Raw genomic sequence first — 72089 nt, forward strand, 5'->3', positions numbered from 1 at the left:
AAGGATGAAAGGAAGAGTCATTAGGACTTTTGGAGCACGGTGCCATCAGTATGCAGACGACATGCAGCTTTATTTTTCCATAGCATTTGAATCAAGAATAGTCGGTGCAAGCTCTGAACCAGTGCCTAAACACAGTAGTAGACTCAATGAGAGCCAATAAACTGTACTTTAATTCTAGGAATATGAAGGTTCTGTGGTTAGATGGATCCCATGTCTGGCAGATAGGCCAGTTGCCTGTTCAGGATGGAGTTTCATTCACCTTGAAAGAGCAGGTATAACGAAAGTGACCTATGTAGCTAGAAGTGCTTTTTACCAGCTCCATCTGGTACACCAGCTACAGCCATGTCAGGACTTGGATAACTTGGCCACTGTAGTCCATGTGTTGGTAACCTCAAAACTGGATTACTGTAATGTGCTGTATGTGAGGCTGCCTTTGGGTATGATCTGGAAACTTCAGTTGGTGCAGAATGGAGTGGCTAGACTGCCAATGGGAGTAGATAGTCAACAGCATGTGGCATCTTCGTTAAAGCATCTGCACTGGTTGTACATATGTTACCAGGCTAGGTCCAAGGTTCTTGTATTAATATACAAAACCCTGAACAACTTGGGACCAGGATGTCCTAAAGGACTGCCTGAACCCTTATATCCTAGCATAATCACAGAGATCATCTGGAGATCATCATTCTTACCAGTTGCTGGAAACCATAGGAGGGAAGAGTGCTGTGACACTCAGGTCCTGCTTATAGGCTTCTTATAGGCACCTGGTTGGCCACTGTGGGAAGAGGATGCTGGACTAGATGGGCCACTGGCCTGATCCAGCAGGCTCTTCTTGTGTTTTTAGGAGTGCTGTTAGTTGTCCCCCTGTCTCAGAAGCCTGAATGGCCTCAAACAGAAATCAGGCATTTAGTGTCACTGGTCCCATGCTGTGGAACACTCTTCTAGAACAGATTTGGCAGACGTCCTTGCTGTTGACCTTCAGATGTCTCTTGAAAATGTTTCTGTGCCAACAGACATTCAGTTGCTCAGTTTTCTTTTTTTAGAAGAAATAGTGATTCTTATTATTATTTTGCATTTTTTCCAATATTTTTTGTTGTGCACCACCTTGATATATTACATGGGTGGGTGATATATAAACATTTTTATAAATAAATAAAATACCAAGTCAAACCATTGATCCACCTAGCTTAGTATTGTCTGCACTGACTGGCAGTGGCAGTCTAGGGTTTCAGAGAGGGATCTATCTCAACCTTACCAAGAGATGATAGGACTGGCCCTAGGACTTTCTTTTTGCAAAGCAGGTGCTCTGTCACCCAGCTACAGCCATCCAAGAGTGCAGGTGGCTCCCACTGCAGAACTATGCCTTGAAATACACAGGCCACTATTCAGTCAGGCATGGTAAAGGGACAGAGGAGTTAGGGCCAGGTGAGAGATGACCTGAGTCAATCACCTCATCCCCATTTTCCTCATCCATGTGATGGAGGTTGTCTGTTTTTAAACAGCTGAAGAGGCCTAAAGACTTTTCTAAAATGTATGGAAACTTCGCAGTCAAAATATGTACTGTACCAGTTGTGTACTAAACATTTTTTTAAATAAATAAATAAAATGAGGCAAGCTAATGCTACCAATATCAATGTTCAATTTTTAAAAAACTTCTCAGGCAAACTTACTTTCGAAACTACATTCCTTTAGGAATGCCCAAACTACTCATATCAGGATTAATCAGGATTAAAATAATTGTATGGCATTAGCTATTTGTGAGAGCAGATCATTGTGTCCACAGGAAGCCTAAAGGTCAAGCCATGATTGACCAACAGGCAATGTGAAAAATCTTTGAGGCACTGACAACATGATTTACCACTTGTTTTGTTGGTCTCTTTGGGGCTACTAACTTGTTGCAGTAAATCCTCTTTACAATGAAAAAACATCTAAGAGAAGAGCTACATGGAAGGGAAAAATAATATTGACTAGCACTTCATATTAGTAATGTTCCGAATCATCATTATTATAAAAATAATTCATTCTCCATCAATCTATGACAAAAGAAATTGCATTCAAACATTACAAAAGGTTAGATAAATTTTCAATGGAATTCTCATGGGTGGGGTGCAGGGTTTTATTTTCCTACTTTCAAGGTGGCCAAGACATGAGTGATCCCTTTTGTGAGTATTGTTTTCTTTCATTCTTCAGTTCATCTTTCAAGTGATCTGCACTCTGTAGCCTTCCTGGGTGCCCGTGTTTCCTGAAAAGCCCAGGACATCCTCACCTAGGCTTCCCTGTAAGCACAGGAGGTGGGGAGGCGGCCTACTGTGTGTGAGAGACAGCTATTCAATTGTTGTTTGTTTTTGTTTTAATAATTTTTATTCAAATTTTCAGAAGACAAACAAAACAAAATCAAACAACAAAAACATAATAATACAATAAAAAATCTTCTTGACTTCCGATTTGTCGCAGATCAGCTATAAGTATATAATATATATCAAACCTGTCCATTAATACATACAAGATCACTTTTCTCCATAGGCTATCTTAATTAATCGTCAAATCCCGTTATCATCATTTCATTTTTATCTTTCAACAAAAAGTCTAAGAGAGGCTTCCATTCCTTAAGAAATATATCTGTTGATTTTTCTCTAATTAAGCATGTCAATTTATCCATCTCTGCTAAGTCCATTAACTTCAATAACCATTCTTCCATTGTTGGTGTTGATTCCATTTTCCATTTTTGTGCATATAATAATCTTGCTGCCGTAATCATATATAATATTATTCTTCCATATTTCTTTTCTGTTTGTTTATCCATAAAACCCAATAAAAAAAATACTGGCTTTGACTGAATATTTATATTTAAAATTTTTTGCATCATCCTACCTATCTGTGCCCAGAATGATTTTGCCTGTTTACACAACCACCACATATGATAAAATGATCCTTCTTGTTTACATTTCCAACAAACATTAGGAACATTACTATACATTTTTGACAACTTTTCTGGAGTCATGTACTAACGGTACATCATTTTATAGAAATTTTCTTTAAGATTATAGCATAATTTAAATTTCAATCCTTTTTTCCACATATTTCCCCATTGATCCATTTGTATGTTGTAACCAACATTTTTTGCCCATTTTACCATACACTCTTTTACTTGTTCTTCTTCCATTTCCATTTTTAACAAAAGTTTATACATTTTTGCAATTATACATTCATCATTTGTACACAGACCTATTTCAAAATCAGATTTACTTATTTCAAAAACATACATTTTCTTATCCATTTTATATCTTTCTAACAATTGTAAATAGGCAAACCATTGAGAACTATATCCTTCCTTTATTAGTTGTTGTCTCTCTTTCATTATATATTCTCCATGCACATTTTCTAATAGTTCTTGATAAGTTAACCATTTCTCTTTTCCGGCCATTTCTCTTCTATAAAACGCTTCTTGACTTGAGACACATAATGGTATTTTGGAATAAAACCTTGGTTTATATCTGTTCCATATTTTCAACAAAGGACGTCTTAAAAAATGATTGTTAAAGTCCACATTAACTTTTACTTTGTCATACAATAGATATCCATGCCATCCCCACTTCAGGTTATGGCCCTCCAAATCCAATAGTCTTTTATTCCTCAATAAAATCCATTCCTTTATCCAGACTAAACAACAGGCAGCAAAATAAAGTCTCAGATTTGGTAATCCCAGTCCTCCTCTTGCTTTGGCGTCTTGCAGTAATTTAAATTTAACTCTTGGTTTTTTCCCCTGCCATACAAATTTAGAAATATCTTTTTGCCATTGTTTAAAGGGTAAATCAGAGGATATTACAGGTATTGTTTGAAACAAAAACATCATTCTCGGTAATACATTCATTTTTATCACAGATATTCTACCTATTAATGACAACTGTAGTTTATCCCATTTTAACAAATCTTTCTTAATCTCTGTCCATAATTTTTCATAATTATTATGAAACAACTTTGAAGTTTTATTTGTCATAATAATACCTAAATATTTCACCTTTTCTTCTATTTTAAAATCTGTCTTCTCCATTAACCCTTTTTGATCCCTTAAAGATAAATTTTTCACCAGCATCTTTGTTTTTTGATTGTTGATCTTAAATCCTGCTAACGGTCCGAATTCTTTTAATTTGTCCATCAATACATTAATTCCTTCCAAAGGGTTTTCTAATACAATCATCAAATCATCAGCAAATGCTCTCAGTTTATATACTTCTTTTTTTATCTTTAATCCCGAAATCCTTTTATCTTGCCTTATATCTCTAAGCAGCACTTCTAAGACCAAGATAAATAAAAGAGGAGATAATGGACATCCCTGTCTTGTACCATTTTGTATTTCACATGAATCCATTAAGCCCCCATTGACAATTATCTGTGCCTTCTGAGATGTATAAATCGATCTAATCCATTTTATAAAATTATCTCCAAAATCCATTTGCTCCAGAACCTTAAACATAAATTTCCAATTCAAATTATCAAATGCTTTCTCAGCATCTAAGAAGATCAAAGCTGCTTGTTTATCATTTCGTTGTTCTAAATATTCCAACACATTCAAAATTATTATATTCCTGACGTTATCACGTAGTTGTCTTTTAGGTAAAAACCCCGATTGATCTTCCTGAATAAATTGTTGCAATATTATTTTCATTCTTTCTGCCAAAATCATTGTAAAAATTTTATAATCATTATTCAATAGAGATATCGGCCGATAATTTTTTGTTTTGGTTAGGTCCTGCTCCTCTTTAGGTATTAATGTTATATTAGCATTTTTCCAACTATCCGGAATCTTCCCCTCTTGCAAAATAGAATTCATTATATACTGTAAAGGTAACAAGAGTTCCTCCTCCAAACATTTGTAGTACACTGCTGATAACCCATCCGGGTTGTTTGTAAGTAAAGTTGTTTGTAATTGTTTGTAATTGTTGTTTGTAAGTAAAGGTGTTTTTTTTTACTTTTAAAGGAATCAGCTTTTTAAAAAAGATAAATGTAATGTACTGCCTTCAAGTCGATTTTGACTTATGGCGGCCCTATGAATAGGGTTTTCATGAGGCTGAGAGGCAGTGACTGGCCCAAGGTCACCCAGTGAGCTTCATGGCTATGTGGGGATTCGAACCCTGGTCTCCCAGGTCGTAGTCCAACAAAAAGGTAGGACTTACAAACAAAATCAGCAACTGTGCCAATTTCAGTAGCCAGCCTCCATTATGAACCAGACCTAGGGTTGCCAGGTCTCCAGTTTTCACCCGGGGAATCTGGTTTTTGGGGGTCCTCTCCAGGTAAGTCACCTTAATCTCCAGACTCTTAGCATTCATTTTTTAAAAAAGATAAGATTCTAGGTGGTCTGATTCAAAAGATATAAACCAAAATGTCACCCCCCTGCAACTTCTCTTAGTACCAGCTGCTCTAATCCCCGCACTTTCAGGTTTTTAGCCAATAAGCAAAGTCAGGGTTTTGATTGACAAGATTTGTTGACCCCCAGGCAATACCTAAACCCCATTTCAAGTTCTGAGAACAGTTTCCTTTTCCTCCTTGACTCACATAAGGAATTGAGTAAATATATAGCTTTCAGCAGCATGAAGAGTAGTTCAGCGCCGCTTGACTGCACGAAGCCTGGGTGGGCGGCGCTTAGTTGTGGCTAGAGGGTGAAGCCGCAGCTACCATTTAGAGGAAGGGGAGCGTCGCACGTCACATACAATATGTGCGTGTGATGTGCTGCGTGAACGGGCGGAGCGACATTGGGCTTATTTAAACCCGCTCTGCACCCTCCTTCTTCCTCTTTGCCTCAAGATGTTGTGGGACACAGACAGAACTGCGGAGCTGCAAGGGACAAAGAGCGGCGGCCATTGAAGCGGCCGCATGGTCAACGCCATTGTCTTTGGCGTGCACGGCATGGCGGCAGCTGGCAGAAGGCTGCATTCATGGGTCTAATCGGCCTGTTAGTATATGGTCGCCAAGTAGGCAGCGCTAATTAGTGCTGCTGTGTGGAGGCAGGTGGCCTTGTTGTGAGGCTTGGCCAAGTATAAAACAAGAACACACACACACATTCCCCCCCATACAGGGAGGAGTGAGTGGAACTAAATGAGTGAAAGCAAGAACACACATCCCCCCCCATACAGGGACAAGGGAGTGGATGTAAAACATGAATACACATATTTTACATACTAAACAAGTAATAAATAGATGATAGATAGTTAGATAGATAGATAAAAGCATCCCTTGGGGTTTTTGCTGGCTGCTCCCCCCCCATTAAAGGAGGGGGAGTGGAATAAGAGTGCACGCTCACTTCAGTTTCAATATTGCAATTGAATAATATAGACAGATAGATGGATGATGAGGCACCACATTGGATGGTTGTTCTTGGGCATCTGGAAGCCAGGCTAGAAATGAGGCCAGTCAAGGCAGGCTCTGAACAAATTAAGGGAAAAGGGAGCTGCACAGGCCTTTGAGCTGGTCAGCTCAGGCCCTATTTGAGAGCCGGTGTAGTTTAGTGGTTAAGGTGTTGGACTACGACCTGGGAGACCAAGGTTCGGATCCCCACACAGCCATGAGGCTCACTGGGTAACCTTGGGCCAGTTAATACCTCTCAGCCTCATGCAATTTCTCCCTTTTGGTTGCCAGGGCTGGGCGTGAGTTCAGCCAGGTAGGGGGCATGAGAAAGCCTTTATGGGCCTTTGTGTGAGGTTTTAGTTAGGCTCGCAGCCTAGGCCCGGGCCTATATTAGGTTTAAGGTACTTTATCCTATTAATTCTATTACTTGGGGAATGTGGAGCTCCTTAGTTAGGCTTCCGACTTCCTGTTAGGCCCAGGAATATATTAGGTTGAGTTAATTAATTCCTTATTATTATATTACATGGTGGCCTTTGTGAGGCCAAGCTGAGCCTTTTGGGCCTTTGGGCCTTTATATTCAGGTTGGCTGGAAGGTCCAAATCACCATAAATTAGGTGACAAGGATCCTTTTCCTAATGGCATTTCTGTTACTTGTTAACTCTGAGACAGAAGTTTCCATTAATTGAATTTGGCCTCATATCGAATACCAAAGCATATGGCATTTGTTATATTTTAAGAAGAACATGCAAACTTATGCAGGGAATTGACAGGTCTAGCAGATGATAAGGTGGCTGGATGGGAGGATGGGAATAAAAAAGAAAGCCAGGCTCTTATCCTCATTTCCAGAATCTTAGCCTTTAATGAAATGGGCTGCCTTGACAGGATCTTAGACTCGGGTTGACATGGAGGCTGCATCTTAAGACCCAGGCAGCATCTTCACCCTTTCCTGATGATCTCACAACAACAGCAAAACCTGATTAGTTGGGATTTTGATATCAGTTACTTGAAATCATCATAACAAGCAAACTGTGCAATTTGAACCTGCTAAGAGAAGGCTGCAGTGGGTCCAAACATTGGTGATGGCAACATATCCTCAGTCTTTGTGCTTTAAGGGTACTGAGTTAGCTGCAATGACATGGTAGATAGTAAAGTGTATTTACTCATAAACAATTTCCTTGCAGACGGATATGGGCAACAGGGAGATATGAGGCCTGGGGACTGCAAAGGAGTAAGAGGAAGCTACCAGCATAAGCTGCTCAGGGACATATGTCCCTCCCCAGTTAGACTCCAGGTACTACAAACTTAGCTTACAGGCTACCCGGTTTAAAGGGAGGTTTGTCTGTGTTCTGGTATTTTTCCTTTGGTTTCCTGTTCCCATATTCCAACTCTCAGCTGGCCTTCATGGGCTACAATCTTAAGTAGGTCTTCGTTATGGCAGTAATTGCCAGGGAAAGGTCACACACATACAGTTGGGCACTGTTCTTGGCCCCTTCCCGGATGCACCAGTTGGTGTAGGGCCCTAAGAGGCAGCGGGCGAATTACACCTGATTCACCACCAGTCTTATTTAAGGGGTCAGGCAGTAATAGGTTCATGCCAGATAGTTTGGAAACAGGGCACTACACTTCATTCACCATGGTGCATGCCTGTGGCAGGGATGCCTTATGCATTTTCTGTCACAGAACATTACCCATGTACTGCTAGGGCATTACCTATGGACTGCTATTTCTCACATGGAGTGCTTCAGCTCCTTAGGAGGGGACGGTCAGGATATAACTGGGATCCGATGCAGTGAAGCACTATTTGTATGATTGGCTGTTCATAGCTATGGCAGATTTGGATGCATGTCTGCACCTGAGGTCACAGTTTATAGTATGGCTACGTAACTGGGAATTCCGTTCACAGAGGAGAATATAGAGAATCATGCCCTAGTGTTCTTTTTTGGTATCAAGATTGACTCGAGGGCCAAGGGTTGTAGGCTGCCTAGAGACAAGCTTGAAATGTTTCAGATCAGGATCCTGGAGTTTGTAAGGACCATGAAGTGTTTCCTTTCTGCCCTCCAGGTGTTAAAGTTATTTTTACGGTGGGTTATGACGCCATGGCAAGGCTTTCACAGCCTTACTATAGGTTCAGGGTTATGGCTGCCTAAGCACCGACCTGACTGTGTGGCCTTTGTCCTGTGGCTACAGGACTGGATTTGGGAGGGGTTAGTTAGGGATTTTACCTTTCATTACCTCTTTTCCGGTGTTGGAGGTCGACTTATGGACAGAAAAAATTCAGGGCCAATGGGCCAGGTTTTGTAACTCCCTTATTTAAGGACACTGGGGTTAGGCCCCTTGTGGATGGCCATAAGCCGATATGTTGCCCAGCATGATCGCCAGCTATCAGAATGCAGGGGGGGATTCTCAGGAGTTCAGGTCCGCATGGGCTGTGCAAAGGTGGCCTATTCCTGTGAACTGCATGCTGGAATTCCCTTGGATGGTAGAAATAAAAGCCCATCTGTCTGTATGCTACAGGGTATGTGGGCAGAATTGTTCCTTTCAAGCCAAGGCAGAGGGCTTTCAGGACCATGCGGATGACTTTGGGATATGGCATGGGCTGTCCAGCTGGGCAGGAAAACACCATCATACCCCTGATTCTCATGCCCCTGGGAATATTAGTTCGGGAGGTGCCTACTGGTCTTCACCCTTTGAAGTTCAGCAGCTGTACGCAGCGGTCCTCACACTAATTTGGGGCTTATTGGAGGGGGCAGGGGTTGCTGAGGCCAGGTCAGACTTTTCCTACGAACCTGTGGCCAATGTTGTTTTCAGGCGGACCAGTGGCGCAAGGGTCACACCATCATTTCTCCTGCCCTAGGACTGGACACCTGCACTGTGAGGGCATCATAGTGTTATTGGATAATTCAGACTTCAGGCATGGTTGTCTGATATTCATGAGAAGGGATCTCCCCACATAAAGTGTGGTTTAGCATCACAAGGCCTTGGGACGGACCCCATGGGGGGTTGGGTCATGCTTCTCCAGACGTTAGTTGCCTACAAGGTAGTGGATTTACCTACCTGACACAGAACGGTATTCATTCACCCATGCAAGTGACGATCTCCTCACAAAATATCTGTTTGGGTGCTCACAAAGCGGACCTCGCAGGGGCTAGGGTATGACCCCTTAGATTGTGGAATCTCATCTTTTAGAATTGGAGCTGCTTTTGCAGCAGCAGGTATTGGGGTTTCCCAGGCAAGGGTGCAGGCCATTGGACACTGATCCCCTGGTGCTTACAAGGGCTACACTTGCCCTCTTTTAAAGCTGCTTATATGGCGGCAGGTTTTGGATTTTCCCAGGCAAAGGTGCAGGCCTTTGGACACTGGTCCTCTGGTGCTTATAAGGGCTATATTCACCCCTTTTGGAGGGCCTGGGAATTTGAATGCCTAATAAGTAGAATTGTTTTGACAGGTTGCTGGACGGGGAAAGAGCAGAGGCGCATCCTGATATACGAGCATGGGCTCACAGTTGGGCCTCAGTCGAGGGGCTGCAGGCAGTGCGTGGACAGGGAGGAATGCGTTGAGACAGGCTCCTACCCGCTTGGTTCCAGCAAGTTTCAGTATGGACAGTGCTGCTGCTGGTGGTCATTCCCCCGGGTGGGAATGACCTTGGTTACTTGAGGCAAGGTCCTCTGATGCACGCATGTGAGGACATGCAGTTGACAAGGCAATGATGGCCTTTGGCACATCTGCTGTGGTCAGACAAGCTCCCACACAGGGTGAGGTGTGGTGCAAGGGACCCATGAGGGATTGATCAAACAAGGAGGAAGGTCAACCGGTGGATTCTGTTGGCTCTTCTTGGGCATGGGGGTTTGGTATTAGCATCCCCACATACAGCATTGAAAGGTTGAACTATATAGGGCTGATTACATTCACATGTCAGATGCAGGTAATGACTTATTCTGGGGGACCTGCAGAGGTGTCTGTGAGAGGTGCTTCTCAGCAGTGGGCTAAAGGGGGACTAAATAGAGATTTGTCCTTCTTTTGTGGCAGGAAGGTACGGGAAGTGAATTAGGTAAAGATCAGCTAGGTGGCCCCCTTAGGCACCTTTGGAGGTGATTGGTGGTTCCGGAGGCCTGTCTCTCAGGGTTTTATGGCCCAAGGGCAGGATATGGGCTGCTTTTGGGGCCAACTTACCTCATCCACCCAAGGGTTCTATGGCCCCGGGGGGCGGTGAGGCAGGAAGGCCCCCCTACTCACCTACAAGGTGTGGCCGGGGCAAGGGGTAAGCAAAAGGGGCTCGCCCTTTGCCCCAGTAGGGGCTGGTCGCCCAAAAGCTGTTGGGCAAGCTGCTTGCCTAAGGTTTAGTTCCTGTACCTAGGTTTTCCCTCTGCAGGTCGCTTTAATGGGTTTTGTTATATATTTAATAAAGCGGCCCTTTGTTTCAACCATAATTGCTGTTGTCTGCATTTTATTTCACCCATCAGCTGCAACTTTCTCTGTACAGGATTGGGACTTACTTTTGAATAAACATGTGTAGGATTGCACTACAACAGAAGATCACAGTAGGATCTTGGTGGGCATACACAGTAAACAATTTTAGTTATAATTATAATAAAAATGTACATGCAGGTTTTTTAAATTACTTACAAAAATGGTATAATACATTTTAACTTTCAAATAATTGAAGAACAGAAGTTTTAAAAACAAAACAGAAGTTGAAAACAGAAGTTTTCAACAGATGTTTTACGTGCTGTAGTGTTATACATTTCAAATTAAGGAGTCAAACAAGTTTAAATTTTACTGCACTGTTGAAGAGGGCAGTTTATTTGTCTTATTCATAACCTGTTTTGAAAACCTTCCCAATATGAAGTTTTTCTGGGAATAAAGCTGCAATGCTAATTCCACATACCTGGGAGTTAACCCCATTGAATTAAATAGGACTTACTTTTGAGTCGACATGGTTAGGATTGTGCTGAAAATCAGTGGGACTTTTGAGTGAACATAGAAAAAGATTGTGTTTTAAATCTTTCTGGGGGCCCCAATCCTTCTTTTTTAAGCGGTTAGGCTGGGTTTACTTAGGTGTCACTGCTTTTATTTGGCAGGAAACTAATACTTATTTGTTTAAATAAAAGGTTCTGCAGTGGCCAAATGGTTTTGACAATAAACTATTATATGTAGGGTTGCCAGGTTCATGTCCTGAGACTGATCCTGTATCTTTAGGAGAAGAGAAAGTCAGCCAAGTGCAGGTGTTCTTGCTACACTGTAATGAGAAAGACCACAAGGTGGAATTCTCCCTCCCCCCTGCACAACTCTTAAAGATACAGAATACCTCTTGGTTGCCAGGCCCAGCCTCCAAGAGGTCTTGGCAAATTTAAAAGCAGTTTTGAGTTTTGTAAATTTGTGTTGAATAACTTTATTTTTCAACTTCTAGGTTTGTAAACCATTGCCTAAATCTGAGCAAATAATTAGAGACCAAATTAGTTGTGATCGAACTGGCAATAAAACAGGAAAAAAATGTCATGCAGAGCTTGCCACGCTAATGAGAACTGCACTTCTTTCGAAGAAGAAAGCAATGAGTAAAGAAATCGAGGAGCCTCTAATTAACACTGTGAGCCAAGTGGCTGCAGAAACAGGAAGAATAACACAACTACTGATAAATAACATCTTCCTGAGCAACTAGTCATAATTTGGTACAGTTTCTATTTCTTAACCAAATTTGTTTGTAGGATACTCTGCTGTGGATTTGAACACAACAGGCATAGGTTCAGATCAGCCAAGGCCAGGTTCATGGCCTGAGACTGATCCTGTATCTTTAGGAGAAGAGAAAGTCAGCCAAGTGTAGGTGTTCTTGCTACACTGTAATGAGAAAAACCACAAGGTGGAATTCTCCCTTCCCCCTGCACAACTTTTAAAGATACAGAACACCTCTTGGAGGCCGGGCCTGGCTGGGTTTTTCTACATAAAGCTTTATTCTAGAAATCAGAACAGGGACCTAGCATCTCATGCTAAGACTGCTTTCACACTACACTTTATTCTGTTATTCTGATTATTTCTTATCTGGTAATTTGCACATTATATTTGATCTTTCACATGATGTAAAAGCTAGCTCCAGAATTCTAGTGGAATGTAGTGCAAGTTCAGTGCAAATTTCCATGATAAATGATACCAGACATGGGGCGCATGCATGCGAGCGAGGGATCAGCACGCTAATTCCTTAACTCTGCCAACCCGACTCCTTTTAAAACCTATTGTGTCATTTGAAGACATGATGAAAAAAATATAACTTGTTGACCTTACCTGGAAGGTACCCTGGAGTGTCTCAAAAGCTAAAACTCATTATTTAGCCTCTGTTTCTAGACGAGCATTTCCCAACTAGTGGGCCACCAGATGGTGTTGGACCACAATTCCCATCTTTCCTGACCATTGGCAATGCTGGCTGAGGCTGATGGGAGTTGTGGTCCAACAACATCTGGTGGCCCACTAGTTGGGAAAGGCTGTTCTAGACCAACTATTGAACACCTAAAAGAAGAAGGCCTAAATGCACATGGCTTCAAAGTGGTGGCGAGAACAGCCAGAGCAGCAAAGGAAGATCAAACACAAAGAACAGATGCTGAAAGCGACCCAACTGCAACCCAAATCACAGCTCTTCAGACCACTTTACTAAGAAAGTGGGATGAAGGTTTCAAAGCATTGGAAGAGAAGATCACGTCATTAACAAACAAAGTGAAGGAAATGGATATAACAGCAGGTGAAAAGCTAGAGATGGGAATCCAGCATGCAGATGTACTTAAACATCATTCATAGCCAAAGAGACTTGTTGAACCATTTGGATGATCAGGAGAATCAGGGCCGTCACTAGAATCTTCAGATCTGTGGAATTAAAGAATGGACAGGACACAAAGACATTACCCAATTTTTAATAGATGGTGGAAAAAAATATTCCCAGACTTGGGCATTACGAATCCTGACATTGAACACACTCATTGAAGCCTGGGTTTCCACCCTAAAAATAACACTCCCCCCAGGGATATAGTGGTGGCATTTTATAACTTCACCAAAAAAGAAGCACTCCTTAAAGCAATACATGAAAAAGGCCAAATAGAATATGAAGGCAGTCTGATATTTTTTCTGCATGATCTGAGGACAGAAACACTATGCTGCCGCAAAACTTTTCGCCCTGCTACAGACCTGTTAAGGGAGGCAGGCATCAAATACCGGTGGGGCTTCCCATTTGCACTGATTATAGAAATAGAAAAAACTTGGCATAGGGCTGCAAACAAGAAAGAAGCTGTGTGCTTACTGGCATTGTTCAACATAACATCATCCTAGGACTATGATGAACTCGAATCTGATGACCTAATGAACATGGTTCTGGTGGGAGAAGATTGGAAAATGTTTCTCCAGGCTACAATGACATGCCACTTATCCTTTCAAATTCTGGCAATGTCCCACCTTGATAAAATATGATACTAAAGAAATTAATAAAGATTTTGCAGATTATTATAAAGAATTATATAGTTTCATCTCCTCCAAATTAGAGGATATTAATACATATCTTCTTCACTTTTCTCCTCCGAAACTCTCACATGCTCAGAAAACCTTTTTAAATCAAAATATCTCAGAAGTTTCTGCAGCAATCAAAAGGCTTAAACCCAACAGAGCTCCCCGGCCAGATGGGTTTAGATCTTTCTATAAAACCTTCAAATAAAAACTAACACCACATTCGCCCCACCTATTTAATCATATCTGGTCTGGGGATTCTGTTCCAGAAACATGGGGATCATCCCGTGTAATAGCAATTCCCAAACCAGGTAAAGATAGGAAGAAGGTAGAGTCTTATAGACTGATAAATCTTCTAAATCAGGACCAAAAATTATTCAGTTATCATAGCAGCCAGGCTCAGTTCAATGATGACAGACTTGTTACACAGACCAGACAGGTTTTATTCTGGGAAGACATATCTGATCGCAGCAGACACCTACTTAATGTTATACATCATGCCAGACACTCACAGAAATCGCTAGGCATTATCATTAGATATTTATAAAGCCTTTGACTGTCTGAGCTGGGACTATCTAAAATGTGTCCTAGAAAAATACCGAATGGGTGACTGTGTCTTGATCACCTATACACCAAAACTTCAGGGGTAGTTTGAACCAACAACCTAGACTCTGCTCCAATACCTATACAACGTGGCATGAAGCAGGGATGTCCCCTATCCCTGTTGCTCTTTGCCCTCTCCCTGGAACCACTAGCTATGAAACTACCATCTCATCACAAAATAATGGGATACCAGGGTGAGGGCAAAGAGGAACATCTAATAAATTTATATGCAGACAATATGACTTTAATGTTTTGGAACCCATGTCAAGCAGCTCCGGATCTTAAAGATGTGTTAGATAAATTTGCTTCAATAGCAGGGCTTAAGGTCAATTATGACAAATCGACCATAATGTTTTTTCATACTCGCCCGTTGGACCAACTTCTGGTTTGCAAATCATAAGGAGTCAATATATGTTACAAGGCTTTTAGATATTTGGGAATTGCAATTCCAAAAAAATTATCAAAGCTATATTCAAACAATTACATCCATTCCTTTATAAAATAAATAAAGGTATTAAAATTGGTAAAAATTTAATTTATCTATTTTAGGCCAAATAGCTTCGATACGTATGAAAATAATACCCAGGTTTTTTTGTTTATTTCAAGTTCTTCCCATACTTATTAATTATAAAATAATCAATAATTGACAGAATATTCTAAATACGTTTATTTTTCAAAATAAAAAGCCAAGAGTAGCTATGTCTTTTTATACCCAGCTGAACTCTGGTGGCTGAGGGCTCCCTAATCTACATTTATATTACACAGCATTCCATCTTTGTCAGCTGGGATTTATCATAATGGGGGCAAAACAGGCTTGGATAAGATTTGAGGAACAAATGCTACCCCCAGGCAAACTATGGGCATCCCTGTTTCTTCCTATCCATAGCCCTTGGTTAAAAAATATAAATCCCTTCACAAAAGCTACCTTCACAATTTGGAAAAACTGGCAGTCCAAATTATCTCCCATCTCTCTGACCCCTCTTCAGGTTTATCCAAACACTGGGGATAACTACTTAATAAGAAAGGTTGGGAACTGAGAGGGAAAAGTATATTTTTGCCTAAGAGATTTCTTTCCCCAGGGACAGCCAGTATCCATCCAACAATTAAAAGTTGATATCCCGACATGGGGATTAGGCTGGCTGCATACTCTCCAGCTAGAAAACACACTGAAGGACACTCAGATAAAAGCATATGCTACAAAACCCGCCACTCCCTTTGAAAGAATTTTATTAAAGACTTAACTGGAAAAGGTCTGGAATCGGGTATATAAAGTACTAGTAGACAATCTGTCAAGGGGACTTTCAGGTTTAAAGAATCAACAGGAAAAAGATTTAGGCATTGAGCTGGATGTACCTAATTGGACTGCATTACATACTTTTAAATTTAATAAAACAATTTCTGCCAATCATAAAGAAGTTATGTTGAAAATATTTCATAGATGGTATCTTAGACCAGCTCAGCTTTCTCATATATCCTCATCCATATCTCCACTATGTTGGAGAAGATGTAACCAAAAAGGAACATACTTTCATCTTTGGTGGGCATGCCTGAAGATTCACTCATTTTGGAACAGTGTTCATAATGAACTTAACAGAATTACAAAAGAAGACATCCACTTAAACCCAGAGTTGTTTTTATTATCTTTATTCAAGGACAAATATAATAAATTGAAATCCAAAGGCCTTATTTCTAAACTACTACTAGCAGCAAGAATATCAGTTTTGCTGCACTGGAAACTCCTGGATGGATTGGATATATAGGCTTGGTTCAAGAATATCTGGACAATTGAGATTCTGGACAAGCTCACGCTGCATCTTCAGTTCCTGCAAGGCAAGGCAAAACCAGAAGCTTTTATGACCAAATGGTGGACATTTATAGATTACACTGCGCAAAATGATCTTCATGAACAACTTTCCAAAGCAACTAAATTCATTTGGCTATAGTGAATATACATCTAAGACCACTTACTTAAATTTCTTACCTAGTTTTACAACTTTTATAGCTTTATGTTCATTTTTCATTTTCATTGATACTTACCTGTATAACCATACTTACCTGTTGGATCATAACTTACCTGAGTGGCAATTGTCAATAACAATCGATGACTCAAGGGAGGGAGGGGGCATTGGATGGTTGTATCTTTTTTCTGTATTTTGTTATATAAGCAATCAAAGTTTATTTTTTTAAAAATGACACCAGAAATAATCCATTACCAAGACTGGGAACCTGGAAAATCGCAGGAGTTTTTCACTAGCTGCAGCCGCTCACATGACAGTTATCCCAGCATGCAGTGCATTCCCACATGACAGATCCTAAAGGCAGAGGGCTTGCATGGTGACGGGACAAGAACGTAGACCCCATACACAGTGGGGAACAGTGCACATATGTATAATGGGTAACAAAAACAAGTCATATGAAAGACAGTTGCGCAAAATGCCAGTATATTGGCTGAAAATCTGCTGTTCCTTAACACAACAGGTACTGCAGTGTGAAAGGGATTTTAGAAATTGGGACAGAAGCACTAACATTTTAATCCTTAAACTAATGCAATAAGCCTCATGTGTGAAAGCAGCCGAAGTCTAACCAGGATTCAAGGAACAGGCATACTAGGCATTGGAAACAACAGCAGATAAGTTGTCGCAACAGCAAATACAAGCAGTGCTACTTCTTATATACAGAAATAGGAAGGGCACTTAACACTATTAATTCATGCTCTTTTCAGCACAACCTGCAAGGCAGGGGCTACAACGGGGTGGTGGTGGATGAAATTGTGCTACTTGTAACCATATCTTCTCTATCCTCCATGACGTTGAAGACATGCCAGTTTCTGACTCTGCTGCTTTCATTTTACTCTGTCTGAGAAGTTCCAGTGTTTTTGTTAGCACTGATCTCTTCTGGGTTATGCTTGGCCTTTGTGCCTGCAGGGAGTCTTCACTAACTGGCTGAGACAAGGAAAAGCTGTCTGAGCCTTCCTCAGTAACTCCAGAAGCCAGCTTCAATGCTTCTGGAGACACATACTATGTAACCCCCTCATGTCCTTCATCAGTGCTGGCAATGTCCTACTCAATGTCAGTAACCCCTTCTTCATTGCCAAATCCACTTAAAAATATGACTTTTGCAGTTAGGAAAGTGATGGGGAAATGCACTGAAAAGTGTGGGATGATCAAATGAATAATGGGAGGACATATAACATATAAACACCACAAAAGCAATTCAAGATGAATGCTCATTGTCCTATAACCTCCCTGCAAACAAATCAGAATGAATGCTCATACTAACTGGACATAGTCTAATACCATGGAAGCTTTCTGCAAGCACATCAGGAAGAATGCCCAATAAACAGGTCATTGGGAGTAGCCCTGTCAGAAACAGAATGCTGGACTAGAGGAAGCTTTGGACTGATCTACATGAACTTCCTAATGTCATGGTCATATCAAATTATTACAAAATGTGTATATCAAAAAGATACTCCCTCTTGTCAAAGCCTACTGCCCTCTAATTGGCATTTCATTCAAGAACAAATTTAATAATATGTGCAAAGAGCTGAGTCCATTGTTCCATTGCCAAACATGTATCGTTCACTGGCTCACCCAATAAAATATTCCAAGCAAGCCAGTTGTAAAATTGTTGTTAAAAGCCTCACTGAGCCTTTGTATCTTTGTCTGTTGTGTTTTCAGCAATAATCCTCCAGTGTGGTGAAAAATGCCTGGGAAATGGGACAAGACTGACCAGATAAGACTCAGAAAATGCCATGCCTTTGGCTTTTTGAAGCTTCTGCAAGATTGCTATGCATCCAATAAACTTTCACTTTAATTTAGAAAGGCTATAAGAAACAACATTGCACAAAAATAGATTTAGATAAGATGAAACAGATACGCAATGACAAAATGACCAAAACAAAACAAAATCTTCCAAATGACTCCATTCATTATTTATTAAAGTGCATGGATTACTTTAAATATTCTGTTGCTTAAACAGAAGCCAATCAAAGCTGACAGCTTTTACTGGAGGCACAGAGTTTTACTGATTTCTCATCTCAATAAGTGTCTACCAATATAACTGCTAGATTCAAAATCAATATAGCCACACTCAGGCCTGAACAATATTTTTAATTAAAAAATAAATCAGAGGCATTTGGTATATAAAAAATACCTATAGACTTTATTGAAAATAAAAATTTATTTACTACATTCTTTATGGTAAAACCTTTGTACAAGGCAAGCACTGTATTGCAAAAATGGAAGTTGTCATTAAATACTGAATATATTTTTACTGGTACAGCTTTTTCTGTGGATTTAATGTCTGCATTAAGGAAGCAATGAAATTTTTTAATATTCATATTAAGGCATGGAATCTGGTTTTCTCAAGTGGGAAGCATTTCAGGCTCCTTACAACAACTCAAGAAAAAATCCTGATGTGTACCTTTCATCTCCAATAGTTAGACCAAGAAATAGGTACCACTAGCCAAATCCTAGAGACAAGACATATGTTTCAACTTGTCTGTACAGACAGCAAAAGTTTTAAGAGTATAGCTTGCCTGCTATATAGGAAGGATGTGCTTTCAACATAAGTGGGTAGGGGAAGGGAACCAAGGGGCTGCCATTAATGTTGTGGAGGGCAGAGGGAGATATGGAGTAGGGAGGCAATTATGTCATCGGGGGAGATGGAAGTGCAACAGGGTGTTGGTTGCCCCCAAATTGTCTCCCCATTCAAATAGTCTGGATAGCCGTGGTGTCAGCTCCCCCGCGTTGAAAATGCTGCTTATGAATGCCAGGTCAGTGAATGGCAAAACGATGGCCATTCAGGATTTGATCCTGGATGAGCACGCCGACCTGGCTTGTATCACGGACACCTGGTTAGATGAAGCTGGGGGGGGTTAATCTCTCCCAGCTTTGCCTACCAGGTTTCTCTGTGCAGCAGCAGGCGAGACCGGGGGGACGGGGTGGTGGAGTTGCAGTAGTCTATTGTGATGCCATCCCCCTGACCAGGTGCCCTCTCCCACAGTCTTCAGGGTTTGAATGTGTATATTTGAAGTTGGGTGGCCAGGACAGAATAGGGATTCTGTTGGTGTACCGCCCACCCAGAGCTTGGAACAGTTACTTTTTTGAACTACAACTCCCATCAGCCCCAGCCAGCATGGCCACTGGATTGGGCTGATGGGAGTTGTAGTTCAAAAAAGTAACTTTTCCAAGCTCTGCGCCCACCCCGCTGCTCAACAGTCTCCCTTCCTGAGCTAGCTGGGGTAGTCTCGGGGTTGGTGTTGGAGTCCCCTCGGCTTGTGGTATTGGGTGACTTCAACATTAATGCTGAGACTGCTCTGTCGGGAGTGGCTCAGGATTTCATGGCCTCCATGGCAACCATGGGTCTGTCCCAAGTATTATCTGGCCCCACTCATGTCTCTGGTCACACTTTGGACCTTGTTTTCTGTGTTGGATGGGATGATGGTGATCTTGGTGTGGAGGAACTTTCTATAGTTCCGTTGTCATGGACAGATCACTACCTGGTTGGGTTTAGACTTACTGGGACTCAGAACCTCTGCAGGGGTGGGGGACCAATTAGGATGGTCCGCCCCAGGAGGCAGATGGATCCGGATGGTTTTCTGATGGCTCTTGGGGATTTTCCTGTCACCGTGGCAGGTGATTCTGTCGAAGCCCTGGTTGACGTCTGGAATGGGGAAATGACCAGGGCGGTGGACACGATTGCTCCTGAGCGTCCCCTCTTACGGAGTGGAGCCAAACCAGCTCCCTGGCGGCAATGAAACGAATAAGATGGGGACTTGAGCGACGTTGGCGGAAGACTTGGTGCAAGTCTGACTGAACATGGGCAAGAGCCTATCTGAAGGCCTACTCCATGGCAGTGCGGGCTAAGAAGAAACTTTTCTTTTTTGCCACCATTGTGTCTGCTGGGAGCCGTCCAGCGGAGCTGTTTCAAGTGGTCAGGGGTCTTTTAAACTCTGGCCCCCAGGAGGGTAATATAGACCACTCAACATCCCGCTGTCAAGAATTTGCACGGCACTTTGCAGATAAAGTCGCTCAGATTCGCTCCGACTTGGACACTAAAATTGATACAATCTCAGTGGATGTAACTTTGGCCCCTGCTTGTCCAATAATAATGGATTCCTTTCAATTTGTACAGCCCGAGGATGTGGACAAGATCCTTGGAGAGGTGAGAGTCACCACATGTCTGCTGGAGCCTTGCCCTTCCTGGCTTATCAAAAGTGCCAGAGGGGGACTGGCCGAGTGGGTGAGGGGAGTAGTTAATGCCTCTTTACAACAAGGCAGAATTCCATCACACCTAAAAGAGGCAGTTGTAAGACCTTTGTTGAAAAAGCCCTCCCTGGATCCCTCTATAATGGGAAATTATTGGCCAGTCTCCAACATTCCATTTTTGGGCAAGGTAATAGAGCATGTGGTGGCCGCCCAGCTCCAGAGATTCTTCGATGAAACGGATTATCTGGATCCATTTCAGTCTGGTTTCAGGCCTGGTTACGGGACAGAGACAGCTTTGGTCGCCTTGGTGGATGACCTTCGCAGAGAGCTGGACAGGGGGAGTGTGTCCCTGTTAGTTCTACTGGACCTCTCAGCGGCTTTCGATACCATCGACCATGGTATCCTTCTGGACTGCCTTGCCAGGATGGGACTTGGGGGCACCGTGTTACGATGGCTCCATTCCTTTCTGGAGGGACGAACTCAGAATGTGGTGCTGGGGGACTCCTGTTCAACTCCTTGGCTGTTGACCTATGGGGTCCCTCAGGGTTCAGTTTTGTCCCCCATGTTATTCAACATCTATATGAAACCACTGGGAGAGGTTGTCCGGGGGTTTGGGGTTCAGTGCCATCAGTATGCGGATGACACTCAACTCTATTTCTCCTTTCCACCTAAAGCCAAGGAAGCTGTCCTGGTCCTGAACCAGTGCCTGGCATCAGTGATGGACTGGATGAGGGCGAACAAATTGAAACTAAATCCAGACAAGACAGAGGTGCTCCTGGTCAGTCGAAGGGCAGATCAGGGAATAGGGATTCAACCTGTGCTGGATGGGGTTACACTCCCCCTGAAGACACAGGTTCACAGTTTGGGTGTGCTCCTGGACTTAGCTCTGAACTTGGAGGCCCACATCTCGGCCGTGGCCAGGAGTGCCTTTGCCCATTTAAGACTGGTGCACAAGCTGCGCCCGTTCCTGGAAATGCCTGATTCGACTATGGTGATGCATGCCTTAGTTACATCCCGTTTATACTACTGTAACGCGCTCTACGTGGGGCTGCCTTTGAAAACTGTTCGGAAACTTAAACTGGTACAAAGAGCTGCAGCCAGAGTGTTAACAGGGGCTGGTTACAGGGACCATACAACTCCTTTGTTACAACAGCTCCACTGGCTGCCAGTTTGTTTCCGGTCACAATTCAAAGTGCTGGTTTTGACCTTTAAAGCCCTATATGGCCCAGGTCCAGGCTATTTGTCAGACCGTATCTCTCTGTATGAGCCTGCCCGGGCCCTGAGATCTTCAGGCGAGGCCCTTCTCTCAGTCCCAACACCCTCGCAAGTGCGATTGGTGGGGACGCGAGATAGGGCCTTCTCAGTGGCTGCTCCCAGGTTCTGGAACTCCCTTCCTAGGGAGGCACGAATGGCCCCCTCCTTGCCATCCTTCCGTCAGCAAGTAAAGACTTTTATTCCGACAGGCTTTTGGGATAGAAGGGGTTTAGGATTGGGCTTTACAAGGCTTGTTTTATTGTTTTATATTATTATTTGTATTATTTTAAATTGTTTTTAGATTTTTAAGTGCCATTTAAGGTTTTAAGGTTGTGCATTGTTTAATTGTATTTTAAATTGTATGTTTTTCTATGTTTTTAACTACATGTAGTTTTATTTGTAAGCCGCCCTGAGTTCCAGTTTGGAAAAAGGGCGGGGTAAAAATAAAGTTTCATTCATTAATTCAAAAGAAGGGAATGAATAGAAAATATGAAAGTAACCCTATAGGGAACCCACTTTATAATTCAGCTCCATGCAATTCATGGGAAGTGGGGCTGTGTTGCTGTGTGCCCCAGTGCTGTATTGATTTCTCTGCTCCCAATTTGCACATATTAGTGTAGATGTTTGCCTATGCTCACAGACCTCCACATGCATAGGCTTTCTATACAAACTGGAACTCTGATTTATGCAGCTAGGCTTTCCTCCTGTAGATGCCCATCCTCAGTGTGTGGATGTTGGGGATTGAGCCTACAGCCCCACACCCTAGGGTTGCCAGTCTATGGTTTTCACCCAGAGACTCTGAATGTATGGGGTCTTCTCTGGGTCTCTGGGAGAGTCACCCCAATCTTTAGACTCTCAGGTTTTATTTTTCAAAACAATTAAGTTTATAGGTGGTCTGGTTCAAAAGATATACACCAGAACATCAGCCCTCCTGCAAATTCTGTTAAATGAGCTCGTAGCTGGCTGCTGTAACCCCACCCTCTCAGGTTTGTAGCCAGTAAGTGAAGTCAGGGTTGTGATTGACAAGGGATATGTTGACCTCCAGTCAATAGCTTGAATCCATTGCAAGGTCAGAAAACTATTGATTTTTCCTGCTTATCTGAAAATCTCATAAACTGAGTAAGTATATAGCTTTCAGCAATAGCAAAAGTATCTTTCTCTCTTGTGTGCTGGAGAACTAAATGCCATTACAATGTATTATGCTTTTCTAATTATGAGGAGTCAAACAAGTTTAAATGTTCCTGGGCAGTTGAACAGGGCAGTTCATTTGTCTAATTTATAGCCTGTTTTGAAAACCTCCCTTTTCTGGGAGTAGAGCCGCAACAATATTCCACAAACTGGAAGTAAACCCCATTGAATTCAAAACGACTTACTTTTGAGTAGACATGGTTAGGATTCTGCTGTAAATTAATGGGATTTTTGAGTAAACATAGGAAAGGATTGTGTTTGTGTTGTAAATCTTTCTCTCCCCCTCTAATGCTATTTTTAAAGCAATTAGGCAGGACTTACTTAGGTGTCACTGCTGTTATTATGCAGGAAACTAATACTGATTGCTTTTTTAAAAAAAAAACCCAAAAAGTTCTGCGATGACCAACTGGTTTTGACAATAAATTATTATATGGGATATATGTATTTTCCATCTCCAGTATGTGTGTATGGAGTCTTTCCAACATCCCTGTGAGGTAAGGTGACCGATTGGAAACCAAGGCAGCTCACAAGAAGAAATACATCCATTTAAAATCCAATAACCATAAAAACAAGTATAAAACAGTTGCAAAACAGCTCAAAGTGGTATAATTCTGAATTTTGGGTTGGATGAGTGATGTTCCTTATTACTTGAGGCTGTAGTTCTCTGCACGCTTCCCTGTTTGAGTAAGCCCCATTGAATACATTGGGACTTGCTTCTGAGTAAACATGCGTGGAATTGCACTATAAATATCTTTACAGGTTGTGTAAATAATAAACATCTTTGACAGTCATGCTTCTATAAATATTTCTTCATACTAGGTCTCAATATGTATCTGATTTCACACTATGGTTGTACATTATTACTTCCTCTCTATATTAAGTGTGTTCTTCTTTCCTAGAGTAGTCATGGTTCCCCTCTGTTGTTTTCATCCTGATGGACAGATTAGGCTGAGAGATGGTGAGTAGCCCATGGTCACCCAGTAAACTTCGTAGCTATTTCCGTTTAAAAAAATCAATTAAAACAATTTACATGCAGGCAAAGTTTATGAAGTAGATCCATGCAATACATTTAAGGCACATCCAACTCGCATATAAAGCACATGACTTCCCTACAGAATCCTGGGAGCTGAACTGGGTTACTGAACCTCTTCAGGAGAGCCACCCCTCTTCCTTAGGCCAAGAAGAAGCTTGTGTTTTTATAGGAGTCAGGGAAAAGGCTGGCAACTGGAGGCAGGCAGAGAGGCTGGCTCTCTGCACCATGGCTTTAGGGTGCCTCCTGTAAGCCTGATGGAAAACAAGATATTGGACTGCTGATGCCTTGAACCCCTCCATCTCAAGCTCAGGCTGGAATGTGTGTAAACAAACAAACCATATTTCATAAAGACACCACAGTCTCTGCTGACCTTCTTTCCAAGGAAACCAAACCCTGGGTATTTGCACTGCTTGGAGATTGGGGTGGTGTGCAACACTGGTGTCAGAGTGGGATTGAGTTTCCTGGAAGAAGCATTGGGAGCAAGGTGTGCCTGAGGCAAAAGGGAGGGAGAACCAGCAACCCTCCTGGAACAGATAAAATTGTTGTTTCAGCAGCAAGCAGAATGGACTGAGAAAGACCGCTAGCGGGACCAGCAGCAAAGGCAGCAAGAGCACCAGGAGGACTAGCAGCAAAGGCAGCAAGAATGCCAGGAGGACCAACAACATGGAGGCCCAGATGTGGGGCTTCCAGAAGAAAGTTGATGAGGTGGATGAGAGACTGGTTAGCCTAGACTCTAGGGTGTTTGAGTCAGTAGCCAAAACCAAAAAAACTTTAGCCAGCTTGGAACTGGCCAACAGACATGAAAACAAAAAGCTCCAGAAAGAGTTGAGGGAGCTGGAGATGCAACTGCAGGAGGTGAAGCAAGAGTGCCTACCCACCTTGGGAATGAGTGGCTGGGTGAGAGACCAGCAGCCAGCAACTGTGGGTAAGGAGTTTCCCCTTATAGACTTTTCCACCCCATGTGCTCCACGTTGAGGCCTTGAGAGAAGGAGGCTGGTCACTATAGCTGGAGTGGTCCAGAAGCCCACTCTATAGGTGGCAGCGGGTTATACCAACAAAACTAAAGAGATAAGTGATGGTGTTGTGCCATGATGCTAAAACGGCTGGATATTTTGGTGTGCAAAAATCTTGACCGGTTAAGGGAGAATTTCTACTGGGTCAAGTTCAGGCAGAATGTGGACAACTAGTGCCGTGAGAGTGATGCTTGCACAGGAAAGAAGGGTCCCCCTAGGACAAAGAGAGCCCCAATGCAGCAATATCTGGTGGGTGCCCCAATGAAATGTGTAGCAATAGATGTTCTGGGACCCATTCCAGAGACAGAGACTGGCAACCACTACATCTTGATTGCAATGGATTATTTCACATAGTGGCCAGGGGCTTATGCCATAAAAAAAACAGGAGGCTGTGACAGTGGCAAACATCTTGGTTAACAACTTCTTTTCAAAATTTGGGGTGCCTGGGGAATTACACTCTGATCAGGGTAGGAACTTTGAATCAAGAGTGTTCTAGAAAGTATGTGAAATTTTGAGAATCCACAAAAGACGGACCGCCCCCACACATCCCCAGTCAGATGGCATTGGGGAAAGGTTCTACCACACCTTGAGGATACAACTAGCATGTTTGTGCATCATCATCAAAGGGATTGGGATGAACATATCTCACTCCTTCTGATGGTGTATAGGACAACAATTAATGAAAGCACCAAGTGTACTCTAGACCTTCTCATGTTTGGGCACGAGTCGAGGACTCCCACTAGCCTGGCCTATGGCACCCCCGATGATGGGAGGGATAATACAGACCCTTTGGACTATGTGGAAGGGTTGCAATGTAAATTAGAGAAGGTGCACCCATCTGCAAGAAAAAAATCTGAAGATTGCCTCAGATAAGATGAAACCCCTATGTGATATGAGGCCATATAGGGAAAGCTTTGTGAGGGGTGACCTGGTAGGGTTTTGTAACCCAAAAAGGAAAAAGGACAGGAGTCCTAAACTAGATAAGCCTTGGGAAGGGCTATATGTGGTTCCAGAAAAATAAATGAGGTAGTTTACCAGATCCAGTTAGGCTCCAGGCACAAGCCCAAAACTATCCACAAGGATCAGCTATGGATCAAGGAAACAAAACATGCAACTGGTTCCTCCAAGCAACAGTTGAACTTAACCCAGGGAGCTTAGAGCAACAGGTTTTGCCTGGGCAATGCAGCTCCCCAATGGTACCTGCTGTGGCCAAAGACGATTCAGCCAAACTAGATGATGGGGGCTCCACTATACCATCTGCCAGAAGACCTCAGAGACATAGGAACGCAACCCAAGAATTAGATCTCTGAGCTGGTGTAGTGACTCAAACTTGCTTTAAAGCTATAGACTGTGTTGTGTGGAAATGTGACTGTCTATGACTATGCTTTTGATTATGTATATTTCAATGTCTTATTAACCTGTATTTGTTATTTCTTTATAGGAAAAGCTGTTATTCTGTTGTTTGTTTGCAGGTCTGGGAGACACCTTTGTCAGGGAAGGGGGTAGTGATATGGGTTTGGGGGTTGATATAGATGATTTCTAGGAGTCCTCTTCCAGCCTCTGATTTGGAATCCTGTACCTGGAGGTGGCTCTGCAGTGGAGGGTCAGATGAGTCTCTTTTGTTAGTCTAATAGAGTGGCCAGGTGAGTTAATGGTTCTATAAAGTGCCCAATAACTGGGTCAGGGAGATCCCATTGTTATTGAAACCCTCCAGGACAGCTCCTCCCTTCCTGAGGCCAAGGAGAGGCTTGCATTTTTAGTGGAGTCGGAGGAAAGTCTAGGAAGTGGAGGCAGGCAGAGAGGCTGGCTCTCTGCACCATAGCTTTAGGGTGCCTCCTGTAAGCCTGATGGAAAGCAAGATATTGGACTTCAACCCTTCCATTTTAAGCTCAGGTTGGAATGTATGTAAATAAATAAATCATATTTATTAAAGTCACCACAGTTTCCACTGACCTTCTTGCCAAGGAAACCAAACCCTGGGTAAGTGCAGGGACCCCCTGGAAATCTCTCACTGCTCAGAGATTGGGGTGGCACACAACAGTATGATAACCTCAGTTTCATCATTTTAGCTTCTTGCGATAGTTCTGGTTTAATTTGTTCTAACAGCCAATTATTTGTCTTTTTCGTAGTCCATGGTATGCACAAAGCTCACATTTCAAATGAGTTGATTTATCTCTGATCCACTTTTTTCACTGTCGAACTATCACATCCATACAGAGATTGGAAATACCATGGTCTGAATGATCCTGACTTTAGTGTTCAGTGATATATCTTTGCATTTGAGGACCTTTTCTAGTTCTCTCATAGCTGCCTTCCCCAGTCCTAGCCTTCTTCTGATTTCTTGACTATTGTCTCCATTTTGGTTAATGACTGTGCCAAGGTATTGATAATCCTCGACAAGTTCAATGTCATTGTCAACTTTAAAGTTACATAAATCTTGTTATTACTTTAGTCTTTTTGGTGTTCCGCAGTAGTCCTGCATTTGTGCTTTCCTCTTTAACTTTCAGCAGCAGCTGCATGGTTCATCCTTCCATAAACGTTATGTATTAAAGTGTTTTGTATTTTTGAAAAATGCATCCTCTGGGTGGCCTCCCCTTCACAATAATTTCTTCACAATAATTTTCAAAAGGTTTATGGAAGGAAAAACCATACAGCAAGAAGCTGATGGTAACGCAGAACAGAAACTAAACTCAGTGCTTGAGAACTAACTCAGACAGTTCCTGGTATGGCAAGCCCGGAGAGCCAATACACTACCATGGGGGTGGGGGAGAAATTTTATTCACTTAGCATTTAAAGGCCAACATACCTAATTCACCATTTCCAAAACAATACACAAACTGAAACACCGTTGTCCATTTAAACTTGCACGTATCTGAATTTGACAAGGCATTTCTCCAGTAATGTGTACAAAAATGCACATCCTTGGATAAAATGTGCATAGAAATGCTGACGTTAGTGAAAAGACACAGGCAAACATGCATTATATTAGGGAAATTGCTTTGCAAACATGTATGTATGAGGCAAAATTGCATATAAAATATGTATATTAGGAGAAATTTGCAATAAAATACTGATGAATCCACAAACTGATGTGGAAAACTGATGACTGGAAAAATAAGACATACCCAAATGGTTCCTAGGGGGATATATCTTAATTTCTGGCTGTAAAATAATACCACCACTCACTCTTCATCCAGATGGTATCTCTGCCTGCCCCCCACCCCTTTAACTGAACTATTTATAATTCAAAGCAAATTTGGCTTTGGCATTATCATTTCTTTTCTCCTTTTGCTGTCAATCCTTTCATATTGAAACTGAGTCATTTGTAGCTTTGCACATGGGTGTTTGTAGTTTTTTATTATCAAATTTTCCTTCACAAGGCAGTAGGTACTGGTTTACTTATGCATAAATGGCTGATGTTGGCAGCACCTTCAACTGATTTGAATGTATGAGGAAGTCATCACAGATTTAACACCAGAGATAGTTTTCATATAATCTGTAACACAATACTTTTTAATTGTCAGTTCACACATTTATCAGAGATAAATCAACAAGTGGCAAGGTTGTGTGGGACATAAGGTTGAACAAAATGGATTACTGCAAAATAGTAATATTACAAAATCACTGCAATAAGGGACAAATCTTACAGGATTTCCTCAAAGGTCTGTCAGGTTGACAGATACTGGGTGGAAAATGGTTGCCACCACACAAAAATGTATCTCCTAGATAAAAGAGTATTGAAGATGGTATAAAGTTTATAGAATAAAAGTAATTTTGTGGAAATCAATAGTAAAACCCCTAAGTATTTTTGAAGCAGGACTGTGACCTTTACTATGTCAGAAGTAAACTTCCATATATCTTAATCTTCCTAAAAAGGTTTGGACAAATGTAAATGATGTATGTATGTATGTATGTATTCCCTTACACATTAAAGCTCTACCCATTTTTTAAAAAATGATAACTTGAAGAATCATGGATAAGCCTTGTCCTCTTTCCCTTCACAGCTTCGTGCAAGAAACATACATGAGTTCTATTTTTTATGAGAAAGTGACATCTGCAAAACATGCAGTCTCAAAGAACGATCTTGGGAAAGTGACATCTCGAAAGACCAGAGCAGTCAGTCAACAACCTAACCTTAAAATAAAGCCACAGGCACCATTACATTTGCCTCAGGAATATTATGGGAAAACAGATGCCACTACAGAACGACTTGCAAAAAAAAAAAAAAAGGGAAAAAAGTAAATGTTCAAGAAACTTTTACATTAGAGAGTTCTGCTCTGGAAATGCACCAGCAATTAGAGTTTTAATCAAGATGTTATTTTCTGAAGGACAGGAGGGGGTAGGGACATCAGACATTTTATTAACTAACTATATTCAGTTTGTGGGTATGGTTATGCAAGCCAGGCACCTACAGCCAGAAATGAAGAGTTGTTACTGGCAACATTAGGAGTGTGCTACAAACTAGGTTACTTACAATAACTGGCTGGGACATATGAAAAAAGTATGACAAGATCCGGGAGGCAAATATTGCAGTGTTCACTTTTTTGTTCAACTCCTAATGGTCTCAGTTTGAGCAAGATGGAAGACTCCTGATGATTACTGAGAGCGTGACAAAGTTCTGGACCTTGCAGTCCTGGAATTAAAATTGTATTGGGCAATTCAGCTGTAATGCATACTTCACCTATAACCCTGAATTTTGATTCCTCTCACAAAAGGAACTTTTGAACAGAAAAAGAAGAAACAGCAGGAATAATATAGCTCTGCTCAGGCATTTGGTACCAAATGTGTGAAGGGGCCAGCAGAAATGTGTGAGGCTAGCACCATCCCCTCAATGACACCCCGTACCAGCCATGTACCCCCCCATGACACATGATCAGCATTGGTCTGAAGAGGGCTGTTTCTACATGTATAGAGTTTCTCCCAGGGAGATAGGAACACTTAATTTATCTAGATTTCTGTCACCGTGTTGGAAACCTTACACACATAGCCCCTTCAGACTGATCAATATGAATTGCCTGGAGGCATGGAAGGGCCGAAGTTCAGTGGTAAAGCATCTGCTTTGCATTCAGAAAGTCCCAGGTTCAGTCTCCTGGTAAGCCTGGGAATGAATCCTGTGTGAAACCCTGGAGAGCCAGTTAGTTAGATGGACCAATGATCTAATTCAGTATAAAACAGCTTCCTACATTCATGGCTGGTACATGAGACAGCCTTGACTAGCCCCAGATGTTCCTGTTGGTTCCTTCACAAGTATGCATGGATAACAAATGCTTAAAGTTGGCTTATGTAGCCAGGATAACTATGCAGCCTAATTCTAACTCACATTCTAATGGGACTTATTTATCTTGCATTTTCTCCAAAGAACTCCTCACAACAACAGATGTGTATGTGAACCAAAGATCCTGTTACCGTGATACAACTACCTCTACCACAGAAACAGACGTAGATAAATGTTTGAAATGGGCCTATATTTTTCCAGAAGAGAGAAATCTGGCAGAGATAGTTGCCATTAATTCCTCCCACAATACTCCTTGGAATGATACCATTTTGTGAGCGATAACCAATATTAGTCGTACTTTGAATAGACCTATTGATTTCAACTTAAGATGACTTAGTTGGATATTACCTTGTAACTATCTTGTGAATTTGTGGGCCATTTCACATAGTTAGTTTTTTTTTTCTCCACCATGTACCTATGCATGTTCCCAGGGACACACTTCTGTAGATAATGCTTTAGATGAGCTCATTTTTCCATACAAGCAGTCACTTTTCATTTAGGTGGAAGAGAAGCAGGAAGATTATACAGATGGCAAGTATGCTAGATGCTCTCTCTCTCTCCCCCGCTCTCTCTGTCTCTCTCTCTTTTAATTAAGGAAAGATGAAAGTCTAGTGGCAGGTAGAAATGGGTTATTATATATTTCTCTTCCCTCTGCAAGTCCCAAGCTCTGCTCTTTGTAGGAAAAGAAAGCTTGGGATTTGCATTTTAACCCCAAAACAATATGCAGGTGTGGCACCGACAGACTTATGTATGTCATTCCAAAGAATAAAGTGCTCATGTTGTGAAGAAAATATTTATATGCCAAATGCAACTTCCTTGATTTATTTAGATTTACTGTCCTTGAGAGGTTTCCCTCACATTAAGAATGGTTGAAAGCTTTAATATGGGACTGATGTTTGTTTGCAGGGTCAAGAGAAGATTTGCCTTAATGTTTCTAACATGCATCTTGGTCCTTCTTGTTAGCAAAGCATGTCTTTATAAAGCAGAGCATGATAGAGGTCCAGAGTATTTGCTTATTTTGAGAAAAAAAGGAGGGAAATTAAGACACACAAGGAGGAAAGAAAAATTCTAAATTTGCCATTGATAGGGTAGCCATTTGTCCTGTTTTACAGAGGGCAATTCTTAGTAGAAGGGCTGCCAGATGTCAGTCTTCTGTTTGAAGGCATCCTCTCTTTGAATGGTTATATGGTTCAATTTATCTTCTTTAAAGACAAAGAACCCTAAGAAAGGGACAACAGGGGCCTTGACATTGCTCATCAACTCCACATTAGCACCAGAACAGCAGACTGGTCTCACTCTTCTCCACTATGGTGAGAGCTATTGTATGTCTATTTATTTTAAAATATGCCATTGCATATGAATGTCATCTTCATTACTGCCACCGCTGAAATTATTAGGATTATTGCTAGTTGTTGACTATGGAAAAGGAATCTTATGTTGATTTCTGACTGTGGGGTGTGTATGGATGTGTGGATGTGATGGAAATTGCACTGATTTTAATTTTAATTTAAATTAATTTACAGTTGCAGAGTGTGATAGAGGCGGGTCTCCGGTTTATTATTGTTTTAGGGTGGGTGGCCTGTCTGATCGGCGGACGGGGATAGGGGCATGTGCAAGCCAGGGGGGGATGTGACAGGGAGGGTGAGGGGCCAAACTATAGAAAAAGTGGGTGGCAGACGCTGGAATGGTACTGCTGGCAGACCAGGCCAGATTAGGGGAACAGGGGATAGATGCTTAATACCCATCCCATGTTCCGGGTCTATCCAGAACCAGATGATAACTGGGGGATGCAGGATTCCTACCGACCTTCGACTGCTGTTGTGTAATGCCAGGTCTGTAGTACAAAAAACATCACACATCCATGATATTATCTTGGATGAGTGGGCAGACCTGGCATGTATTACGGAGACTTGGATGGATGAGGCCTCAGCTCCCATTCTTGAGGCCATGTGCCCGCCGGGTTTCCGTTACGCACAGCAGCCGAGGGTAGGAAGGTGGGGAGGGGGAGTGGCAGTCATCTATCGGGAGTCTTTAGTTTTTGCCAGACCTCCTCTTCATAGGACTAAGTTTGTTGACTGCATGTACTGGAGGTTGGGCCTGAAGGGCAGTTTGGGGATCCTGCTTGTGTACCGCCCACCCCGCTGCACAGCAGACTCCCTGGCTGAGGTGCTGGAGGTGGTCTCGGCTGTACGGGCGTTGTCCCCAGAATTATTAGTGCTGGGTGACTTCAACCTACATGCCGAGACCGCTCTCATTGGAGCCCCTCGGGATTTCCTGGAAACCATGGCTTCCTGGGAACTGCATCTTAGTAATATTGGGCCCACCCATGTAGCCAGTCATGCTCTCGACCTTATGTTTATCCTGGGAGGGGAGGGAAGTGCTCTGAAGTTGGGGTGGTTTCTTCCACCCCTGTGTCATGGTCAGATCACTATCTGGTAAATATAGACTTCTCGATGCCACACTCCCTCCGCAGGGGAAAAGGACCTATTAGAATGGTCCGCCCTAGGTACCTAATGGATCAAGAAGGATTCCTGACTGCGCTTGGGGAATTGGAACCTGCTGAAGGCCACCCGGCCGATGCCCTGGTGATAGAGTGGAACGAGAGAATCACCAGAGCATTGGACCGGGTGGCTCCGAAATGTCCTCTCCCCCTGAACAGAACTCAGCACCATGGTATACACCACGGTTGCGTAATCTGAGACAGGAGGTGAGACGACTAGAACGCCGGTGGCGGAAATCACGTTCCGAAGATGTCCGGACACAGGTTAGAGCAGCAATAGCTGCCTATCAAGTGGCAGTGAAGGCAGAAAAGAAGTTCTTTGCTGCCTCCATTGCGTCCTCAGAGTGCTGTCCCAGGAGGTTGTTCCAAGTGGTCCGAAGCCTGGTCGGTCCAGTTGCTCAGGAACCCTTGGAACAGTCAAAAGCCTCCTGTGACAAATTAGCAAAGCACTTTGCTGACAAAATCGAACACTTACGGAACTTGATCCCGTATGCCGTGGATACAGTAAATGAACCAGAGTTGGCCAGTTGCAAGCCGGTCAAATGGGATCGGTTTCGGACTCTCCCTTCTGAGGATGTGGACAAGGTGCTCTCAACTGTGAAGCCTACCACATATCTAAATGATCCTTGCCCGTCGTGGCTCCTTGTGAGCTGCAAAGAGAAATTGGGCGAGGGGATTAAGGCGGTGGTTAATGCATCCCTGGAGGAGGGTGTAATGCCATTAGCCCTCAAGGAGGCAATTGTAAAGCCCATCTTAAAGAAGCCCTCCTTGGATCCCCAAGTTTTGAACAACTTTTGCCCAATTTCAAATTTACCATTCTTGGGCAAGGTCATTGAGCGAGTGGTGGCTAATCAGCTGTCGGCACACTTGGATGAAACGGATTATTTAGATCCATACCAATCGGGTTTCAGGACTGGACATGGAACTGAAACAGCCTTGGTCGCTCTGGTGGATGATATGAGGAGGGCATTAGATAGGGGAAAATTCACCTTTCTTGTCCTCCTCGATCTCTCAGTGGCTTTTGATACTGTTGACCACAGTATCCTTCTACATCGCCTGGAGGGATTGGGAATAGGAGGCACTGTACTGCAGTGGTTCCGCTCCTTTCTCTCCGATAGGCATCAACAAGTAGCATTGGGGGAGGAGGTTTCAGACCCTTGGCCTCTCAATTGTGGTGTGCCACAGGGCTCTATCCTCTCTCCCATGCTATTTAATATCTATATGAAGCCGCTGGGGACAATCATTAGGAGATTTGGGCTGCAGTGTCACCAATATGCGGATGACACTCAGCTCTATCTCTCGTTTAAATCCTCACCAGAGTTGGCTGTGGAGACCATGTCCAACTGCCTGGAATCCATGAGTGGATGGATGGGAAGGAACAGGTTGAAACTGAATCCCGATAAGACCGAGGTGCTACTCATGGGGGACAAGGGAAGGTTGGGAGATATTGACTTGATGTTCGATGGGGTGAGACTGCCCCTAAAGGACCAGGTCCGCAGCCTTAGGGTTGTTCTGGATTCCAAGCTGTCCATGGAGGCTCAGATCTCGGCAGTGAGCCGGGCAGCTTGGTATCAATTACACCTCATACGTAGACTGCAACCCTACCTTCCTGTTCATCAGCTCCCATTGGTGGTACATGCCCTGGTCACCTCTCGTTTGGATTACTGTAATGCGCTCTATGTGGGGCTACCCTTGAAAACGGTCCGGAAACTACAACTTATACAAAATGCGGCGGCTCGACTACTTACAAATTGTCATCACCGGGAGCATATCACTCCAGTGTTGTTCGATCTGCACTGGCTTCCAGTTGTTTTCCGGGCCCAATTCAAAGTGTTGGTATTAACCTTTAAATCCCTACACGGTCTCGGCCCAGTTTATCTGATGGAGCGCCTCCAACGCCACCAATTATGCCGCCCGACAAGATCAGCCACACAGGGCCTTCTCTCAGTCCCGCCAACTAAAACAGCTAGGTTGGTGGGGACTAGAGAGAGGGCCTTCTCAGTGGCGGCCCTCACTCTCTGGAACTCCCTCCCGTATGATCTCCGGCATGCCCCTTCCCTGAATGTATTCCGCCAGGCCTTGAAGACCTGGCTTTTCAGACAGGCCTTCGGGACTTCCGGGGAGGGTTAATCTCTATGACTAATTGCCTATTACTCTGAACTGTCATTGTTTTATACTTTTTATCATTTGTATTGTATTATTATGATGTATTTTATTGTAACTGAGTTGTACGTCGCCTAGAGTGGCCACTGGCCAGATACGCGACACATACATTAAATTATTATTATTATTATTAGCATGTGAAAATTTTGTGCAAGGCTGTGTCCTCTTGTTTTCTGGTGTATAAGTGCTCCCCTGACTGTTAGGCAATATCTTTATTTAGGATGCCCTCCCCATTTCACAAAATTGTGAGCAACATTTCAAGTTCTCCTAGAAGTCTTCTAGGACAGAAACCTTGTGCACAAGGTGAGGCTACATAATTGCTTTCCAGATGATGCTGGACTACAGCTCCCATTGGCCATCCCTGACCATTGGCTATGCCAGCTGGGGCCACTCCATGAGTTCATTTGATAGGACACTGTTCTTTTTAGCATTTATTACCCACTTCTCCCTGGTTCTGGATTTCTACCTTATCTCTCCTTTGCCACACATTCACCCTTGCTGCAAGCTCTATTTACCACCTGCAGCCTCACTGTCTCACTTGTTTTGAAACACATTCAGTCACCTGCATAAATTATGAGAATAGATGTCTTCTAGAGGGAACCTTTGGTTGGCTCATTCTCCTGTTCCTTGTGGATCTCTGAATATGTTAGGTTCAAGCCAGATGGATTTTGAAAGCTCTGCAAAATGGTGAACTTGGGATTCTGTCACACTTGACAATGATGATGAATTTCTCTCTCAGGTGAAAGCATTCCAAGCTGGCTTCTGGAGAAATCACCAAGAATTCAGCTGGCTTTACAAAGGTATTGGAAACAACTGTTAGCTCTTCCTCCTAGAAACTCAGATGCTTGTAAGGAAGCCTTAAGGCCCTTCCATACAACATGTATCTTTTGGTCTGAAGCTATTTATATATCTTCTGCCTGTTGATCTTTGTCCTTCTGCAAGATTGTAATGGGAAGCGATTTTTCCCCCCACTAAAGAAATGCTATTGTTGTCAGTGCTTTCCTTTCATATGCCGTTAGTAACAAATAAGGGAGGAACAGCAACTATAAAAGAGCTGTTGAGTTGCCGGTCACAAATATTGATCAGTTTCCATTCAGAGACCCTTGCAGGCAAAACTATTCACAAAATGACAAGAGTAATAGTGACTACATATAAACCCATCAGAAAGCAAAAGCTCACAATTCCCAATAAGTTCACACTTCAGTCATTAAAGATATACAGGGCTGTTAATTATGCAGTGTTAGTTTCTTTGGAAAACAGCTGCAAATGACAAATTGTGCTTCAGGTTAAAAAAAAAAGCAAATATCTCAGACAATACTGCACGCACAGCACAAATATAAGCTCCCACAGACATACGCAGAGTAAGTGGCAAAGGAACAAAGACAAGGAAGTTTGTTAAATTGCCTGTTTTGGAGCAGGTCCTCTAAAGGTCGAATTCTTTAATTGAAACAAGAATGTCTGGAAAAAATAATAACAGTGCACTGTGTGGCTCTGCTGATTGCTTCTATGACTCTGCAACAGCATCTGGATGAACTTTCTTGTCCAGACAGCTTGGCATTTAGTCATCAGTTCGCCAGATTCTTTTCCTGCCAGTGTGTAATGATGTACCATGGGAATGTGGCAAGAATCCATTCTAAGGCCCCATTTGCAGTATACATTTAAAGCAATATCTGCCACTTTAAACAGTCATGGCTTCCCCCAAAGCATCCTGGGAACTCTAGCTTAAGGGTGGTAATATCCCTACTTCCCTCACAGTGCTGCCATTCCCAGAGTTCTCTGGGAAGAAGGAGTTATTGTTAAACCATTCTGGAAATTGTAGCTTTGTGAGGGGGATAGGGGTCTCCTAATAACTGTCAGCACCTTTAACAAACTAGAGTTCCTAGGATGCTTAGGGGGAAAGTCATGACTATTTACAGTGGTATGATACAGCTTAAAATGTATAGTGCAGGTGGGGCCTAAGTCCTCTTTTGCTTCCCTTCCGCACACATTCAACACACAGAGGGCAATAGGATCACACCACTGAGGTGGAGGCCCTGCCATGCCATGGGGGCTCTCCTCCCTCCCTCTCTTTCTCCTTGACAACAAAGACTTTTTTTCTGGCAGGAGAGAGAGAGAGAAAACCTGGGGGAGGGGAGGAGTAGATATATCTTCCTTTTGGTGAGAAGCTGTGGACAGGAGAGGGGGATGGAGGATATATTGTGGCTCTTTTGTAGGTTCAGAAGTTCAGGAAGAAAGAACACCTTGTGGTTTTTAGGAGGACTGAGAGACATGGAGAGGTGAGATGTCATTCTTGGGAGGGAAACTGAGGCAGGGAGATTAAGGTAGGGATTGGTGAGTGGAGTGAGTGGGAGGGCATCCTCTAGTGTAAAAAATGTTTAAACAGCTTGCTAAAAAAAAATCTAAGAAAATACTGTTCCCTGCTCTGCCTGCCCAGGACAGGAAGGCAAAAGTACTTGTGGTAAGCTTCCTGCTGATGGCAGTCCATTGGAAGCCCCCAAATGAGGTCCCCTGGGGTTGGAAAGAGGGAGAGGCTGAGGAGGCCCAGAATCTGCTGGATCCACTGCCATCACTGTCATGAACCTGTAATGGTCATGAGTTATTAAAAATCTAATAGCAATACTTTGGCTCCAGTAAGGGACTCTGGGAGACGGTTACAGTTAGAAAAGACAAGCCTTTGCCAATTTGCAAATTTGAGTTTCACTTCCCAGCTGAAGATGGTTAGAGAAGCCTTAACAAGCTGCACCTGTTTATCTTTGCTGATTAGCAAGTGCCTGGTACCCAAGGTCATCCTTGGCCTGTACAGTTGGAAAACACAGTTGGGAGGGGGGCCTGAAGGCGCGAAAATGTGAGAAACATCGAGAATAAAGTTACATCAGCCAATTCCTGATTGGTCAATTAATCTTGGACCGTTAGGAGCCTTTTCCTTTAAGTATAGGGCTAGAGACCCATAGCCTTTGTTCTCTGCCTATGCTGACTGGCACCAGAGTTCCAAACCTTTCTGCCTTATGGTTCCAGGGGTTGCTTATGGGAAGGCAACCTATGTCTGGTTCCATTGCTTTATGTTGAACATCCATCTCTCTTAGGAGAGGTGCCACGCAACCAACTACCTTGTGTGTAAGTAGTTAGGTGAGTTAGTTTGTTATTTTCTTGTTGTGTGTATGAATTCTCTTGTAAGAACCTAAACCCCTGTTGGGTGAATGGTCTTAAAGGATTACTTGCTGCTATATGTTATGTGCACTTATATATCTTAATAAAGCTACTTCTATTTAACCTGGTGTGTTCAATTGAGAGAAGGGGTGGTTCTGGATTCAGTACCTTGACCAATCTCAGTCACTAACTACCAAAGAGGGTTAAGAAGTTAAAGGCTTGGATTTTAAGTGTTAAACCAGAGGTGCCTGGCAAGGAGTGTAACTGTGACTCTTGCCTTTTAGGACCTTGGTTTTATATATCTTCTGGGCTCAGAGATCCCCTGGCTCTGAGTGGACCAGTATACAGGGGTGGTGGCAGCCTACCTTCTACCTTGCAGGGTTGTTGTGAGCGTACACAGCCTTGGCAAGGGTGAAGTAATAGCTTTTTGGTTCCAGTCTCATTTCCCTAAGGGTGGGGGTCTGAGTCTGATGCATGAACCCAGTACCTTGAGGGTCTGGGGGTCATGACAATCACAAACTGAGCCCAATCACTATGCCAGCTTCAGGCTGGCATAGGCTGGAGCACACTATTGCCTGTTCCCTGCCTTCTGCCCTGGCCAGCATGAGCAATGGAACTATGGATGTGGTGGCGGCTCCAGTGCTGCCTAGCCAGGGTATGGATTGCAGCGGTAGCTGCTTTTTTCTTCAGTTTTCTAACATATCCAAGTTGTCTGCTTACATGAGTAGTATAAATAGGGAAGAGCCTTCCACCCGAGCTTTGAGCTTTTGCCTAATCAAAGAAATCACCAGCACTGAGTGTTAAAGTTTTGTTTAGCACTTTCATCTTATCTTATTTTATCTTACTTGCTACATATGACTGAGGTTTCCAGTCCTAAACTGTAACATGGGTACTATCCCCTTGGCAATCTTAGCAATACAGAATTGCCACATGCTGAACACATGAAAAGGGATGGCGACCTTCGTCATACTCTACTTGAAAGTTTCCCATAGTAGGCTGATGGCAGCAGGGCCGGCGCCAGAGGGCAGCCAGGTCAGGCCCTAGATGGGAGCCCCTGGGGCATGAGGGGCCCTCGAAGGGTCCCTCCTTAGGCTCGGTGGGTAGCACTCCCTTCCATGATCCATAGCAGCATTGGCTCCTGACCCTGCAGCGGATCACAGAGAGGGAGCTCCCAGGCATCCCCCCTATTACCATGCATGCCCCACCTACCTTTCCTTCGAAGTAAATGCTGGTTGCGCTGCGGGCACATGCCTGCTATCAACCAAGATGGTGGTCGAGGCTTCCCTAAGGCTGATGGCCCTGCCACAATCTTGGTTGATGGCAGGCCTGTGTGTGTGTTGCCGGTAGCCAGTGGGTGCCAAGGCCCAGGACAGGTTCATGCCCAAGGGCCCGACATGCCTGGTGCCAACCCTAGATGGCAGGTCATCATTGGTAACAAAGGACCACTTCTTCCAGTATGTTTGGTAGCTTAATAAGACACCCAAGTATAAAACACATGCATATTATAACAGAGATGAAAGGCAATTTATGGTTTTCCTTTTTAAATAGATACAGGTGTTAATCTGTGCCTGTCTTGGTGGGGTTTTTTATGGATTTGAAAGAGAAAAGACCCATTTATATAGAGCCACACTGTTTTCCATTCTGGGCTATCTTGATAAACTATTTTCAGTCCAGAAAGGGCAGTTGAAAGTATTACATGGAGCTAGTATGTAACACTAGATTCTAATCTAGCTTTCTGAAGTGTGTTAATGTGGCTGTTTAAGATCCAACCTAACCAAAGATTCTGGTCTGTTTGTTGTTGTTAAAATATGTTCAGGCTGTATATGAGTTAATAACTGTTTATTAGTGCATGGTCTTCATTTTTAAAAAAAAGTTCTTAAGGGTTTACAGCACATCTAAGAATAGGGTCTGCTATAAACTGTTGAAGGTAATTTCATTGCAGAGAGGCCTATCTCGTTAATTAAACATTTCATGCAGAAACTCCTGAGGGGTAAAGTGGGCATCCATAAGGAAGAGGGCCTTTTTAGTTGTGGTTCCAAAGTTACGGAGTGCCCTCCCTTAGGGAGGCCCACTTAGGATTGCATGGCTAGGCACCAAGTGAGAACCGGACTTCTCACAAAGATATTTGGCTCCTCAGGCTCAGAGCTTCATTGTTTCTTCTGCAGCGGATGTGTTGGGAATATGCTGGTTTTTTATGTTTTGTGGGTGGTGGTTGTTATTTTGGCAGTTTTATGCTGTCTCTATTTTCATTTTGTTTCATTATTGTTTCAATTTAGATATTATTTTACTGTTGCAATTTGATTGCACAGTTGTACACTGCTTTGATTTCTTTTGAAGAGTAGTGGATTATTATTTTTCTTATAATAAAAAATACAATATTTTTTCTTGATTTGCATGACAATTTGCATCCCAGTCCCACATCCTTACCCCATATGTCTTATTAGTATGCAAACAAAGGAAGAGATCTTACTGAATGCTTCTAAGACTGCATGCGCTTTTACACAATTTTAAATGTGCCAAAGACAGGAGCAGGGATCCTGTGGCTCCCTCTCTGCGTTGTTGTACGTGACCTTTTCAACCTTGATAAATGCTGCCTTTCCTCTGCCCTGGTTGCTCCAAAAGCATCCTGCTTTATATTGCATTTTCACACCAGCTGAAAACCAACATATTTGCCATAGAGAAAAAGAGACTGTGCACTTAGGACACATTCACTAAATGCACAAACCACATGGGTGTATTAACTATATTGCACAAATTAGGTAAGTCCATATTTAAATGTCATCTGAATCAAATTGTTCCTAAGTCCCTACATTCAAGTCATTGTTGTTGTTTGTAATAAAAAATGTTTGATTCATGCTCAGGAAGACTGAATCAGAATCTTATGCACACTTTTCTCTTACTTACGTAATTGTATCTCTGTTCCCCCTGCTATCTTTTTCACCTTTCCCTCGTGGACATTGATAATTGCAGCTTGCGGTGTTTGTGCTCTGGAAGCTTGCAGCTGTTTCCAGAGTTGCTAATGATGCTCAGAAAATTCTATCTCACTCAGGGCAGCCAGAAAACAGGGCGAAATTTCTCCAAATCATCCAACAGCATAGCAGCATCAAGCTTCTGCTGTCCTAGAACTAGCAGTGAGACCAAAACCTGTCCTCCAATTTCTTGAAGATTTTTCTTGGCTATGAGTTTTTTTCTCTCTCTTTCTCAGCATCCCTTAGATTTGTTATATATCATTTTGGAGGGAGCAAGGTTGCCTTGTTGTTGTGATGTGGCTGTGGGTGATAAGTTCCCTTTCCATTAAATATTTCTCCACTGCTCTGCAGTCTCTACAGCTGCCCCAGCTTCCTGCCCTGAAAAAAAATCCCTATGTGGCAAGTTTCCTGCATGCTGTGCCCTTGTGTGGAATGAAGAGAATGGTTGGCACCTCCTCACCTGTTTCTGAATACTTTTAAGTGGGTCTTATCAGATATCAGTTTCATTCTGATATCCATGTGAAGCAACAGATTTAGAGTCCAACTGGATAATTTTATATATTTTTGTCTCTTTGTAGTTTACATTCTATATTTTGTTATATGTTTCCAGTTGTAAACATTTCAGAATAATTCAGTAAAACTTTTTAAAATTTTATTTTTAAAGGCAATGTGAGAAGTTACTTCACGATGCATTCCCTAGGTTTTCTTGAAGCTCAGGAAGCCAGGGAGGCTGTCTACCAAGCACCTGTAATTAGTTTTTAAGGGAAGGCCCACCTTTTAAATCTTCAAAAGATCTGCGTCAAAAAACTGCACTGATTTCCTTCATTGCCGGAAACATTTCTTTTCTTTTTTAGAAAAAATCAACAGTTGTCAGGCACACAGTAGGCAACCTTCTCATGCTTACAGGAAATAAAAGGTCGGCTGAGGTTGCCCTGGGGTTTTCAGGAAACCTGGGCAACCAGAAAGGCTGCAGAGTGCAGACTACTGGAGAGATGATTGGAAGAATGAAAGAAAGGATTCTCATAAAAGGGAGCACTCATGTCTTGGCCACATTGAAAGCAAAAATAACCAACATAACAAAACCTCTGCACCTCACCCATGAGAATTTAACTAAATTGTATCTCACCTTTCGTTACTTCTCAAATGCTATGTTTTTTTTCCCTCACAGACTGATGGAGAATGGTAGGGGAAAATGTAGGAGAAAATTTCAGCACAGCACTAAGTAGAACATGATGCAAAGCAGAACAGCTGGGTGGGGATGTCCACATATCAATTCCCTAGTGTCACAATGATGTTAGGTGACCCTGTTTTGCCCAAACAGTTTAAAATCAAACCATGTAAACAAAAGCACAGTCTGTAAAGCACTGGCTATCAACTAATTTTTGGGTTCTTGAAAAGCCCTTTGCAAAGTGCACCACAAAATCTGGTGATCAGCTGGTAGTCAGATCTTGTGAATCCTGTGCAAAGTGCTTTCAGCTGAACCAGGTCTTTACTTGCCCCATACCTGCATATATGATGCCAGGTGTAGGGCAGGTGCTCTTAATTTGGTCAACAAAAGCTTTGTGGGCCAAATGGGCAGGTCTAGTGGGCTGGAGGTTCTCCACTGTTGCCCTACACAGAACCAGTTTTCTTTTGCTTCAGCTTTGAAATATCTTTTTTGCTTTCTTTCTATAATAGCTCCAGGTTTCCAACAAACCGTTTTATGGATGTATTGAAAATGTCATATTATTGATATGGTATCTAGCAAATCCTCTGTGCTATGAGAAAACAAAGGACTGTTCATCCTTAATTTGAACTTCTTTATAACTTGTGGGAGAAAGCAGTGCTACAAAGAATTGCATAATCCATCTCATCCAACTCCCTGCTCAATGCAAAAAATCCAGAGCCACAGCATTCCCAAAAAAAACGGCTGCCCAGCCTCTACTTGAAAACCTCCAGCAATGGAGGGGCTATCACTTCTCTATGGAACTGGTTCCATTGTGGAATTGCTCTTTGAGTACACTTATTTATTTATGTATCATAGGGTGTGTGTTTTTATCCCATTGTTCAGGAGAATCTCTTCATAGAGCGGTCAACATAGCAATACAAAAAGTATTTCAAAAATTCAAAAGTATTCACCCAGAAATGAATTAAGGAAGTGATAAATGCATATATATTGTTGTGCATGACCCCAATCTCCAAGCAGTGTCAGAATGCCAAAATTCCCAGCTTACCCAGAGTTTGGTTTCCTTGGCATGAATGTCAGCAGAGACTGTGTTATCTTTAAGATACATGGTTTAATATACACATGTACAATCAGGGTGTAAGATGGAGGGGTTCTCAGCATTAACAGTCCAACAAATCTTGCTTCCAAGGTGGCACCAGAGCCTCTCTGTCTCTTTTCCAGGTTCCAGCTTTCCTCCCAGACTAACTCTAAACAGACAGGACATTTCCTGGCTCCAGCCAGGTGAGGGGGAAGGGATGCCCTCATTGCTGTGGTAACAGATCTTCTCTTAGCCACATCCTTGCACATGTTAAGGGGCCACTTAACCAACCCATAAGCAAACAACCTAACTTAGCCTTTATTATTAGCTTAACAAAGGAAACTAGTCCAACCAGTAGAGCAGGTTTCTTCTACTGCAAACTCCAACTTTCAGATACAGGATTACAAGTTTGGAGGGTCCCCAAGACATCATCCATCCCAACTCCTATGCATGTGCAAAGAGAAAGTATTAAAATAATCCAATTTAGTGGTATACATACACCTTCTTTAAAAGGTTGCCAAATGACCAGGGTGGATTTGTTCCAGTCTGTTCCTGTGTTTTCAAGCTATAGAAATGAGCAGCTGACGCTTTTCATACCATGAATATTGACAAATCACATAGTAATTGCTGCAGAGGTCAAACCACTGTTAAAAGCACAGCCATTGGAGTTAGTTCACATGTTGGCAATCCTACATCTCAATCCAGTTCATACATCTGACAACAGGCCCTTTTTAAGGCTCTGAGAGGTCAAGGATTGAACCTGGGACTTTCCGCAACATCCTCTCCTTCTCATGTCACATATGCCGAAGTCTTTTTTTCCCTCAGCTGGAAAAGCAACAAAATATGCATACAACTTTTTCTTTAAAAATAAAAGCCCTCTGTTTGACATCAGAAGCAATATGGAGATGTTTATGTCTCTAAAATTCAAAGACAAAAAATATTGGATTCACTTGCAATTCCCAGGAGTTCCCAGAGTTCCCTTGGAAGATGAACTGATTGTTAAACCACTCTTGGAATTGTAGTTCTGAGAGGGGAATAGGGGTCTCCTAACAACTCTCATCACCCTTAACAAACTAGAGTTCCCAGGATGTTTTGGGAGAAGGCATGACTGGTTAAAGTGGTATAGTATTGCTTTAATAGTGCAATGGGGTCATACTCCAGACCAGCTTTTTCCAACCAGTGTGCCTCCAGATGTTGTTGGACTATGTGATGTTCCTATATTAATGTATATATGGTAAGTGTTAGTTGTTTAGAAGATACATGGTAAGTGGAGTGAAAGAGGGGGAGTGAATGGGCAGTAGAATGTGAGATGATTGGCTGAGTGTTTAAAATGGCTGAATGTATAAAAGGGAGGAGTGAGAGTGGAATCTGGGGGGAGAAGAGACTTGAGTGGGTTGCTTGGTGGGGTTTAGAGAGTTGTTTGCCAGGAGAGAGTGGAGAAGGAGGGAGGTGGAGTTCGGATTAGTATTGAGTAAAACCATATGCTTATGTGCCTTAAGAAGAAATCTTGTTAGCTTTGTGATCTGTAATAAATACTTAATTTGGTTTACCAAAGGCCTGATCCTTGGCTGGGGTTTCACAGACCAGAAGGGAGGGTAAGGTAATGACCAAGGCTGAAGGGGAACTGTAACAAATGGTGGCAGCGGTGAAGAGAAGAACAATACCAGTATTCAGAGTCTCTGGGAATACTAGTATTGGGACTTTACTGGTGGTTGCCTAGCAGGGGGATCTGTTGAGATCTGTGCTAGAGCGGATAGGTAAACCATAAGAGAGTGCGGTCCGGACTGGTGGAGTCCCTGGTGGAGTAACCATGAGCAGGTAGGAACCTGACAGGGAGAGCCAGGGAAGGACGCCTCACATGTGGTGGCAGTAGCGGTGGGATACGAACAACAGAGAATCCAGATACGAACCTTGTGAGAGTGACTGGCAAAGAGTGAGTGAACTCAAACACCATGGCTGAATACATAAAAATGAAAAGAGAGGAGCTGGTGGAGAAGTACATAACATTCAATTTACCTCACGAGGGTAAAGGGGTAGATGAATTGAGGGTAGCACTTATAGGATTTGCAACTGCCCAGCAAAAACAACCTGTCAGGGAAGAGACCCCAGAAGGATATTTAAGCAATCCCGCTTATATAGAGTACTTGAGAGAGAAGTTAAGATGGGAGGCTGAGGAAAAAGACAAGCAGAGGGAGTTGGAAGCTGAGAGATTGAGGATGGAAGCTGATGGGAAAGACAAGCAGAGGGAGTTGGAAGCTGAGAGATTGAGGATGGAAGCTGAGAAGTTGAAAATGGAAACTGAGAGAATGAGAATGGGGTTTGAGGAGAGGGAGAAGCAACGAGCAGTGGATGCTGAATTGCAAGTAGAAAAGTTAAAATTTGAAAGAGAGAAGTTTCATTCTGATGAAACAAGAAAGGACAGAGATGGAGCAAAAATAAAAATTACTCCAAAGGACTTTGCTGTCTATGAGCCTGGTCAAGATCCACAAATTTACCTCAGCACCTTTGAAAAAGCAGCTCAGTTGTGGGGGCTACCTGAAGATAAATACATGCAGTATTTATCAAACCTGATTAAAGGGGAATTGGCTGAGGTATACCAATATTTCCCCTCAGACAGGCCCGTCACCTATGCTGAATTCAAAGAAGCAGTGTTTAAAAGATTCAGACTGGGGCCTGATTATTTTAGAAAGCTTTTCAGAAACTGCCAGATATAGACAGGGAGGTCTTTCGTGGAGCTGGGGGCAAAACTGATGGACATATTTGGGAAATGGCTGACAAGTGCAAAAGCTCAGTCTGTGGAGGAGGTGAAAAACCTCATGATATTGGATCAATTATACCATCAGTTACCACCAGAAATAAGGCTCCTGGTCAAAGACCGTTCCCCTACATCGGTGCAGGAGGCCGCAGAGATGGCGGATCACTTTGCCTCCAACAGAACTGGCTGGGTGGGGAAAACATCAAGAGATTTTAAACCCAGACCATATAATGCTGGCAGAAGGGATGTGAGTCCTCCAGTAAAATCTGAAGGGCACAGGACACCCCAGAGTGGATCTGTGTACCCTAAAAGTGAGGAGAAATTATACTACAAATGTGGTAGACCGGGGCACCTACGTTTTCAATGTGAGGTTGCCAACCCCATTAGTAATCCTGCTCAGACAAGGGCAGTGGAAACAGAGCCCAAGGCTTTAGAAACAGCGAAAAAGGTTCAGTTCTGCCAGATAAACTGGACAGAAGTAACAGACCTTGATTCAAGTCTGAGAGAGGAAGTGAGTGTACAAGGGGCAAATTATTGGGCATTGCTTGATACTGGTGCCGCTCAGACATTACTGAGGCCAGATTTAATAAAATCTGAGGTAATATTACCTCAGGAAACTGTGACTATCCAAGGAGTGAGGGGTCAACCAGAAAGTTTGCCTGTGGCCCTGGTGGATATGACTTGGAGAGGCCGAGAGGGCCGATATAAAGTAGGCATTAATGCCCAGCAACAAGAACCAGTAATACTGGGAAGAGATGTAATGGGCGCCCAAGGAAAGATCTATGACAGCAAATTGGCAGAGAAAAAGAAGCCATATTAAGGGGGGCTGAAACAAACAGGGTGGAATCTGTTAACCAGCCTCAGGTCACCATAGCAACCACTAGCAGGCCTGCTGAAGGAGACAAACTGTATCAAGTGGTCTCTGATAATGATGAGGCAGATCAATTCAGGGAAGAGCTGCAAAAAGATATAAGTTTGAAGCAGATAAAGGAACAAGCTCTGACCCAACAGATTCCTTTCACTGACAAACTGAGGAATCAAGTTGTGTGTGAGAATGGGATTTTATATAGACTGTGGATGCCTGCTGAGAGAAAGGATGAATGTGAACCAGTGAAGCAATTGATAGTACCTAGCAAATACAGAACCAGATTGCTAGAGGTAGCCCACGATGTCCCATGTGCAGGACATCTGGGAATAAAAAAGACCAAGAGGAGATTGGCAGCACACTATTATTGGCCAAACATCTCCAAAGATGTAAAACGACATTGTCTATCTTGTGGTATATGCCAAAAGGTGGGAAAAAGTGGAGTAAAGACTAAGGCACCCTTAAAGCCCCTTCCTATAATTGGACAACCCTTTTATAGAGTGGGAATAGATTTGGTGGGCCCTTTTTCCAAACCCACAAGGCATGGCAAGAAATATCTAGTGGTGGTGGTGGATTTTGCCACCAGGTACCCAGACGCAGAAGCACTAAGATCCGTGGAAGCCCCTGTAGTGGCAGAGGCTTTATTAAAAATCTTTATGAGGCTGGGTTTCCCTCATGAAGTGCTGACGGATCAAGGCAGTGTATTCATGGGAGAAGTGATGCAATGTATGTGGAAATGTTGTGGTCTAAAACATCTAAAGACCACTACTTACCATCCTGCCACTAATGGGTTAACAGAGAGATTCAATGGCGTTTTGAAGGGCATGATCAGAAGCTATGTTCAAGATCACCCACAAGACTGGGATGAACGGTTGGGATGCTTCTTGTTTGCATACAGAGAAGTCCCTCAGGAGTCAACAGGCTTCTCACCCTTTGAACTCATGTTCACTAGAAAAGTGAGGGGACCTTTGGAACTATTAAAAAATTCATGGGAAGGAGCCCTGGGAGAGTACAAAACATCTGTAGTAGATTTTGTATTGGAATTCCACAATAAATTAACATCAATGATGGAGATGGTGAAAAAGAATTTGAGTCAAGCACAGGAGAAGCAACGTTACTGGTATGACAGAACAGCCAGGGAACGTGTGTATGATGTGGGAGATATGGTTATGGCGTTCATACCCAGGAGACATGACAAATTACAGGCTAACTGGGAAGGACCATATACCATCAGAGAAAGGCTTGACACAGTGACGTATGTAATCACCACAGACCAATTAAACAAAAGCAAAGTGGTTCATGTAAATATGTTGAAGCCTTACCATACCAGGGATGCACAGGTGTTGCAAGTTACCTTATTCCCTGAGGGAAGTGGGCCTGAACTTCCAGATTTGGTACAGGAAAGCAAAGACAAAGGAGGGGTAGATCAAGTGGAATGCTCAGAGGAGGTGAAGGAGGAAGTAAAAGAAGAGATTCTGAGAGTTTTGAAAACCTATAGGAATCTCTTTAGCAACAAACCTGGCCGAACCAGTATAGTTATACATTCCATTGATACTGGAGATCATGCCCCAATCAGATCTGTTCCATACCGTGTGAATGGGAAAGTTTTGAATGAGATCAAAAAGGAGGTGGAAGATATGCTGGAATTAGGAGTGATCAGGGAATCCATCAGTCCCTGGGCCTCAAGTATTGTCCTGGTTCCGAAAAAAGATGGAACGACCAGGTTTTGCATTGATTATCAGCTAATCAATAAAATTACTGTCCCAGATGCGTATCCTATGCCTAGGGTAGACACAGTGTTAGAGTTATTGGGGGCAGCAACCATTATCTCTACACTAGATCTCTGTAAAGGATTTTGGCAAATGGAACTAGACGAGCAATCCAGAGCCAAAACTGCCTTCAGTACACCAGATGGGTTATATGAGTTTGTGACCTTACCCATGGGACTAAGGAACTCACCAAGTTCATTTCAGAGGCTAATCAATACTGTGTTGCGAGGCATGTCAGATTTTGCAGTGGCCTATATCGATGACGTGGCCATTTTTAGCAAGTCGGTGCCTGAGCATGTCCAACACCTGACAACAGTATTGGAGGCCTTAAGAAAAGCAGGCCTCACAATAAAAGCTAAGAAATGCCAGTTTGGACTAAAGGAAGTAATCTATTTAGGACATAAGGTGGGGAGTGGGAAAATCACCCCCTTATGGAGCAAGGTGGAGGCAATACAAGCGTGGCCGATCCCCTTAACCAAAAAGCAAGTAAGGGCATTTCTGGGTGTGGCTGGATTTTATAGGAAGTTTGTGAGAAATTTTGGGGAAATAGCAACCCCCTTGCATGAATTAACAAAGAAGAAGTGTTCTGAGCATGTGGTATGGACGGATGAATGTCAGAAGGCTTTTGATCTGCTGAAGCAAGCCTTGTGCCAAGGACCCATATTAATAGCACCAGACTATGAGAAACCATTCATCGTGGCTACAGATGCGTCGGACCTGGCGCTGGGAGTCGTCTTGCTACAGGAGAGAGAAGGCACCAGACATCCAGTGGCGTACCTGAGTCGCAAGCTGACGCCGAGGGAGAAAAACTATTCGTCGGTCCAGAAGGAGTGCCTAGAGGTCGTGTGGGGACTGAACAAGTTGCGCCCATACGTGTGGGGACGAAGATTCACAGTGACTACGGATCATCGGGCCTTGTTATGGTTACGGACTATGAAAAACCATAACACTATGCTGCAGAGGTGGTCCTGGGCCCTACAGGACTATCGAGTGGACTTCCAGTTCATAAAAGGCAAGGACAATGTACTGGCCGATGGACTTTCCAGGCAAGTGGCTGGGACTGCAGTGACGTGACCAGACAGAGGAACAAAGAAAGACATTTTCCCCATAGAGACTTTTATTTGTTAACGCGACGTATAAATCCTGGAACAGGAATAATACTCTGCTGTTGTTTAAGGGGGGGGAAATGTGATGTTCCTATATTAATGTATATATGGTAAGTGTTAGTTGTTTAGAAGTTACATGGTAAGTGGAGTGAAAGAGGGGGAGTGAATGGGCAGTAGAATGTGAGATGATTGGCTGAGTGTTTAAAATGGCTGAATGTATAAAAGGGAGGAGTGAGAGTGGAATCTGGGGGGAGAAGAGACTTGAGTGGGTTGCTTGGTGGGGTTTAGAGAGTTGTTTGCCAGGAGAGAGTGGAGAAGGAGGGAGGTGGAGTTTGGATTAGTATTGAGTAAAACCATATGTTTATGTGCCTTAAGAAGAAATCTTGTTAATCTTGTTAGCTTTGTGATCTGTAATAAATACTTAATTTGGTTTACCAAAGGCCTGATCCTTGGCTGGGGTTTCACAGACCAGAAGGGAGGGTAAGGTAATGACCAAGGCTGAAGGGGAACTGTAACAAATGGTGGCAGCGGTGAAGAGAATAACAATACCAGTATTCAGAGTCTCTGGGAATACTAGTATTGGGACGTTACTGGTGGTTGCCTAGCAGGGGGATCTGTTGAGATCTGTGCTAGAGCGGGGAGAGAAAAAATAAAATAAAGGACAGTCCGGATAGGTAAACCATAAGAGAGTGCGGTCCGGACTGGTGGAGTCCCTGGTGGTGCCTAGAGACAGGCAGTAACCACGAGCAGGTAGGAACCTGACAGGGAGAGCCAGGGAAGGACGCCTCACAGACTACAACTCCCATCAGTCTCAGCCAGCATTGCCAATGGTCAGGAAAGATGGGAATTGTGGTCCAATAACATCTGGAGGCACACTGGTTGGGAAAGGCTGCTCCAGACTATCAGAAGCACAAATCAAGAACAAGTACATAACAGGAACATAGGAAGGTTCCTTATGCTGAGTCAGACCATTGGTCCATCTCTCTCAGTTCTGTTTACCCTGACTGCCAGCAACTCTCCAGGATTCCAGATGGCCTCTTCCCCAGCCCTACTTGGGACTGAGATGCCAAGGATTGAACCTGGGACTTTCCGCATGCAAAGGAGATGGTCTACCCCTGAGCTACAGCACTTCCCCTAATGCAAATAGGTAAGCCCAGCCACAGGACAATTAGTCAACACATGGACAGGACTCAAAATCTTGGACAAAGGAGGGCCAGCTGATGTGCCCCCCTCTGTGTGTGAGGCTCAAAGCAACTCCTCCCAGTGTCCTTGCCTTGACAAAGAAGTCTTTTTCCTCTGAACATTCATGCTGTAATATATCAGCTAATGTCTAAGGAATAGTATGGCCTCAAAACTAAATAAATCAATAATGGACAATGCTGTGAAATAGTATACCAGACTGTATGTATGAGTCATCTCTAACTGTTTAATGTAGCTGTTTCCAGAAAACCTTCCTGTCCCCATACTCCAAGAGTTTTCCAGGGTGGCACCATTTTTTGTCTGAGAGTTTTTGCTTGCCATGCAGCCAAGACAGACACAAATTCAAGAGGGGTATATTTTCTGACACACAGCGGTAAGCTATACTTGCTGAATCTCTACCTGACGAATGACAGTGATATGCACACAGAATCCACACCCAAAGAAAATGGCAATTTCTGAACAATTTCTAAGAGTAAGAGTAATTAAAGAGAGTGAATAGAACGTTGTAAGCCAGTGACATGAAACCTCCGACTCATGGACTGATTTCAGCTCTTGAGGCCTCTCTATCTGGCCCACAGGACTCTTCCCAGGCCACAGCCTGAACTGGCCCTGCTTATATCCTTGAACTGTGATAATGTCTCCTGCTTTCCTTGAAGGAGAGATAAGTATGTGGGGGAGGTGTAAAAACTAGGGCTGTACTCTTGACTTGACCACAGCCCAGAACCTGAGCTGAATAGGGCTGATTCAAGGGGACCCAGGCTTTGGCCAGATCAGGCCAAGACAGCCCTAGATCACCCTGGGTTGAGTTGGCTTGACCAGACCAATCCAGGACTGTCAAAAGGCAGGGTGGTTGGGTAGCATAGATCGGGGGAGAGAAGAAGAGGCAGGCAGCTTCTGAAAAGAGTAACACAGGACTATTTGTGAAAGGACAAACAGCCCCACATTGGCTGCATGTGCATGTGCCTCTTCTGGCAACATGTGCATGCAGCCAAACTGAGCAGGACTGAACCCTCTGCTCAAAGGGTTCAATCCTGCTGGCTGTGGGGATCTGCTTAACTAATGCACCTCTCAGGGAATGTGCTGGCAAAGCAGTACCTGGCAGGATTGAACTCTCTGAATGTTCAATCCTCTATGCAGGGTGTTCAGGGGTGGGGAGGAGATGCAGCATCTCTTCCCGTCTCTGGACCACATGCTTAATAGAGTTTAAACCCCTAAGTAAAAGACTATGGCTGCCTCCCACCAAAAAAAATATTTGGGGCCTGGTGCTGGGTTGGCCTGGACCAAGACTGACCTAGGTCAGGTTGGGGCTGATCCAGACTGCCTGATCAGGCCCCGAATCATATAGGGGGAAGCATGTGCAGTCTTATTAAAAACCTCTGGCTTTTACATAGCTAGAATGTCACCTACAGTTCAAAAGTTAAAGCCACAACTGTTGCTCCACCCATTTTTGCCTCTGGCCCCACCTATGTGGCCCTTGGGAAGTTACCCATGAGGCAATGTGGCCATTGATCTGAAAAGGGTTCCTCACCCCTGTTGTAAGTTATGAAGTTTGTACTCCTCAAACATCAGGAGACTACTGCCCACCTTGTTATTTGTTTTTAATACTAATACTTCTTCTTTCCACATCAACACCTAAGCCTAGCTCCTATGAATAGCAATGGCACATATTTGTAAAGAAAATGTTCAGTAGCAAATTAATCATCAGTAAATTCCTTTAACCAGCTGTTCAACTATGTATGTGCAAAAGCTTCCTCCTATGCTGATGACTAATTATAGGACTGGGATTGTGCTATGCATACAGTTGTTTTTCCCATGTGTTGTTGTTTTCTTAAAAAATAAAATAAAGCTGTCTTGGAAGCTGCTTAATCTTGTCCCTACCATTTTGTTCAGTCAAAATTTCCTCTCCCAGCTGCTTTCTCTTTGACTAAAGATATGGGTAGGAAACTGGGGGGGGAGGGGTGTGCGTGTGAATTTTAACAGAACAACAACAGGAAGGGAATAGGTTAAAAATGCCCTCTCCTGCAGCTCTTCCAGATTGCATGGACTACTTTGTATTTAAAAAACAAAATACTCAGGACAGAGAATTATGCAATTATTATATGCCGTCTGAGCCTGATTTAGCCGAATTATTTATACTGCAGTCTCCTCTGTTCAGACAAAAAAAAAAGCAGGAAAGATAAATTGCTTCTTGAAGAAAGCAACTCCTGTGCACTACAAAAGCCTTGCAATTAATCCACACCAGCTTTCTAACCTTGCTTTGCCAGAACACCCCACACAGCCTTGTAGCCAGCCTTCCTTGTCAGGTGGGGAAGCCACATTTCTAGGTGGGGCATTTGGGAGGGGAGATGCATCAGTCAATCCCCCCTCCTCACTGGTGGAGACGATGTGAGGGCCAGGGAAAGGGAAAAGCAGTGACCTTGTCCATCACCTCCATCCAGAGGTTATGCTACTTTACTATTCTATGTTTCTATACTTTATATTGGATTCCTGAATTGAGCAGAGGGTTGGACTCAATGGGCTTGTAGGCCCTTTCCAACTCTACTATTCTATGATTCTGTGAATGAAGTTTAATCTGTTGAATTGTCTCACCCTTTTTTGAGAGATGCACAGGAATACTAGACTCAAAAGCTTGACTTTTTCTATAATACAGTCTTGTTTCACCTGTGGTCTATCCCTGTGTTCTGATTCTTCATGAACTAAACTACTTTGGTAAAAACAGTGAGCTCCTGAGTTTGGCTTTGATGCTACATCAGGTATCTCAGTTTTAAATTCCGCCTGAAAAATGAAACTGTCCATACTACAAGTTTCATAGAATTGTAGAGTTGGAAGGGACTTATAAGGCCATCAAGTCCAACCCCCTGCTCAATGCAGAAATCAAAATTAAAGCATACCCAACACATGGCTGTCCAACTGCCTCTTGAATACCTCCAATGTTGGAAAGCCCAAGTTTAGGGAAGAGCAGAGAGAAAATAAATACTACAGGGTAAGTTTGTTAACTCCTCCTCGAGAATCCCTCATTCCAATCTTGTTCCTGTCCTTTAGATTTTCCTTCCTGTTGGACAATCAAGAGAAAATGTTTTAACTGGCTGCAATATAAAGAATGAACTAAACAATAGGAAACTAATTATGGAAAACAGTTGGATTTTTTTTTGCTGGTTGCTGGGTTGATTATTTTGTCCAGAAACCCTGAAAAGGCCTCATGCTGAGCTGCACATATGGGAAAAATAAGAAATTAGTCCTGAGTTACAGCCTAGGTCCCCAGCCAGCCACATAGTAATGTAGTGTTAGCAGCAATATTTCTATTCCTCTGAGGCTGTTTTTATCCTTTGCCATCAAGAAAAAGAAGAATAAAATAGCCACTATGATTGTTAGTGTAAGAACATAAGAACATAAGAAGAGCCTGCTGGATCAGGCCAGTGGCCCATCTAGTCCAGCATCCTGTTCTCACAGTGGCCAACCAGGTGCCTGGGGGAAGCCCGCAAGCAGGACCTGAGTGAAAGAACACTCTCCCCTCCTGATGCTTCCAACAACTGGTTTTCAGAAGCATGCTGCCTCTGACTAGGGTGGCAGTAGGTGCTTTACAAAAAGCAAAGGGTAGCCATTTTTTTAGATCACTTTAAGTTATCTCTTTATTTCACCCTTTGGGGGCTCTTTCACATGAGGCCTTTGTTGTGCACTCTCCAAGCCTTATTCAGTGAATTTTTCAGAGGATTCTATTCTTAAATTGCTTCTTAAAACAAGCTATCAAATGGAGATTGTCAATGTCTGTCATGCCACAAATTAAAAAGATGCCAATTCCCCACCCCCCTAAAAAAATCCTGGGGGGTTGAAGTACAGCTCTAGGGGGTGGTGCCCCCATTCCCCCCCCAGCTACAGGCCTGACCCCACATCTACTTGTCTGCTCTTAAATTTCTGCAGTGCTTGAACTCTTTGCTGCCTCCTCTAACTACATATCTGCTACCTATACTGGTCTGCGTACTCAGTACTCAGGTAATCCGGATCCAGTATGAGGATAATCCTAATTGGGACTAACCAGGATACATCTTAAACATCTGAAAATTTGTATTATGGAGACAAAAGCAGGAAAGCTCCAGATATGTCCTTCTTATTTACATGCAGCAGGTTTTCCAGAAAGTTATGCATTCAGATGTTTTTTTTAAAAAAACATGGGTTTTAAGTAAAAGGAGAAACAGTGGGGGTGAAACAATGTCTCTGGAAACCAAACAACAGAATGTGTTGGGATTCTGACAGGATGAATGAATCTTTTCTGGACCTACACTGAAATCTGCAGGCATTTGTTAAGGGATCCACCTCTGGTTCATTTTACATTATTAAGGAGGGGGAGGTAATTTGCATTGGTACCTAATTCACACTGCACATTTATGAGCACCCAAATCCAGTATTTGGTGCCTTTCCTACTAAAGGCCTGCAACCAAACACTTGGCTAGTTATTTCAAATCAGTATGTGAGCTTGACTTCCTGACCTCTGTAGCTCCTATCCACACGAAGTCACCCTCTTTGTTTTCACTCCTTTTCATTCACCTCCAAGTCTCCTCCACACACCCCACTCCGCGCTCGGTTTACTTACCGGGCCGCGGGGCGAGATTTGAGGCCTGGAGTGAAGCCCAGCAGCCATCAACGAAGAGGGCAGGCACGCCTGAACTGGCATGATGTCATCAAGGCGCGCCTCAGAGGACAAGCGGCCGGGCCTATTTAAGCTCGCACCGGCTCCTCCTCTCCCTCTTCTTTATTTGGCATAGGAGAGATCTGCGCTTCAGTGAAGAGAGCGAGGCTGCAGCGTGGCGAGCGCCATTTTGACAGAGCAAAAGACCGGCATGGCGGGTGCCATTTTCGGGCATCTTTCAAGCTGTTTTTGTAGGCTTTTTCCTCCCCCCTCATGGGGAGTATATATGTTTGGCCTTACAGAGGCCGGTCCCTGTGCCTCTCCAGCCTTATATTCCCCTGCGAGGAGTGTTAAGGGGGCCATCTAGCCTCGCAGAGGCTGGTTCCAGGGCCCGATCCGGGGCCTGGCTGGCGCGGGCTGGGTCTGGGCCTCCCTCTCCCCACGGATAGCCAGCCGGCCTGCGAGGCCTTTGAGCCTTCACTGGGCGGGAGCCTTAACTCCTCCCAGGGGAGGTTCTGCATGGCTTGCAGGCTTTTCAGAGGCTGACTAAGAGGGCCCGACTCTAGACCTGCTGACCTTGGCTGATTGGGCCTCATGTTGTCTTTGGGGGTATCATATAGGCTTGCAGGACCGTTAGGCCTTCCTATTTACAACTGCTGTCAGGGGTTTTCGTTACGACTGCTCTCAAGGGGTTTAGTTTAGTTAGTGGGCTGTGAATTTGGTCTATAAGGCCTCCTATATCGGGAGCAGGGGTAATAGGAGCCAGGGGCATCAGGCCCCCACTTTTACCTGAGATTTCATAATGCCACTGAAAAAAGGACAAGGGGGACCTAAGGGAAAAGGTAGGGCCCCCAGATTGGTTTTGGAGGTGCCTCCTCTTGGTGCTTCCATGGCGAAGGATGCTGAACCACCTTGGGCTGCTATCCTGGCTCGCCTTGAGGCCTTGGAGAGGGCTCCCTCACGGCACTTCACCACCACTCAGTTAGTTGCTACCACAGCTAACAACCCCCCTGCAAAGCGGGCCAGGAGGAGGGGTCAGCAGGTATCATGCGTGGGATTTAATGACCATGCAGCTATGGCCTCTTCTTCCCAGCAATCCACTCCTGTTCGAGGGGTTACCACCACAGCTAGCAACCCCTATGCCAAACACTTCCGCGATAGGCGCCAGCAGAATGCGACCTCTGAAGAAGATGGTTGAACTGCTACTGCTGTCCATACGACATTTGTCTCTTCTCAGCAAGCCACCCCTAATCAGCTCGTCTGGACGCCCTGGAGGCAGGGTCCAGCAGGTTGGCTGACGTGGCATCTGTTTCTGAGCAGGCAGGGACTTCGACTCTGCAGTCATCAATGGATGCTGGATCGGGGGAGAACTCGGATGAGTAAGACAAGACCAGCTCGCGAGGGCCAGGTCCTGCGTGGGGCTGGCCGCCTTGGGGCTATCCATACTAGGGGCCGGGACAGGCTTGGCCCTTTTCAGCACCGATGGGAAGCTGAGGAGGTTGACCAAGCTACTGCTATGCAAGAAGGGGCTAGTATTCAGGAACAACAACCCACATTGCTCCAGGCCTGTGACCAGGTATGGGGACCTTCTCAGGCTGGCACTACGGCTTCCTTTGGGGGGACTTCGTCAGATGTTACAGCTGACCCTCTAGGGTGCATTTGTGCGGGAGCCATCCCATTTGGTGAAACTTCTGCACCTTTGGGATTTTACTTGCTGCCTGCAACTAGGGAGAAAATATGGAAAGGTGACTATATAGACCTTTTTACCCTGTTGTATAGGGAACCAGCAAGGAAGGAGAAAGATAAGGGAGATGATAAGGATAGTGACATGACTAAGAGGCGCAAGATTGAACATACTTGGGCTAATTGGCTACCTGCCTTTTTAACTTATATGGGTGTCATTATATGGGTGAGAAAATGGAAATGGCGGTGTAGGAGGAGGACGCTGCGTTTAGAGCTCCGCAGTTTAGAGCTCCGCAGTTACTCTTAACATCTTCTCCTGGAGCCTGTATGGAGAGGAAAACGCTCTTACCTGTGGGGTTTACTGTAGACTTATCGGCATTCCATCTGCCGAGAAGCACCAACGAAACCCGGGTGACCTGAGACGGCGTTGAAGAGAGACTTGGAGGGAGCAGAGAGGGATCTGTGGAGTGGTGGAGGACAACTGGGTGGCGCCGACTCATTTCCCTTTCGAACTGTGGCTGAGTCGAGCTTTCGTTGGTGGGGAGCGGGGCGCGGGGCAGAGGAGTGGGAGTTGCAGCCATTGCATTTTGTTTTTCGGACTGCGGCTTCTCACTGGGTTGAGAAACGCCGCCGTTGCCGCTCTCCTTCTGCCCACAGAGTCCAACTAACCTGCACCGACCACCATGGCCACTGGCTCCTCCATCCAGCCCAGCCGGCTAGCGAGGCCGAGACGTCTGGATAACCCTCGCCGCCGCCGCCACCGGGCTCTCTCCAAACCAGAGGAGGAAAAGGAGGTGGGCGGTTGCTCTGCCGTCTCCACCTCACTGTCCTCCTCCTGGCCGTGGAACTCCAACCAGCCTACAGCGCTCACCATACGGTTGCCGGCCTCTTTGTCCATCTTAGCCTGCCAACAAGAGAGAACTTTCGCCGCTGCCACCGCCGGGTCCTCGTCAAGCCGGTGGAGGAGGAGGAGAAGGAGAAGATTGGTGGTGGATCCACACTGCAGCCGCCCGTGGCACTGGCCTTAATCCCAGGGGGTTTACTCTGTGCGAAGCAGCATCACTTCCCTTTTGTTGGAGGGCCTTCTGAAGGGACCTGGTGGCACTGCCACTCAACCCAGTTACTTTTTGGGAGGGCGGTTTAACGGCAGCGGAAGCTGACATTGGGGCATGTGCTACTCACAGGGGAGTGAGGGGTGGGAGGCCAATGTATACCGAGGCTGAGCGGCAGACACTGGTGGGGAGCTAGGGGCAGGTCATGTCAGGTAAGAGGAACCAGAGAGAGATGTGTAATATCTGTCCCTCGTTCCAGACCTGCCCGGAACCAACAGATAGCTGGGGGATGCTTGACTCCATACTCCGGCCTTCGAGTGCTGCTGTGCAATGCCAGGTCTGTTGCCCAAAAAACATCCCTCATCCATGATATGATACTGGATGAGGGCGCAGACCTGGCATGTATTACGGAAACCTGGCGGGATGCAGCTTCTGCTCCTATTCTAGCTGCCATGTGCCCAGCTGCGTTTTCGTATGCACAGCAGCCGAGGGTCGGTAGTCGGGGAGTGGGAGTGGCAGTTATCTATTGAAGGTCCTTGGTTCTCACCAGACCCCCACTCTATAAGACCAAGGTGGCAGATTGCATGTACTGGAGGTTGGGACCAAAGGGCAGTTTAGGGATTCTGCTCATGTACTGTCCACCCCGCTGCACGATGGACTTTCTGGCCGAGGTGCTGGGGGTGGTCTCGGATGTACGGGTGCAGTCCCCAAACCTTTTGGTATTGGGGAACTTCAGCGTGCATTCAGGGGCCAGTCTCACTGGAGCACCTCGGGACTTCTTGGAGACCATGGCTTCCTGGGAGCTGCACCTTATTTCAATGGGTCCCACCCATGTAGCCGGTCATGCACTCGACCTTGTGTTCGTCTCGGGAGAAGAGGGGAGTGGTCTGAAAATTGGGGATACATCCATCATCCCCTTGTCATGGTCAGATCACTACCCGGTGAGGATGGACCTTTCGTTGCAGCAAACCCTCCGTGGGGTTGAAGGGCCCATTAAGATGGTCCGTCCCAGGCGTCTGATGGATCCTCATGGATTCCTGAATGCGCTTGGGGATACTTTGGAGCAAGCACACAGCCACTCGGCTAAAGCCCTGGTGGAGGGCTGGAATGCCGCGATCACTGGGGCACTAAACCGAGTGGCTCCAAAATGCCCTCTCCCCCTGAATAGAACTCAGACGGCACCATGGTTTACCCCGCGGTTGCGAACTCTGAGGCAGGAGGTGAGACGGCTAGAGCGCCGGTGGTGAAAGTCTCACTCTGAGGACGATCGAACACTGGTTAGAGCTGCTGCTGCAGCCTATCATGTGGCAATAAGGACAACAAAAAAGGCTTTTTATGCTGCCTCTATTGCATCTGCAGAGTGCTGTCCCAGGAGACTATTCCAAGTGGTCCGGAGCCTGGTCGGTCCAGTTGCTCCGGAACCGATGGAACATGATAAGGTCTCCTGTGATGAGTTTGCCAAACACTTTGTGGATAAAATCGATTGTATTAAAAGTGATATTCCATACACTGTGGATACAGGGAGTGAGCCAGAGGTGATTAGTGTTGCACCGGTGGCGTGGGATCGGTTCCAGCTTCTTCCTTCTGATGAAGTGGACAAGGTGCTTTCAACTCTAAAGCCGACCACCTGCCTACTTGACCCTTGCCCTTCGTGGCTCATTATGAGCTGCAAAGATAGACTGGGAGAGAGGATCAAGCTGATGGTAAACGCATCGCTTGAAGAGGGAGTAATGCCATCAGCGCTCAAGGTTGCGACAATAAAACCAATCTTAAAAAAGCCCTCCTTGAACCCTCAAGATCTGAACAACTTTCACCCAGTCTCAAATGTGCCATTCTTAAGCAAGGCAGTTGAGCGGGTGGTGGCTAAACAGCTGCAAGCACACTTGGAAGAAGCGGATTATCTGGATCCATTTCAGTCGGGCTTCAGACCGGGACATGGGACTGAAACAGCCTTGGTCGCCTTGGTAGATGATATGAGAAGGGCATGGGATAGAGGCGAAGGCACCTTCCTTGTCCTCCTCGATCTCTCAGCGGCTTTTGATACCATTGACCACGCTATCCTCTTGGACCGCCTGCAGAGGTTAGGTATTGGGGGCACTGTATTGCAGTGGTTCCATTCCTTCCTCTCTGGGAGATACCAAAGAGTAGCACTGGAGGAGGAGGTCTCAGATCCCTGGCCCCTCACTTGTGGGGTGCCACAGGGTTCTATCCTTTCTCCAATGCTTTTTAACATCTATATAAAGCCACTGGGAGCAATCATCAGGAGATTTGGGCTGCAGTGTCATCAGTATGCGGATGACACGCAGCTCTATCTCTCATTTAAATCTTCACCAAGGTTGGCTGTGGAAACCATGTCCAAGTGTCTGGAGTCGGTGAGTGGCTGGATGGGAAGGAATAAGCTGAAGCTGAATCCTGACAAAACTGAAGTGCTGTTTGTGGGAGACAAGGGAAGGCTGGGAGATATAGACCTGGTGCTTAACGGGGTACGACTGCCCCTGAAAAACCAGGTCCGTAGCCTGGGGGTCATTCTTGACTCCCAGCTGTCCATGGAGGCTCAAGTGTCGGCTGTGAGCCGGGCAGCTCTGTATCAACTTCATCTGATACGGAGGCTACGCCCCTACCTTCCCAATCATCTGCTCCCACCGGTGGTGCATGCCCTGATCACCATTTGCCTAGAGTACTGTAATGCGCTCTACATGGGGTTACCCTTGAAAACGGTTTGGAAGTTACAGCTGGTACAGAATGCAGCGGCGCGTCTGATTGCAGGCAGCCGCTGTAGAGATCACATCACTCCTGTGCTGAAGGAGTTGCATTGGTTACCGGTTGTGTACCGAGCCCAATTCAAGGTGTTGGTCTTAACCTTTAAAACCCTATACGGTTGTGGCCCAGCTTACCTGAAGGAGCGCCTCCAGCATCGACAGGGATGCCGCTCAACAAGATCAGCCTCAGAAGACCTTCTCTGGATCCCAGCGGTCAAAACAGCTAGACTGGTAAGGACTCGAGAGAGGGCCTTCTCAATAATAGCCCCCACCCTATGGAATCTTCTCCCTAATGATCTACGCCATGCCCCGTCTATAATGAGCTTCCGCCGGACCCTGAAGACCTGTTTTTTAGGCAAGCTTTTGGGACGGATTAGTTTTTACTGTTTTTTTAAATTTTTAACTGTTTATGTACTGTTTTATCTTGTATGTCGCCCAGAGTGGCTGGACAACCAGCCAGATGGGCGACTAACAAATTTAATAATAAATAAATAAATAAATAAATAATGCAAAAACAGCCACAGCGTGGCTCTGTCATGATTAAATATCTTGATCACCTACTGGAGGCTGAACTCCAAGTGCACTCCAACGCTTCCGGGTCTTTTGGTTTTGGAGTTATTTTTAATGATTCCTGGTGCCATGGTAGCTGGCTGCTGCACTGGGTTCAAGAGGGTTTAGTCAGAGATTTGAACCTCTTGGAATTCTTCCCCATATTAGTGGCAGTTCATCTTTGGCCAGACAGGTTATGGGATACCACAGTACATTTCTGGTGTGATAACCTGTCCATGGTGCATGTTATTAATTCATTATCATCAAAAAACCCTAGGGTCTATGCACCTAGTACACGCCTTTGTGTTGCATTGTCTCCAGTTTAATATTCTCTTCCTGGCACGCCACGTCCCAGGTGTTGATAATACTATTGCTGATGCTCTGTCACGGAACCAGATGGAGAGATTTCAACAGCTGGCACCGTGGGCCAGGGCTCAGACGGATGTGGTGCCACCGGAACTGTGGGAGATTGGTGGCTTGAATCAGAAAAGGCAATAAGCCTCTCCGTTGCATCCAGCACTATGGCCAGCTACCAAAGACCAGATAGGGAGCTTTTGGCTTTCAGGGCTGAAAGGGGATACATACAACAATGGCCTGTCCCAGTGGAGCACCTCATTGAGTTTTGTGTAGAAGGCAGAAGGAAGGGCCTGGCTGTCACAACTATTAGAGGTAAGCTTTCTGGCCTTTCCTTTTTGGCTGAGTCCCAGGGATTTCTGGACCTTTCAGATGACTTCCGCATCCGTAAGATGTTGGAAGGTTGGGCACGGGAGCACCCTGTAATTCCGGATGCTTGCTCTCAGATACACCCAGAACTTCTTAGGGGGCTTCAAAGGCAGTGGGAGGTGCTATGTTCTTCCAATTTTGAGGCCAAGCTTCTTCATGCTACTACACTTACACTTTTCTTCGGAGCATTCCGGATTAGTGAAGTGGTGGCTAGGTCCAAGGGGGACTTATCTCTACGCGCCCTTTAGAGATGTTATTTGGCCCTGAGGGGTCAACAACCAGGATATCTTTTCAATCACGAGGATGGTCAACCCCTTTCAAAATTTCAATTCTGGGCTTTGACTCAGAAGGCCATGGACAATTTGGGTCTCGACCACCACTTGTTCGGGACTCTCCTTTCGTATCGGGGCGGCTTCTACAGCAGCATGCCTGGGATACCCCCAGGAGCAACTACAGGCTTTGGGGAGATGGCGTTCCAAGGCATATAAGTCCTATGTGCGATCGTTTACAGGGAGTCAAAACACTAGCCGTTGAAGTTGGTTATTACTGTTATACGTTATTCGTTTGTTTTGACAGGCCACTGGAAAGAAAACGGAAGAGCACGCATTCTCCTCTGCAGCCATAGTATGATCCTTTGGGCCGGCCGCAGGGCGGTGAAGTCCCGTGTTGGCACGCAGCTGGGGCTTAGCCAGTGGGCCACGGTGCAGTGGCTCGGCTGCCGAGGGATGCGGTGGGACGGGCTCCTTCCAACGCTTTTCCAGTCAGCAGTGGTTCGTGAGGTGCCACAGTTTTTGGTTATTCACCTTGGTGGTAATGACCTGGGTATGCTAAAAGGCAGGGCTCTTATTGAGCAGGCGTATGCTGACTTCCGGGTCATCGAAGGACGTTGGCCAGGAGTGCACTTGGTGTGGTCGGATATTTTGCCCCTTAGGCAGTGGAACTGCATAGGTGACCCTAGGGATATAAATAGGACCCGCAAGAAAGTTAATGAGCAGCTCAGGCTGGCTCTTTTGGGCTCTGGTGGGTCGGTTATACACCATCCAGAGATAAGACGCAGTAGGATCGAACTATATAGGTCAGATGGAGTCCATATGGCAGATATGGGTAATGATGTCCTTTTAGGGGACCTGCAGGGGGATTTGCATGAACTGTTGTTCATCGGTGGGGCAAGTGGGGACTAAACAGAGGTTTGTCCCTTCTTTGGTGGCAAGGAAGTGCATAAAGGTTACGGGTAAAGGGCAGCTAGGTGACACCTTTAGGCACCTTTGGAGGTGATAGGCGATTCTGGAGGCCTGCAGCTCAGGGTTGTATGGCCCGAGGGCAGGATATGGGTCACCTTTGGGGCCAACAGGTCGCATCCACTCAGAGTTTCAGGGCACCGGGGGAAGGCAGTGATGCCTGTTGGCCTTCCTACACACCACATGGGTGTGGTCAAGGCAGGGGGTTGGCAGATTGGCACCCCCTTGCCTGGCAGGGGTTGAATCGCCCCAATAGCTGCAAGCAGGCTTTGCCTGACTCACCAAGATAATCCCGCACTTATGTTCCCCTCTGCAGGTTCATATTCTGATATGGATTTGGTTAATAAAGTGGCCCGTTATTTAACCCAATGCATATTGTGTCTGTGTCTTATTTCACCCCTGGGCCGCAAAGCATTATTTTTGTTTCATTATTCATTTCATTATTAGTGTCCTCTCTTGCTTCCATTTGCCTGCTGCCTTCCAGGGCTTTTGCCTTCTCCTCTCCTACTTCTTCTACACCTCCTGCCCTAGGCCCATCTATAAGTTGTATGCAGCTCAGTCAATGGCACCAAATATATCCCTCTGCCTACCCCACTTGTTAGACCACAATCAATTACCAACTTCCATTACCACTATAAAATCTCTTAGTACATTATCATCTATGCAGACTAGAAGCCTGAACCCAAGTTTTTACCTGGCTATACTAAATAAGTGAATCTGAGCTTTCATCACCCCTGTAGTACCAGCCAAATGTATCATTCCTCTTTCTTCCCTTTCTTCCCCCTTTCCTCCTTCTCTCAAACGTCTGGTGGTGATGATCTTCTCTTCACCAGATTTGTTTGGATCAGTTGGTCTTCCAAACTTCTTTTCTCACACATCTGCTTCTGCCACCATTCCTTTCCTAGGGTCTTCTGTCTGTCCTATCCTCGTCTGTCCTGTCCCTTTTAGGGTCAGAGCAATTCAGCAATGGCAGCCAGAGATTACTGTGACCACACAGTTACAGTAACTCAAACAATGGCAGTCAGAGGCTGTCCTGACTGCTAAGACTCATCTGTAATGACAGCCAGGCAGCTGAGCCAAACACTGCCTGAAGTATCACCACCACAGAGTATTTTAGCTGTAGCACATGACAATCAAATACAAAGTATGAATATGTTGGAGCCAACTATGGAAGCAGCTTCAAATCCTGTCTCAGTTAAGAGACAACCTTGGTTAATGCTGGCAGGAGAAAGAGCCAAAGGTGCAGAGAAGAGGGCAGCCCCACAGCTCCCAATCTCCCATTGTGTGACCAGCTTTCAAAACAGCTGCTCCTGTTGCTTCTGCTTTTTTGTTTTGTCTTGTTTGTAGATTGCACTTTTATCTTATTTTGTTCTTTTTGTGTAATATGTATTTAGCAGAAAGGTGAGGTATAAATTCATTAATAATTACAAAAATTTTGTGTTTGTAAGCATATTCTCCTTTGTCTTTTATTGGGGGGAAGAGACCTTTCCTGCTAGGAGACTTCTTATATAAGGCTTCCCCTCACCCCTAGGGATGTCAGAGAATTCCGGGGGGGGGGACGGAAAGAGAAACAGAAATTGCTGATGTTCTCTTATTCGTTCCATGCCTAGAATTAAAATCAATCAAGCAAATATGATCAGTACACACTGTTGTTGCTTTCAATCCAATTTCTTTTCTCATGAATTGATGGAGAGAAATTTTTGGCATAGTACTAGTCTATTGTGATTAGCAGGAGGGTCTCAGACAATCGTCTTTCACATTAACTGTTACCCAATCTTTTTTAAAAAAAACTGGAGATGTCATGAATTGAATCTGGGGCCTTCTGCATGCAAAGTACATTGATAGGTGGTCTATCTCGGGCAGAGCTTGGAAAAGTTACTTTTTTGAACTACAACTCCCCTCTGCCCCAGCCAGCATGGCCACTGGATTGGGCTGATAGGAGTTGTAGTTCAAAAATGTAACTTTTCCAAGCTCTGATCTTGGGAACCCAGCACAGTTATGGATATAGCACAGACCAGAGGCCTTTTTGCATAGTTTCTGTTTGTCCTTTCTCTGGATCCTCCATAATGTCATGCTGCTACTTGGCTGTTAAACTTTGTAAGTATATAGCCAAGTGAGTGCAGAAAACATTTTACTTGATAAATCTTCTATGCAATTCAAGAATACAAATATGACAGGTAAGACACCATCCACAGAACACTACTTGGTAGAAAAGAGACTTTGATGAATCAGCTTCATTACCATCCACATTTCCTATCTAATAGAGTAACTTAGATAATTACAGATTTTTTTGAACTATGAAGACAGGATTACAAGTTGTTTAAACTTCTTTTTTAAAAAAAAAAATATTGCTGAACATTTCCTTTAGATAAAATCCAAACATACCACTGTCAAATTGCAGACTGTTTTTTTCCAGTTTATAATCTTAGTTATGCTAAATATACTTGCCACCCCCATTTAACATGCTCAGAAAGTGAGAAATGTCATTTGCAGTCGAGGGGCGAAATAAAACACAGAGACATCAGCTTGGGTTGAACAAGGGCCACTTTATTAAATTACATTAAACAAAAACCCAATTTAAAGTGACCTGCAGAAGGAAAACCTAGGTGTGGGAACTGTCTATAAGCAAGTATCTTGCCATACAGCTCTCGGGCGACCAGCCCCTGCCGGAAGAAGGGCAAGCCCATGTGCTTACCTTTACCCAGGCCACACCTAGTAGGTGAGTGGGGGGCCCTCCTACGTCATCCCCACCCTGGGCAGGATAACCCTTGGGTAGATGAGATAAGTTGGCCCCAGAGGCAGCCCATATCCTGCCCTCAAGCCGGAAAGCTCTGACAGACAGGCCTCCGAAACCGCCAATCACCTCCAAAGGTGCCTAAGGGGGCCACCTAGCTGTCCTTACCTATTTCCCTTCCTGCACCTTCCCGCACTAGTGCTAAAATAATCTGCCCGGTAGGGCATTAACCTCCAATGCAAATTAGTTATGGAATAGATACAAACCAAGGTTTTATTCGAAAATACCATTATGTGTCTCAAGTCAAGAAGCGTTTTATAGAAGAGAAATGTCTGGAAAAGAGAAATGGTTAACTTATCAAGAACTATTAGAAAATGTACATGGAGAATACACAATGAAAGAGAGAGAACAATTGATAAAGGAAGGATATAGTTTTCATTGGTTTGCCTATTTACAATTGTTAGAAAGATATAAAATGGACAAGAAAATGTATGGGTTTGAAATAAGTAAATCTGATTTTGAAATAGGTTTGTATACAAATGATGAAAACATAATTGCAAAAATGTATAAACTTTTATTGAAAATGGATATGGAGGAAGAACAAGTAAAAGAGTGCATGGTAAAGTGGGCAAAAAATTTTGGTCATAACATACAAATGGATCAATGGGAAAATATGTGGAAAAAAGGCTTGAAATTTACATTATGTTATAATCTTAAAGAAAATTTTTATAAAATGATGTACCGTTGGTACATGACTCCAGAAAAGCTGTCAAAAATGTATAGTAATGTCTCTAATGTTTGTTGGAAATGTAAACAACAAGAAGGATCTTTTTATCATATGTGGTGGTCATGTAAAAAGGCGAAATTATTCTGGGCACAGATAGGTAGGAAGATGCAAAAAATTTTAAAGATAAATATTCAGTCAAAACCAGAATTTTTTTTACTGGGTTTTATGGATAAACAAATAGAAAAGAAATATGGAAGAATATTATTATATATGATTACGGCAGCAAGATTATTATATGCACAAAAGTGGAAAATGGAATCAATACCAACAATGGAAGAATGGCTACTGAAATTAATGGACTTAGTAGAAATGGATAAATTGACGTGTTTACTTAGAGAAAAATCGACAGATACATTCCTTAAGGATTGGAAGCCTCTCTTAGACTTTTTGTCGAAAGATCAAAATAAAATGATGATACTGGGATTTGATGATTAATTAAGACAGCTTATGGAGAAAAGGGATTCTGTATGTACATATTAAGGGACAGGTTTGATGTATATTATATACTTATAGCTGATCTGTGACAAATCGGAAGTCAACCATTTTATTTTTATTTTTTGTTGCAGTATTGTTATGTTTTTTCTTACTTTGTTTTGTTTGTTTTTTGGAAAAATTTGAATAAAAACTATATAAAAAAAAAAAAAAAACCTCCAATGCAAATTAGCCAAAACCACCTATTGATCGCAATGCCCCATAACCCGATCCCCTCCCACTCCCATAGTGTGGAGCAGGCAAAAAACCTGCCAGCCAACTAGGGTGGGCAGGATAAAAATTCCTACTCGGCCCCGAAGCGACCCCTAGGCACACCATGAAAGAGGGAGGGTGGGGTGGGCATCGCGCGAGCAAAGAGGGGGTAGGAAGGGGTGGCTGGGCTTAAATAGGCCCTTAAGCCCCACCCCCTCATGCTGCACATCGTGCGTGCATAATAGACGCGACACGCGACTTTGCCCTTACAGAAGATGGAGGCAGCAGCTTCACCTCCGATTGCAACTAGGCCCCACTCATCAGTTACACGGTGAGTGAGGCTTCATTTCTGAAAGGGGACTTCAAGTAGAGAGGCTTGAAAATGGAGCCTCCATTCCTCATCACCTTAAAAGGAGAGAGATGAATGGATGGAGCACTTATACATAGTTCCTGAATAGGTAAGTTCACTCCATTTGTCTATCATATCCATTTAGATTACAAATGATTCATTCTCTGCCAGGTTCAGATTTGCATTGCCTTATATACATTCATAGAATCCATTGACCACTCTTTGGGAATTTGGTTATGGCATGGGGGAGGAGTTGACAATCAACTTGTGGCAAAGCAAACAGCCCTGTAAAATATACTGTGAAATCAGGGTTTCTTTTTCAGTAAGACCATTTGACCTGATCTCACACTGCAAAATAAACCTAATAAAAAGTTAGAAGATCACAAATAAGCTGTTAATTAATTTTTGCAAAATGTCAGAAGCCAGATGCCTCATTACAAATACTTCAAGTGTAATTTACTCATCTCACAGCAGCCACTCAAGGTTTCATCCGAATAGTGATATTTTATAGTGCAATGGCCTATGGAACTTGTTCAGAAGTTCTCTTGCACAAACTCACTGAAATGAATATGAAGTGAGGACAATTGCCACGAAACCCCCTACTGCTACTACCAATCTAGCAAGATAAGGAAATATTTGAGCCAAATGTCATTGCAAATCTCTGATAGGTGGACCCTATGCAGGTGGAACAGATGGCTGGGCTTCCCCAGCATGGAGCTGGCCCTCCTTTTCATTGAGCCTCCAGCACCCCAACTAAAATCAGGTCCTCCTTAAGCACAAAAAGCTGCAGCTTCTAAAATGGCTGGTGGGGGGAGAAGACCTCTCTGCCAGAAATCTTTGGGTAGCAGGATCCTTGCTAGAGGGTGAGGTTTTATTTCTCCACCAACCATTTCTGGAGATGAACAATATCTTCATTTACTTGCATGGGGGGGCAATAGCCTAGAGTCCCCAAATTGGTTGGTTGGGTAAGAATCTCCCCCTCACCCATAACCCTTACAGTAACAGGATCCTCGCTGGTAGGGGAGAAACTTGTCCTCATTGTTTCTGTGGATCCAAATCCTATGCAAGTTAATGGAGGGATCACTCCATTGTCTTGCATCAACTGTTTGCAGTGGTACACATGGATGTACCAGGGAGGGGGGAGGAAGAGAAAGATAACACAGTATACATGGCTTAGACTCTTCCACTGTTTATTGCATTTCTCAGTGGCATGTGGCATGGAATGCTATCATAAACAAGGGAGATACAGTGTTGTATTCCATAGAGTGTGCCTGGTGAGTGGCAACTGCATTTGGGGGGAAAATGTACAGCAGTAACTTACAAATGAAAGGGTTCAGAGTGCATGGATATATAAATTCCTTCTTTCTGCCCAATCTATATATTTATTTCATAAACAGTTGGTTACAAAAGCTACTATATAATGTCTCCAGTGTTCTCTCTGAGCAAAGAAACTGACTGTGCAAAAGGGTGTCCTGAAACTTCCTACTGTTGGGACAGTGGGGAGAAAGAAATATGCTCACTTGCCCTGAGATTCACTGTTCAACAAAAGGTCAAATCCAAAGAGAAATGGAACATCTCCTTCTATTACATTGGTGCCAATAGACATTGTTAGTATGTTATGGGAATATAGAATAAGTTCTTGAGAAGACACTGAAAATATCAAAACCATCTCTATAGTACTAGTAACAATAGCAACAGTAAAAACAAACCTAAGCAAATATATGCTTTGCCAGCAAATTCACCTAGCAAAATGTTGTTGAAAAAAATGACAGTATATTCTAGGGATATGCATGGGCCCCAAGATTTGTCTTGCATCTCTATCAGTTTGTTTTAAATCTATCTGTTTCTGACTTCCTGTGTGCTCTCTCTGCTTTAATCTGTAATTTGGGTTCTAAGCCACTCTGTATAAAATGAAGTCCTGTGGTCCCCATTCACTATAATGGCGAATCTAAAAATGGCTATAACTTTTCCTCTTTTGGCCAAAGTGGAGGAAGATTATTTAGGTTTGCTTGTAATGTAATTTAGTACACACATATTCAGGACACAATTCTACACTTGACTTTCACTAAAAGCTTGATTCCTCCCTCATCCTGTAAACAGCGTTGAGGTTTTATTGCAATCAAGCGGTATGTCAATGTTGTTAAGTAAATAATTAAAAATAAATTCTTGTAGTGTGTGGCAGACTAGAATACAAATTAGAACACAATGAGATGTTCTCCTTGACCACTAAGATATCATAACAAAAGCTGATGTTCATGTACAGGACATATTCTGCATTTCAAGGGTGAACCTTCACATCCATTTTCAAGAGAGCCTGCCAATAAGTAAAATAAAATACAAATAAGTTCCTTGAAGACTGAGGGATCAGGCATGCATATTCAGCTGTGCATATTCAAGGCACCATTTTACATTGTGAGTACAGTCGCATCATGACCCACAAATCCATTTTCAAAGAGGGGAAAACACAAACTATTGTAATACGACATCTGTAGTGCAGCCCCTCAAACACAATTCTTATCTGTTTAGGCTGACTGTCTTCTCAGAGGCAAGCAAACCTTAGGCAGTTTTCTTGCATTGTCTTGTAACAGTGGCACATCTACAGCTTCTGACAAGGCAGTAGAATAAGTATTCATAAGATTTGCTTTACTTCTGAAGAAGACAATCAGTATAAATCCTGGGCAGGCCCAAGACATTTTGCTATCTGTAGCAGAGCAACAAATGGTGACCAACCCACCCTCTAATCAAAGTACCCAAGGCTAGCCCACTAATTTTGGCACCAAAAGCAGAAAATCCCACAAGTGCCTCTCCCCCTCCCTGGCAGCAAAATTATGACAATAATCCAGGAAATAGTAAACAATTTTCTATCTACCCATGACAGCCAAAAGCAGCAGGGCCAGCATTATGCATATCCAGTTGCTTATGTTTCCTAGGATCAATCTGAAGGCCTTCCTCTGTTGGAGTTTTCTGACTTACTACAGGCATTCCTGAAATAAATCTACCACACGGCTGACTAGTACCATTTGTAAAGCATCTTCCCCACCATTTGTTAATGTAGTCATTTTGTGGGCAAATCATTTCATTCCCATCTATCTTTGTCCACTTTGAAGAATTATTTAATGGTGCTAAATGACAAAAAAAACCCAAGCCAAATATATGAATAATTCAGATTTTTTAAAACTATTATCATCAGAGCAGTTTGTTAACACTGGTCTGGTCATCTCTCATTCATACTAAACATAATAGTGCAATGACAGGTTTAGTGTATACTATAGTTAACCCTATGACCCAGTTCTGGTCACAAAAATAACTCTGACTAATCCTTTGTATGCATGTATTAATAATGTTTTTGTCCCATAATTAACTCACCTGATGCACACCTCTAAAGCTGGAAATGTAAAATAGGTAAGGGGAAAAGATTATGGGTGATGAGGAACAAATTGATTCTTTTAAAAGCAAATCATTTGTCACAATTACCTGAGTACAACAGAGCGTTAGATGCTTCTCATCATCATAATACTTGTTCCTGCCATTGTTCATTATTGTGATTGACAGAGATATTTAGTTTTCACTACCAGATGAATAAAGCTAATTATATCATGATGAATTAAGAATTTCAATTATTGCATTTACCCCCCTTTTAGTCTCCGAAGAGAAGGTCACAAATCTGACACTTTTCACCAAGGTCCAACGAAATGAAGGATAAAATTATATCAGTTATCCTAGAATTTATTAATAGAACAGAGCTCAATGTTCAATATGTTAAAATTGTTTAGAATGTTTTTTGTTCATTTTTTGAATTC

Source organism: Rhineura floridana, chromosome 1, assembly GCF_030035675.1.
Source record: "Rhineura floridana isolate rRhiFlo1 chromosome 1, rRhiFlo1.hap2, whole genome shotgun sequence".
In the NCBI taxonomy this organism is placed as follows: domain Eukaryota; kingdom Metazoa; phylum Chordata; class Lepidosauria; order Squamata; family Rhineuridae; genus Rhineura; species Rhineura floridana.